Source organism: Chelonia mydas, chromosome 2 (genome assembly GCF_015237465.2).
Source record: "Chelonia mydas isolate rCheMyd1 chromosome 2, rCheMyd1.pri.v2, whole genome shotgun sequence".
Classification (NCBI taxonomy): Eukaryota; Metazoa; Chordata; order Testudines; family Cheloniidae; genus Chelonia; species Chelonia mydas.
Window position 1 is genome coordinate 158,654,036 of NC_057850.1, and position 72,089 is coordinate 158,726,124.

Here is a 72,089-nt window from a genome sequence, read left to right on the forward strand (position 1 = left end):
CAATGCGTGGTTAATTTTCCACCACAATCTTGGTGCCATAACTTGGATAGACGGCAACCCCCCGAGAACCAGAGAACCGTGAGCTGTTCTCCACCAGACCCTGGGCCCATCTGAAAAGGTAAGAGACCTTTTGAAATCTCTATATTGGGTTTCTGGTGGAGGACCGCCCGTGGGCTCTGTGCTTGGGTGAGATGTACACTCTATCTGGACTTTTGCTGCCAGACACGCCTGATGCCCTTGGGGTAGGTTAGAGTCCCATCCAGGTTTGGTTTCCCCGGAAGAGCCACTGAGTGTGGCTAGGCAGGTCATGGATAGACCTGGGAAGGTCATGGATAGACCTGGTTCCATGTGCCAGTATGAAAGTGAAGGTCGGTAGACCGGTGTGAATGTGAGTCATAGGAAGACGCCCAGAGCACCCTGCTAAGCCGTGGGCTCATGACTGGCGAGGGGCCTGTCTGGGTCTAGGAGTGTGTCATCCCACTCCTTCTGTCCTCGGATGGTCTGTTTCCATACCCTCTTTCCTCCCCTATCTCTGGTTCCTGCCTGAAGGCAGTTATGATATGCCACTGACTGGTCTGATCACCTCGCCTGAAGCGACAGAGTATGCGATGCCAGCCGACCCTCTTTGCTGAAGGGAGGTTGTAAGACAGTCGTGGAGGCCCTAAACAAAACCTTCTCTGTGTGAGTGTGACAAGTAAAGGATCCTTAGGGATTCTGGGAGCCAGGGGGTCCAAAAGGGATTCCCACACTCACCAGCAAAAGATGGGGGCCGGTGAGTCAAAAAGGATTACCGTCCCGCCAAAAGGCACACACTAGTTCACTTGCAAGTTTCTGGAAAAATTGGAATTGGTGTACCAGGGATAGGGATAATTTAAAGTTATGGTTTTCCTTAGAGGGAAAGTTTCAACCTTAACAAGATTGTGCACCTCAAAGGCGCACTTCAGGCCAAGGGGGTAGGTCAAAGTCAGTTTGATGCATATTTCTATTGGTATGGGGAAAACAGAAAAACAGTGCCATGAATCTCAAATAAGGAGTCTCAAGGACTCCCAGGAGAAACTTACAACACAATTAAAAGATAAAAAAAAAATTGGCAAAAAAATGTAAATCCAACGAAGCCGGCAAGAAATATTAAGCAACAGAAGCCCCTTACATTCACCCCCCAGACAGTGTCTCCCCGTACTAAGGAAATGTTCCCCTTGCGCCAATTCCCGGGCATTGGTGCTTCAGGTCATGAAACCTCGGTGTCTGCACATGCACCTTGGTCTCCTATGGAATTGTATAATTTACTCTAAAATTTTCCAAAAATAAGAGAGGACCCTGTTAAATTCAAAGAGGAATTGCAAATTGTTATAACTGTTTAACCCTACATGGGCAGATTTAAACCAGCTTCTACGGGGGGTCATGCCTAGGGAAACACCAAGTCGCCTTTGCGAAAAAGCTCAGTGGCCTAAGCAAAATCCAGGCCATGACCAGGAAAAGTTAAATAAAATCAGGGAGAAGCTGTTAGATAAAATTCTCACAGTCTGCTCAAAGAAAGCTGACAGGAGCAAAAATTAGCACCTGTAGAAAAGGAAAAATAAGAATTTGAATAAAACCCAAATACTTTCACTGCCACATTTAAACTATGTTAATGACCTTCCAACTCCAGAACATACAGGGACTCCGTAATAGCTGCCCATTGCGGGGGGACAAGGGGAAGGCCAAACCAAGGTCCCCACCATCCACCTCCCCTAGGGACCCAGTGATGGCGCGTGTTGCTATTGCAAGCAAATGGGCCATTGGATACAGTAAATGTCCCTACCGCCCTGGTCAATCCAAAAGCAGTAGGGGTGGGCCATACTCTTATTCCCCGCCCCGTCTCTTCACCTCTGTCAGTTTCTATTGGTCCTTTGTTTGACCGTCATGCCTTCCTCCTAAGACCTTGTTCACCTACTAACCTTTTGGGAAAAGACTTGCTGTGTAAATTAAATTGTATAATCTGCTGTACCCCAAATGGTGTGTATCTGGACATGCCCGATCCCACTCACAATGAGGTCCTGGCAGTTTACAGGAGAAGACCGACCCCAGCCCTTCCTTGTTGCAACAGGAACTGCTGGCTAAGGTCTCTCCCTCCTTGTAGGCCTTGTGAACTGATCATGCCAACCAGGTTGGGTGCATTGGGTCTGTCCAACCTGTTAAGATTTGCCTAAACCCAGCAAGACCCCTTCCTGAGGTGCAGCAGTACCCTCTATCAAAACAGGCCAAGGAAAAATCCAACCTGTTCTTACCTTCTGCATTCAGCAAGGAGTCATTATTCCTAAAGTCAGTGAGTATAACTCCCCCATTTTACTGTGCTGTTAATGCTGCTATTCTTCCTACCTTTCACCTTGTCCCTAGCCCTGCTACTATCCTTTCCTGCAAAGCACCAGTGCTGAGGGGTTGTTACCGCCTCAAATAAGGGAAAGGTTGTATTAAGTCCAGACATAAAGAATTAACATTATTGTTAAATAAGATGCATCTAGATATGAGGAATGAATGTATGTATAAATAAATAAAAGGGAGTTTAGTCAAAAAGCCCACCCTCCTTGCTAAATTGGTAGTGAAACAATGGCTGGGCCCATGGAAAAAAAATAAGGCAACAAGAAAAAAAAAAAAAAAAAGGATCGGGCCCAGACAAGCAGGCAACCACAATAAAGGAAGTTAAAAGAAAGAAAGTGAGAGGTTAACTCTGTAGTTACTGGAGGAAATTAAGCAGTGAAACTTTGTACAAATATTAAAAAAAAGGTGTCATAAAAAGAAAATTCTTGGTTTCTTTGTAGCCATTCCTTTGGAAAAAGGGCAACATTTCTCTGGAGGAATTTCTGTAAATAATCCAGGCAAAAGGTTATTTAAGTGAAATCATTTAACTATGAACAAGTTAGTCAAATTTGCTAAAAATACCAATCAACCAAACAAAAAAACACACTCCTGGTGTTTACAATCTTTGTTTTCTAAGTTTAAGATGAATTGGTGTTTTAAAATTGTAAAACCAAAAAATACTTTTGCCAGACAAAAAAAACTAGTATTGTTTAATTTTGGTATTTAGCATTTAACCCTTAAGGTGACTTAATGATTACAAGATTTAAAATGTTTTAAAATAAAGACCAAAGCTGTGGCTGCAGCAAGGCAGTCAAAGCCAGGAAAGCGGGAAAAGATTTTAAATCTGTTTTGGTAACAAATAGCAGATAAAAGCCATAGTCAGTGCCCCACACTAAGTCTTAAGGTGGCTCTGTGTAATCAACGGTCACTTTGCCAAAGGGGAGCCAAAATGGGTTGTGTTTTCTTTTTCAAATCAACATGTGTTTAAAAGCAGAAGAAGTTAAAAGTTAATTGTGTCCTGTTGAGACAAAGTATCTAAGCTAAGCGGCTGATAACTTTGAATCTAAAAGCAAGCCAAGAATGTCTGTGTTAATGCAAATCACCTAAATAATAAAAATAGAAGCCATTGAAACCTGACCTGCCTATAAAACAGATACAAAAACATATGGGGAGTAATTCCTCAGTTTTGCCTGCAATCAGCAAGGGTATTTGCAAAGAAAGAAATATTTTAAGCAATACTGCCAACAGTGTGTAATCTGCCAGCAACATAGTGTTGGTAAAGCTGTCAAGGTTAGGCAGGCAGCATATCCCCCTTCCTGGGGACCTTTTGTAATATTCAGATTAATTTTATTTAAATGTATAAATGTTCTAATTATAAGTGTGTTAGTTTTAGTTAATGTATTTTCTAACTGGGTTGAGGCCTTTCCCTGTAAAAAGGCAGATGCCAAAACTGTTGTAAAACTTTGTTTAAGGATTTTGTACCATGATTTGGCATACCTGTGGGTAGCAACAGTGATAGTGGACCTAATGTTATTGGACAAATTATAACAAGTTATGTTCAGCTTTTCAGATCCAACACAATCGCCACTGCCCCCACCACCCGCAGTCTGGCGGGACAGTAAAATGTCAAAATGGGATTTTGTAAAATAAACTGGCCAAGATCTGCGCTAAAACAAATTTAAAGTGGCCAAATGCCCACCCATTAGCATTAATGGATATAAGGGCCACTCCCAATTGAAAGACTGGACTCAGCCCTCATGAAATTCTAAACAGGGCAACCGATGCAACTACTGGCTGCGCCCCCACTGGCCCTGGTTCAGATGGACGGTCATTTAATGGACGACACAATGCTTAATTATTGTCAAGCACTAACAAAAGGCGTCAGGTCTTTTTATATACAGCAGCCCTGGCACTCGCTGAAACCAGGAGACTGGATCTATATAAAGGTCCATCAGCGAGGAACCGCCCTGGCCCCATGCTGCAAGACCCTTATCAAGTCCTGTTAATTATCAACACCGCTCTGAAGTGTCGAGAATTGACTACCTGCCCATGTTTCTCACTGCAATGGCTCTCCGACTGATGATCGGTCTATCTTTCCTTCTGGCATTGTTGCTCCTTCTGGATAGCAGGAGTAAAGGACAAGGTGAAAAGGCGGTAACCTCTCCTATGTCTGCTGACAGACCCACTGTGCCTTTAAAGGCACAACCTCTCCACCTAAAGAAAACAACCTCTCCACCTGAAAACATAATAAAGCCTCCAACCAAGCAAGGTAATTGTGCTAGTAACCTCTCCCTTGCTGCCTCATTGCCGGGCAGCTAAGTAAATTAAGACTATGAAGTCTTGAAGAATAGCTTGCAGAAGCCAGCCAAAACTACCAAGATAAAACTTTTAGTATTCCTCAGCCTCTCCTTCTTAACAAACTTAGGGTGGGGAGGGGAAAGAAATATTTTTCTAGATCTTGACCAATCGGTAGCCTCACTAGTAAATAATCAAATGTATACCCAAAAAGTTTGTTCTGCCACCAAAAGTTTTGCCTGTATTGAAAATTATCCCAGTAACTGATCATTTGACCTGTACCATATCTTAATATGCCCCTTCTTATGCCATTGATGCGGATGCCTCTCAGCCTTTTTGTGAAGGTGTTTAACCAACAGATGAGGTCTAATACTTCACAAGGGAGAGATGTGTTAGTGTGTTGGGACACCGATGGACTGTAATTAATGCTACACTAGGGACTGTAAAATTTATACTACCCTTATCTAGTTTTCAGGTTACCTCTATATACCCTAATTGTTCAAAAGAAGCTGCCATTCGGTTGGCAGAGCAACGGACCTGGGTTTCCACTAGAAAAAGAAGGGACTTGGCTGGACACCTATGGGATGGTGCAAATAGCGTAGTGGCAATCTGAAATATCCATAAAGGTCAGCAACAAGAAAAAAAATTGGGACAGTTAAAAAAAGCCACGGGTCTTATCACTGGAGCACAATTGACCCAGACACAGGCGGGAGTAGGTGAATTATGTATTATTTCCACCCTTTGTGCAATTACCCAAAAGCTTATACCAGATATGGTGCTTAGTATCACTGGGGCTGGGAAGACATTGCAGTGGACCTGGCTTGTTTGGAGGTCCAAGATTTTCTAAATAACCAGCTAAAGGACATTCAGAGAGACCTCCAGCATCAGGCCTGGCCCTCTGCCCTTACAGCCACCTTGGGAGTACCATCTGATCTGTGGCCAGGGAGACATATTTAAAGATTCTCTGGGTGAAAATGCAGACATCTGCAGTGTTCCTTCCAAGCATACGGGCCGGTCGGAGAAATGTGGGCTTCCACATACCGAATCCTGCTGGGTCCATGGGGAGAATGCATGTGGGATTGGAAAATTCACCAAGACATTTGGGAAATTAAACCACATGGTATGCCTAACTGATTTATAGTCAGTTATCCTGAAATAATGCCAGATATCTGGATAGGAATAATAAAAAAAAAAAATCAGTGGACACTCTGGCTGCTAGAACCCCACAGCTTCAGTGTATACATAAACTAAAGCCAGAAAAAGTTGTCACTGTTCATGACAACATTTGTAGGGAGGGTATGGGACACGGGACTACACTGACCAAACATCTACTTTTCCAAGCTAATAATAGCTGTGTGCATGCTAAGACCACCACCTTGAATGATGTACATTTTAATCTCACCACAGCCTCAGGCAATCATATCATTCATTGGCCTGCAGATAAAACTCTACAATTAGCCCTTCGGTTTAAAATACCCTTCAACTGGACTGCTTTAGTACCTGAATGATTCCAAAATTTGTTTTCAGTCCTATTAAAGGTTAAAAAAAATTCTGAATTTCAGGGACAAATTCACATGCTCCAAAATATATATCAAGCCAAAAAGAATGCCTTTTATACAGCCTATAAAATGTCTACTTTGTGTACCCACACTGATGTATTGTGTTTTGTGACTTAAGCTATACACCAATCCCATCCACATTATATTGTTACCATAGAAATGTTTTTGCTTTTACTGCTGTTTAGCATAGGGTTATGTTATTGTTGCTGTAATAGATGTATTTATCATTGTCTATCCAGCCCTAGACCTGCCAACCTCGGCGCAAGGAAGCAGGTGGCACTAATGATTGTAAATAAAATATGTAACACAGTTTGGGCAGAAGAACAGGAGGACAAAAAGAAAAAAAATTACAGGCTCATAGCTATAAAAGTTTAGTCCCAATTAGTGGTGCCAAAAAGGCACCAAAGCGGGGAATGTGAAGGAAAAATCTAGTAGGCCTAAACTAATAGGCCTAAAACTTTGGTTAAGCTAACTGTGTATATGAAGCATAAGAAGAGAGTGAGGAAAATTCCATAAGGGGCAATTGCAACAGCATAGCTTAAAAATGTAACCATAACCACTAGAAGTTAAAAAAGACCATTAACTGCAAAGGAAACACCTGTCAATAACAGGTAAAGCTTGTTTTGCTAAACTCCAAGTAAGGCAAAGCAACTGCTGAAGCTTGCACTATATGCCAAATAAGGAAAATGCTGTTCAAGAAAGTGGGCTTGACAAATTATGGTTTTCAGCTATATAAGCTGCTGTATTTCTGTTTATGCCAGAGCAGCTCCAGCTGACTCTCCCTGTGTGTGCATGCTTAAATAAAGGAGCCTCAGGCTTGTTCTGATCCAAACACAATGCGTGGTTAATTTTTCACCACACTTGTGTGAGTAAGTTTACGCCATTGTGAGTAAGAGTTGAACAATCTAGCCCCAGAACAGTTGTCACTATATGGGGCCAATCCGAGACAGCTCCTTTGATCAAAGAGGAGCTGTGCTCTCACTATTCTGCAGCTATTTTCTTGTAGCTCCTCCAACCCAAATTCACCTCTTCCCATCTCTATCCATTATTTCCCTCAGATGGTCAGCCAGTTGTTATTCCTGCTTGCATCCTGCTAGCTAGTCAGCATTTGACAGTGTGTTATGTGTTAGGAAAAAACATATTAAAAACACAGAACTCACTCTGTCTCCTCTTCTTGCTTTTCTCAGTTTTTCTGTCAAGTCTTGTGGTGCTTACACAGCCCATGGGGATAAAGGTCTGCTTCTTATGACAAAATGATGCCGAGGAGGTTCTGGGCAGGATGTTGAGTAGATGATGAGATGTCAGTCATGAAAAACAAGGTTCATTAATGTACTTTACAGTAGTAGCAAAATAACAGAACATGGCAGAACTTTTGGCAGGGAGCAGGTGGCAATGAACATAATTCCACTGCCTTCAGAATTGACTGGATGCTTTACAACAGTTTGGCTCTTAAAAAAAAAAGTTACATCAAAGCCATGTCTCTCAAGAAGAATGTGGTATTACAAGAGCCTTTACAGGAGGTGATAGGAGATATTATATATCCTTGCATGATGGGGGTAAAGCAAGTTGCTCTGATACAGGATTCTGCCTGTCTCATTTGCATATATAACCAGGAAGAAAATGAAATAGGTAATTACTGGTTCCCCTTTCCCTGTCACTTACACACAGATTTTTGCTCCAGATGTATAACATAACATTCCATGTGAATGCTTAGTCCCGTCTGTTTCTATTATTCCTTTCTAACAGAACCAGACAGTGCATTGTGGTACAAGTTTCTTCCAAAAGCACAGCCAATCTTAGCACTGTGTTGTTCCAGTCCTGGGCCCTCATACAGCTCTGGCAGCAAACCTCTTGTCACAGTTCAGGGTAACTGAACTTTTAGTATCTCTTCATAGTCCACCAAGGGTGCCCACCCTAGGTTTCTGTGGTTACAAGTTCAAATCCACCTTAGCTTCCTTTATATAGCATTGGCCTTTGCACTTAAAACACTGGGAAGAGGTAATCTGCACATAATGATCCTCTCCTCAGGGAATAGCTTCAAAAGGCTGGGTTTTTGCATAACACCATGGTGGGGAATTTGCATTCACCTCTCCCTAGAGATTCCCCAGACAAACCATATAACACTATTTGTCCCAAAAGTCCATTCTTGTCCGGCATACTGTTCAGTATGGTCCTCTGAACTCCTCCGGATTCACATCCCATCTCTCCCCTAGATAAGTTCACATACAATCCCAGCCCACAGTGAAACAAACTTTGCATTTAACGCAGTGGGCCTTTGAAATACTTATATTTAATTCAATAAGGTTTTCAAGGATATTTCAGGAAATTGCCATATTTGTCACACCTCTCTTGGCATGGTCTACTGTTCCAGTCATTGGCCACACAACATACCTCTGGCAATACACCTCAATCTTGACTTGTGGCACCTTCTACCATTTCATTCCAGGGCCTTTCCTAGGCAGACTTCAAATCATGTCAACCACCAAGTTCTAGGATGCCCTTCAACATGTTGGGGCTAGATTGTTCAACCCTTACTCACAATGGTGTAAACTTACTCCCACAAGTAGTATTCCTATCAAATTTAATAGGACTTTATAAGTGCTCACCATGAGTAAATTTTGTACAATCTAGCCCTTATGAAGCTACTGAAAGGACAGAAAATTATGAGATCTATATCTCTATCTATGGGCTATGGAATTTTAATGTTTATAGCTGTGACATACCCAAAGTACTATCTCGACTGATAAAGAGCTGAGGTGACACAGCTGCTTAACCTGAGGTACCTTTTTCACTCTGAGAGCTACCACTCTTGGTCCACTCACACAGCCTCCAGCATGTAAATTGTTCTCTGTTACACTGTATAAGTATTGCAGCCAGTCACTCTTGAGTTACACTGTAGAGCAACACGAGCACATTCCCAGTCCCAGACTTTCCCCAGAAATATACATCTTGTACTGCCTAGCCCTCTCCTGGACAATACACGCTCAAATAAAGTCTGTCGTTTCATTAACAGAAAATGATATGCATAAATCCTGTTATCCAAAATGGAGATTTCCAAACACACTGGTTTAGATGCAATGAAACAGTTGTATTAACTACAAAATGGTAGATTTAAAGTGAATAAAAGTAATGAAGAACAAAAGTCAGAATTTGTTTCAAGTAAAACACAACTAAGGCCTAACTTAACAAACTAGAGTTAATTCAAAGCAAAGGTCACTCTCACCATATTTCAGCAGTCCTACTGACTGAACTTCTTTCAGTCAGGCTCCCTCCCCCAATGCAATGGTGCTTCCTTTGTTCTTTGGGTGCTGTGGGTACAGAGAAAGGGAGGAGTCATTTGGGGCTTCTGCTCTCCCTTCTTATCATTCTCTCTCTTCTTCAAGAAGCATTTCCAGCTGAGGTTCAGGAGACAAAGTCTGTGTGGACAGTAACCCCAAGCTGTGTCTTTATCAAGATGTAGATATTTTTCCTCCACAACCTTTTTCCTACCAAAGAGTGGCCACTTACCCAGGTGATGGTCCATTTGATTTTGCTGACACCTGGCAAGGTCTTAGCTTGCCTTTAGTCTCGGGGGAACTGGTTTGACTGCTCCCCAGACTTGAAATATGTCTCAGTTGCACCATATAGAGGAATATTATAAATTTACATACAATGTTGCCACACATTTTACCAGGACAGTAATGGTCAGCAAGTTATGAGTTTTCAAATGATTCCTCACTAGGTATATTTTGTATAAAATTTATCATAATCCTGTAAAATGGGTGAACACAGTTTCTCTTAGTCTGTCACACCAGCTAAGAGAAATTACTACATTTCCAACCCCAAACCACTTTGTTATATAACCATTATGCTTGTTAAGTTACAGCCACATTAAAAAAGTTAGAAAACCCACACTGTAGATTATTGCTTATAAACATATTGGTCCAACACACTACTTGATGACAAATATGTTGAATAAGTCAGATGAAGATTGTGCTTTCTACAAGTAATTGTTAGGTGGTAGCTATGTAGTGTTTGATGTAACTGTGGGCTTGCTCTTTTTCTTTTTATGTTTGAGTTGATGGGAATTGCACTTGATCAGTCTTAACTAGTTGTGTATTTGTATTGGGTGTTCTAAGCAAACTGTGCTGAAATAATATGAAAGGAAACATCACTGTGCTATGAAACCACTTCAATAATATCTAAATACCAATTTTTTAAAGAAAAGTCTAACAGTATAATTTTATCAGTGAATCTGAGGCGGCAGCTTATGCTGATCAAACTGAAGTACCATTTAATCACAATGGAAATAAGAATTTCAACATGATTGCAAGGTAAGTTCTATTTTTATGTAGCTAAATTAAGTAGTTAAAATGTTAAATTAAGGTGAGGTGGCAAAAATAGAACTTATCTTATAAAGTCTCTTTGAAAGTCAGATTTCTTTGAAACCTTTGGTTTGCAATGCTTTGAAATCCTGCTAGGTTTCCTAAAAGGAGGTATAGTATTGTATTATTCAAATGTGAGCCCGCAATGAGAGAGTCATTCTATGGCTGGCACACTTATAAGTCATTGAAAGTAATAGGTATTTCTAAACAGCTGTTTCAAAACTGCTTTTATTATGTAAGAATATATTTATTTAGCTAACAAAGGCAATTGATCACTGAAGTTTTTCCTTTAATTAAGGCTCAGAATTTAAACTATTAAATTAAGACTTATGAAAAGGAACATTTTGTCCCTCACTCTCTCTATCACGCAGAGAGATTTTCAAGAATCTCCAAACAGCAAGGGATGTTTCTACTAATCCATTAACTTTATGCACTTCAACATCAAAACACAACATGTGGGCTATGAACCAAACTGAAGTTGTGACACAAACTCCTGGGTTTTCTAAGCTTTACAGTAGACTCCACATTATTATCTATTTTGTGGGGAAGGATTTAGTTTCCATTTTATGATAGTGTAAAAACAATAAATCTGTCAGGGAGCAGTGTGAATGTGACAAGATAAAATCAGGACAACTCCTTTTAAGCCATTATTGTCTATATCAGAAGTACATATTTAGACAATCATGAAAACACACTACTTACCTGATTGATCAGAATGGCTTGCTTGGAAGCAGCTCTCTCATGTAAATACATGCTTAAGGGCTCTCTAATAAATTTATTATTGGCATGATACATAGCTGTGCCAATTAATAACAGGATATATTTAGGGGGGTTTTTTAGATCTCCTTAATGTGCACTAACAGCAGACCCTCTCTGTCACTTGGCATAGCTTAGGAGAAGTAAGCCATTGTAGTGTGCCTCAAGCGGGGATACAGGGACTATTGTGCACTGAAGACAATGGGAGTGAGGATTGAAAAAAAAAAAGAAAAAGCATCACCACATGATAAAGGAAACTTACATTATATAACCATGCTCTGGAGTTATTTTGAATTAGACAAATTAGTAAGTGCCTGATGTATTATTCATCAATACATGCTGCCCAAATCTGTGCAAACTGATTTTGACGAGAGCTGGTTGTCAACTTTTGATAGTTTTTTCCCCCCTTCTTCCTTTGGAAAATGCTGGTTCACCAAAACTGAAACTTTTTTCTGCAAATATATCCATTTTGATGAGACTTTCTTCAGGAAAGGTTCTCATCTTCAGGCTGGAATTTCTGGTCAAAATGAGAAGTAAAAAGAGACCCACTCCGGATTAGCCAAATCCTCCAAACCTGGCAAATTTGGTACTTGCACCTTCTTATTCCATGTGAGAACCCAAACCACCAGGCTATTAGCTATCCTGGAGAGAGTCAGTGGGTCTCTCTCTCATTCCCCTTTTTCTCTCACCTCCCCCTCAAAAAAAAAAAATCAACATTTCATCCTGGATGAAGAACAAAACAAAATGCCAGAAAGTTACTTTATTTTGCAAAACATAATTCTTGTTTTCCAGACAGCCCTAATTTTGATTCCTATCACTCAAATACTCCTCAATGAGAGCACTGGGCCCAATCCAAATAAAAACTTATGCACCCACAGAGATTTTGGAAATCCCATGTCCCTTAACTCCACAGTAGTGCAGGCAATCTCTAAAGAGGGACATGTAATGTCTAACACAGAATCCTAGAAATGTAGGGTTGGAAGGGATGATCAAGCCCAGCCCCCAATGCTGAGGCAGGACCACGTAAATCTAGACCATCCTTGATAGGTGTTTATCCAACTTGTTCTTAAAAACCACTGTCCTCCCTTCAGTGGACATGGAGAATAATCACTATCCTCTTTGTAACAGTCTGGAGCATATTTGAAGACTTACCAGATCCTCCCTCAGTCTTGTTTTCTCAAGACTAATATGCCCTGTTTTTTTAAACCTTTCTTCATAGCTCAGGTGTTTTAAAGCTCATATTCTTTGTACTGCTCTCCTTTCAACAGTCTCCAGTTTGTCCACATCTTTCCTAAAATGTGATGCACAGAATTGGGAACAAGACTCCAGTTTACGCCTCAACAGTGCCAAGTAGAGCAGGGACAATTATTACTACTTACTTCTCTTACATGACACTCTTGTTAATACATCCTAGAATAATATTAGTCTTTTTTGTAGCTGCATCACATTGTGTAGTCATTCAGTTTACGATCCACTATAATCCCCATATCCATGTCTGCAGTACCACCACCTACCCAGTTATTTCCCATTTTGTAGCTATACATTTGATTTTTTTTTTCTTTCCTAAGAGAAGTAATTTGCATGTTTTTATTACTGAATTAAGACCAATTTTCCAGTCTGTCAACATTGTTTTGAATTCCAGTCCTATCCTCCAAAGTAGTGCTTGCAACCCCTCCCAGTTTGGTGTCACTTGGGAATTTTAACCCTTCTATCTGGTCCATTATCCAAATAACTAATGAGATATTGACTAGTAAAGGACCCAGTAGTGACCACTGAAGGACCTCACTAGATACAACCTCCCAGTTTGACAGCAAACCATTGATAACTACTCTTTCAGTATGGTCTTTCAACCAATTATGCACTCATTTTATAGCAATTTAATCTAGACCACATTTCTTACTTTGCTTATAAGAAAATCATGTGCAACGGTGTCAAAAGCCTCACTAACCATCTAAATATCTCATCTACTGCTCCCCCGCCCCCATTCAACAGGAAACTAACTCTGTCAAAGAAGGAAATTAGGTTGGTTTGGCATAATTTGTTCTTAACAAATCCAAGCTGTCCACTCCATATACTCCTATTATCCTCACAGTGGACTGCTGAACAATTCGTTCCACTATCTTTCTGAGCTGACAGGTCTATAATTCTCTAGGGCTTCTTTATTCCCCTTTTTAAAGACCGGTGGCAGTTGTCATTGTTGTTGACATAGCTACCAGCAGTTTTGGATACCATTGCTCACGAGGTACTGCTTACTCTTAGAATCATCTTTAAAAAAATGTTTGCACCTTACTTTGAGAGGGCCCAGAAGGTGACTCTAACAAATCGTATACCACCAGACTAATGCTATTTCGGAGTTAAACCCAGCTTTGAAGTCTGACTTGTTGGGATGCAAAACTTAGTATTAAATTACTGCAGGAGTAGCTATAGTTTTTGCATCTCAATCTCCATTACCTGTCCCAGCATGGAAAGATTAGCAACTGTGTGTCAATTGGCAAGAATGTTAATATCAGAGAGACTTAAATCAGAGGTAGGCTGCAGTATGTTTGAGGGTGACAATAGCCACTAATAAGGCCACGGCCTTTTTCCATCAGCTTTTATCAGCTCAAAAGGGATTGGCTTGATTTCTCTCAGGGCATAGGGAATGTCTAATTGAGAAACTGAATTAAACAATCAGGGAAGGTTGTATTCTTGCTCTCTTTCTTTTTGATCCATTGACCAGCACTCCAGAATGACTGCTCTGAAACCCACTGACTATCTATCAAAAAATGAAGTAAGAAAACTCTTTGCAGCAACAAACAATCAACTCTGAAACATACTGAAAGCTATATGGGTTGATCCAACTACCCAATGGTGCATTGACTAATAGTTTCATTTTTAAGCCACATTCTGTTCTAATAAGTAATAAGATTTTTTTTAAAATATCCCTTCTATTGCACTTCATGTTCTTCTCCTATGTAATGAAAAAGTTCTAGCATCCCAGTGATGGGTATTTAATATTTTTACTTCTTAGTCTTTAGTGGAGGTTCTTTCCATTCTCCCTGCTTTGATGTATCTGCAGAGTCAGAAAAGTGCAGAGTCAAATTGCAAATGAGAGCTTCAATTCACTGAATAGTACAGAAAACACAGAATAAAATAAATTACCACATAGAGACAACAGACAAATCAGATAAATAAATTACAAGCCAGACTTACCAACATTGACCTTTTTTCCTGGTATTGGCTTGTCTCCTGTAGCCTGACTTTCCAAGCAATTACTATTGTAATGTGATTGAAGTATAGGTTAGTATTTCTTCAGGGAAAAACTTAACACCATGCAATGGCCGGGGCGTAAGTGGCTGGCCCAGTAATATCTGGTGGGACAGGGTACAAGGCAGGCATCAGGACTCGTTAACCAAGTCTAGTCAGGAGAAGAGCACCAAAATCAAGCTGACCTGGGGTCAAGGCAGGAGTCAGAAGCGAGACATTGCAGAAGGCAAGGTCTCAGACAGCTCCCTGGGCCAACTTCCTGGTTTAAAGAGTTCGTGTGGACCAATCAGGCAACTTCAGTGTTCTGTAACTCTGGCCCCTTTGGGCAATACATCCTACAGTGCCCAACCCTCCACTGATTGTTGGATGATACTCCACCAAGCAGCAACATGGGACCATCATTGCCCATGACCCCACAATTCCTGGTTCTAGACCAGAGGTGGGCAAACTATGGCCCGCAGGAGCCCCCTGGACCAGGAGGCTCGACCCCATCCCCTCCCCTGCTGTTCCCCCTCCCCTGCAGCCTCAGCTCGCTGTGCTGCCAGGGCAACGCTTTGGGTGGCGGGGCTGCAGAGCCCGGCCTGACCCGGTGCTCTGTGCTGCGCGCTGCCTGGCTGGCTCCAGCCGGGCTGCACGGCTGCGGCATCGCCAGCCACCGGTGCTCCAGGCAGCGCGGTGAGGGGGCAGGGGAGTTCGGGGGGGAGTGGTCAGGGGTCGGGAGGGTGGACAGGGGTCGGGGTGGTCAGAGGGCGGGGAACAGGGGGGTTGAATGGGGGCAGGGGTCCCAGGGGGGCAGTCAGGAAGGAGGGGGTGTTGGATGGGGCGGCGGGGGGCAGTGAGGGGTAAGTGGCCCGGGGGGGGGCAGTCAGGAAGGAGGGGAGGGGTTGGATGGGGTTCAGGCCTTGGGGGCGGTAAGGGGACAGGGAGTGGGGGGCGGGTTTGGATAGGGCAGGGGTCCCAGGGGGGGGGGGCGTCAGGGAACAGGGGGGGTTGGATGGGGCAGGAGTCGGGGGGGGGATGTCAGGGGGCGAGAAGCGGGGAGGGGGGTGGATGGGGGGGTGGGGGCCGGGCCACGCCGGGCTGTTTGTGGAGGCAGAAAGAAAAGAGTACTTGTGGCACTTTAGAGACTAACCAATTTATTTGAGCATAAGCTTTCGTGAGCTACAGCTCACTTCATCGGATGCATACTGTGGAAAGTATAGAAGATCTTTTTATACACACACAGCATGAACAAATGGGTGCTTACCACTACAAAAGGTTTTCTCTCCCCCCACCCCACTCTCCTGCTGGTAATAGCTTATCTAAAGTGATCACTCTCCTTACAATGTGTATGATAATCAAGTTGGGCCATTTCCAGCACAAATCTGGGGGGGAGAAAACCTGGATTTGTGCTGGAAATGGCCCAACTTGATTATCATACACATTGTAAGGAGAGTGATCACTTTAGATAAGCTATTACCAGCAAGAGGATGGGGTGGGGGGAGAGAAAACCTTTTGTAGTGGTAAACACCCATTTTTTCATGCTTTGTGCATATAAAAGATCTTCTATACTTTCCACAGTATGCACCCGATGAAGTGAGCTGTAGCTCACAAAAGCTTATGCTCAAATAAATTGGTTAGTCTCTAAGGTGCCACAAGCACTCCTTTTCTTTTTGCGAATACAGACTAATATGGCTGTTACTCTGAAACCTGCCATTGTGGAGACAGAGCCTTCCCTCACCAGCCCTCCATACAATTTCCGAAACCCGGTGCAGCCCTCAGGTCAAAAAGTTTGCTCACCCCTGTTCTAGACCATGGATCTTTAAACATGCACATCTCTAACATTTTTTTTAAAACCTTCTGTTATTCCCCACCCTAGCAAAAAGTGTAACTAAGTTATTACATGTAATAAAATGTAGCTAAGGGACTATTTCTCTTAAGTTTTTCAAAGAGCCGACATTGTCAAGAACAGGAGAGCTATATATTGTGACTATGAATGCCAAGAAGAGTTTTCCAACAGTGGCACATTTTCTTCATTGTTCCAATGCCACATTTGGAAGGAGGGTATGGCTGTTGCCCAACTTTTTATCTGGGAAAAGGTCCCGGAAAATAAGAAATGCATCAAGAAAAGGTCAAAGAGAAATAGTAATAAGAAAGTCAGATTTAGTATTCTTTTCAGTGAGGACTCAGGAATTAAGACTGGCCCTGAATTAGGAGCATATACAATATCAAGATCAATGTATGGCTGAGGAATGAAAAGAAAATAAGGTTTTGTAGTTAGAGGAGAAAGAAAAATGCATAGATATTTTTAACCTAGTGGATTGTTCACTCTTAGGAGGAGATAACTGTACACACATCATAAGAGTAAAATCCAAAGTGGGATTTTTTTTTGCACCATGCAAAATTTTGCCATCCATATTCATGTTACAAAAACACTCATCCCATTCTTAAAAAATGTGGGCTGGTAATTTCTTGTGTAGTTAAGTTTAGTGAAGACTCATTCACGCAGAAAACATTACTGTATTATAGCCTTCAATCAAGCGATGAGAAAAATATCATGAATAAAGCCTTCTAAAACTTTTACAAAGATATAGCAGCAGATTTTCTAAGCGATGCCTATATTTATGACAGGAAATGCAAGTATTTATCAAATTTTCAGGCACTGAAAGTACTTTAAAAGAACGTTTTCTCATGTTCTATGAAAGCTTCAAAGTGATCTGTGATAGTTGGATGTGCAGTTAGTCAAATGAACAATAATAGACTCAGTGTTGTAGTGCATCTAAAAAGAAAAAGAAGCGGCAATGAGTATGAATATGTTAATCACTACTTTACATTGTATAGAAACATTGAATTTTATATGTTGAAAGGGGATAAGAAGAAGAAGATAGAGAAAAGGTGCTGATAAATCGTGCTCTTTCCATCAAGGGTATGTCTACACTATGAAATTAGGTCGAATTTATAGAAGCCGGTTTTTTAGAAATCGGTTTTATATATTCGAGTGTGTGTGTCCCTACAGAAAATGCTCTAAGTGTATTAACTCGGCGGAGTGCTTCCACAGTATCGAGGCTAGAGTCGACTTCCGGAGTGTTGCACTGTGGATAGCTATCCCACAGTTCCTGCAGTCTCCGCTGCCCATTGGAATTCTGGGTTGAGATCCCAATGCCTGATGGGGCTAAAACATTGTCGCAGGTGGTTCTGGGTACATATCGTCAGGCCCCTGTTCCCTCCTTCCCTCCGTGAAAGCAAGGGCAGACAATCGTTTCGCGCCTTTTTTCCTGAGTTACCTGTGCAGACGCCATACCACGACAAGCATGGAGCCTGCTCAGCTCACTGTCACCGTATGTCTCCTGGGTGCTGGCAGACACAGTACTGCATTGCTACACAGCGGCAGCAACCCATTGCCTTGTGGCAGCAGACGGTGCAACAGGACTGGTAGCCATCATCGTCATGTCCGAGGTGCTCCTGGTCGCCTCTGTGAGGTCGATCAGGAGCGCCTGGGCAGACATGGGCGCAGGGACTAAATTTGGAGTGACTTGATCAGGTCATTCTCTTTAGTCCTGCAGTCAGTCCTATTGAACCATCTTATGGTGAGCAGGCAGGTGATATGGATTGCTAGCAGTCCTATTGCATCATCTTCTGCCGGGCAGGCAAGAGATGAGGATGGCTAGCAGTCCTATTGTACCATCTTCTGCCGAGCAGCCATGCGATATGGATGGCATGCAGTCCTTCTGCACCGTCTGCTGCCAGCCAAAGATGTAAAAGATAGATGGTGTGTATCAAAACAAGAAATAGACCAGATTTGTTTTGTACTCATTTGCAACCCCCCCACCCCCCGTCTAGGGGACTCATTCCTCTAGGTCACACTGCAGTCACTCACAGAGAAGGTACAGCGAGGTAAATCTAGCCATGTATCAATCAGAGGCCAGACTAACTTCCTTGTTCCAATAAGAACAATAACTTAGGTGCACCATTTCTTATTGGAATCATAGAATCATAGAATATCAGGGTTGGAAGGGACCTCAGGAGGTCATCTAGTCCAACCCCCTGCTCAAAGCAGGACCAATCCCCAATTAAATCATCCCAGCCAGGGCTTTGTCAAGCCTGACCTTAAAAACATCTAAGGAAGGAGATTCTACCACCTCCCTAGGTAACGCATTCCAGTGTTTCACCACCCTCCTAGTGAAAAAGTTTTTCCTAATATCCAACCTAAACCTCCCCCACTGCAACTTGAGACCATTACTCCTTGTCCTGTCCTCTTCTACCACTGAGAATAGTCTAGAACCATCCTCTTTGGAACCACCTCTCAGGTAGTTGAAAGCAGCTATCAAATCCCCCCTCATTCTTCTCTTCTGCAGACTAAACAATCCCAGTTCCCTCAGCCTCTCCTCATAAGTCATGAGTTTGAGACCCCTAATCATTTTTCAAAAAGAAAAGGAGTACTTGTGGCACCTTAGAGACTAACCAATTTATTTGAGCATGAGCTTTCGTGAGCTTCAGCTCACAGTGAGCTGTAGCTCACGAAAGCTCATGCTCAAATAAATTGGTTAGTCTCTAAGGTGCCACAAGTACTCCTTTTCTTTTTGCGAATACAGACTAACACGGCTGTTACTCTGAAAACTAATCATTTTTGTTGCCCTTCGCTGGACTCTCTCCAATTTATCCACATCCTTCTTGTAGTGCGGGGCCCAAGACTGGACACAGTACTCCAGAGAGGCCTCACCAATGTCGAATAGAGGGGAACGATCACGTCCCTCGATCTGCTGGCTGTGCCCCTACTTATACATCCCAAAATGCCATTGGCCTTCTTGGCAACAAGGGCACACTGTTGACTCATATCCAGCTTCTCGTCCACTGTCACCCCTAGGTCCTTTTCCGCAGAACTGCTGCCTAGCCATTCAGTCCCTAGTCTGTAGCGGTGCATTGGGTTCTTCCGTCCTAAGTGCAGTACCCTGCACTTATCCTTGTTGAACCTCATCAGATTTCTTTTGGCCCAATCCTCCAATTTCTCTAGGTCCCTCTGTATCCTATCCTTGCCCTCCAGTGTATCTACCACTCCTCCTAGTTTAGTATCATCCGCAAATTTGCTGAGAGTGCAATCCACACCATCCTCCAGATCATTTATGAAGATATTGAACAAAACTGGCCCCAGGACCGACCCTTGGGGCACTCCACTTGATACCGGCTGCCAACTAGACATGGAGCCATTGATCACTACCCGTTGAGCCCGACAATCTAGCCAACTTTCTACCCACCTTATAGTGCATTCATCCAGCCCATACTTCTTTAACTTGCTGACAAGAATACTGTGGGAGACCGTGTCAAAAGCTTTGCTAAAGTCAAGAAACAATACATCCACTGCTTTCCCTTCATCCACAGAACCAGTAATCTCATCATAGAAGGCAATTAGATTAGTCAGGCATGACCTTCCCTTGGTGAATCCATGCTGACTGTTCCTGATCACTTTCCTCTCATGTAAGCGCTTCAGGATTGATTCCTTGAGGACCTGCTCCATGATTTTTCTGGGGACTGAGGTGAGGCTGACTGGCCTGTAGTTCCCATGATCCCTCCGTGAAGTCCTGCCTGAAATACTCCTTGATGTAAAGCCACCCCCTTTGTTGATTTTAACTCCCTGTAAGCCAACCCTGTAAGCCGTGTCGTCAGTCGCCCCTCCCTGCGTCAGAGCAAAGGTAAACAATCGTGCATCTGAGTTGAGAGTGCTGTCCAGAGCAGTCACAATGGAGCACTCTGGGATAGCTCCCGGAGGCCAATACCGTCGAATTGTGTCCACAGTACCCCAAATTCGACCTGGCAAGGCTGATTTAAGCGTTAATCCACTTGTCAGGAGTGGAGTAAGGAAATCGATTTTAAGAGCCCTTTAAGTCGAAATAAAGGGCGTCATCGTGTGGACAGGTGCAGGTTTACATCGATTTAACGCTGCTAAATTCGACCTAAAGTCCTAGTGTAGACCAGGGCTAAGGAAGTAAAGAGACACACAGTGTGTCTGGTGATGGCAATATTGAGCCTACACTTTTCTGACTGCAGGTAGATCTTGCTTAGGATATTGTTGTTTATATATTGCTGACATCCTTATTAAATAATTAGTAGAACAGATCATGATTGTGGTCTTCATTTTTTCTCCTTAATAAATGTCATTTATAATCATTGTCTTAAGTAGCTCATTAACCCTAATTGTGTGGATGAACTTTAAAAAACTAAAACAACACCTCTCTCCCCTCCACCCCCAGTCTTCCTATTCTATTTCAAAAGGAAAAGAAGTGCAATATATTTTACACTTTGGAACTACAATGTAGTGTGGGCTTAGACATATACAGAAGGATAAGCAGCTTTTCAGGTGCACGCAGATAGTTAATAATGGTGTACGCTTAACTTCTGCCTTTGGACCATTTGTCCCCACTTGCATTAAATGAACATTTGTGCCCTTTTATAAATTTTCAATATTTATCAGTACTTCTGATGCCTCTTGGTATAACAGAGAGCACCAGAAGATGAGGGTGTTATGGGAAGAAGTTTAACAGAGAGATAGCTGCAGAAAGAAAGGAGGCGGCAGAGTAAACAAGTGTGAGGGGATGAGAACTGAGAGTACATGAAATACAGCATTTCTTTTCTCAGCAGCAGCAATTTAGGCAACCTTCTGGGAGTAGGAGACAAGCATATATTAGGTAGGTGGGATACTGCAAGGAAAAAGGCTGACAATGTGCTAAAAGGTTTGGAGTCTTTTAAGTTGGTGCTTAGCATAGACGGTGCAACTGCATGAAAGTTAGGCTGAAGTGAGGGAACTTGGTCACCAATGCCATGGTCAGCTCAAGTCACTATTTTTATAATAATGTATTTAGATAGATATTATGCTTTTATGTCATTTGTGGAAACATCACCAAATAGTTCTCTCATGTGTGACATCCCAGCATCAGCCATTTCCAGAGGAGCTCCAGAAGCTGAGAAGAAGTGTATGGGGCTCAATTCAGACCTACCATAAGTGGGTTCAGCTCCAGTGACTTGAGCAGAGTTGCCCCAAGCTACACCACATCTAAAATGGAACCATGAACTCTTGATGTTTATCCTAACTTAAAGGTTTTAGCTTTGCCCATCAAATAAATAATAAAAAATGCGATATTGGAAGGTTGCTTATTTATTTTGAAAAATAACTAAATCAAATGAACATACAGTATTAGCAATTATACACAAAGAGGCTTGGTGATTTTCCAAGAGTGCTCGGTGATTTAGGACCTTAAGAACCATTTTCAAAAATTACTGGCAATTAGGAGCCTAATTTCCATTGGCCTTCAAACCCAACTGTTTCCTCTCAACCTGCCTTTAAATATATGCATTTTCCAATGTATCACACAGGTGCCTTTCAGCTAGCTGTAGATAAACAGTTCAGTTATAATATTTACTGCTGGTGTAAGTGGGACAACTGTCTAGAACTATGGAGTTATACTTGCTAGCATTAGTGGTAAATCTGGTGTTAAAGTGAAAATTCATATGCTTCATAATGGAATTTTAAATGCAAACAAAATTTTAAAAGTTTAACAAAGCACATACACTATTCTTCACTGAGAATTATAAACATGCTAGTCTTACATTTACATGTTCTGCAGGTTAAGAGTTCAGATTTTAATGTAACAAATGGAGTAAAATGTACTCCCCCCCACTTAACACCGATATAATTCAAATGTCAGAATAGATTTTCCTCATTTTCAAATAAGTCACCTTCTCGTGGATATTTAATATGAAACATTTGAGCTCAAATTGAGATTTATTTTTCAAAAAATTAGGAGTGGAAACAGGGTGACAATGTGAATCATTTTCTGTCCTCAACTACAGTGTTCACAACTGTGTATGCTCTAAAGCCATTATTAATCAGCCAGTAGTTGAATAATTTGTTGAGCTTAAACAATGACTAGCGTAGATTTATTTTTTCAGATATTACAGATCCATCAAGGGAAGTAAGAAGTGTGCTGAGAAAATGGGCAAAGGAAACTTTAGAGACTCAACAGGAAAGCTTGATTTAGTTGCTAATCAGAGATATGTTTCTACTGTCAAACAAGCATACTTTGGGACTACAGGTAAAAGGCCCTGTATACATAACAGAATTTTTAGAAAAACGTGACAGAGAGAAAGAGAAATCTGTATTATATTCTTTTATGTATGCTTCCTTTAATGGTTCATATTTTAGATTAAATAAGTCTAGGGAACAAAACAGAATTATTTTTGATCACTGGAAAACATATAACTCATGCAAACCATTAGAAATAAGCACTCAACAAGATAATGTATGCTACTAAAGAATATGTTTTCATTAAAAGATAAAGCACCCTGTGGATCCAATCCCAAGGAACTTCAAACACCGTTTTTTCTAAGTAACTTTCGGCAGTTTTGAGAAAACTATATCAAAGAAACCCCAAAAGGTTCAAAGGAACTTTGTTAATACATTTTAGTTTGACTGGGCTGAACTGCAACAATCCATTGATCTTAGATGCAGCAACAGATAAAAAACAATAATGTTTTAAGCTTTCTTTCAATTATAGACAATGGGAGGATAGGCTTAATTCAGTTCATTCTTGAGAGTTGGTGGCTTCAAAAAATCTTTCTGACATGGACATAAATATCTAAAAACAAAGTCTGTAACACAGGCACTGTTGAAGTCTAGGTTAACTTTTTTGCTTACAATGATGAAACCAGTTTATTTGTTTAATAACTTTTAAAGGGACACTCAAGCAGCAGGCATCAGAAAATTGAGGCGTGTTAAAAGAAAAGATTTTAGAGCAAATGGAAAAAAAATGTCTTAATAAAAATGTCAATGAAAACAGCTGCCCCCCCTCCCCCCACTTGTAATGTTTTTCTGTAGTGTTGTAATTCCAAACACTCATCGGTTGGAAGAGAGGGAGGAGGAGAGTCCCCTGGGTCAATCACAGGATGACTATGAGCCACCAACATGACGTGGCCGTGAAAAAGGGAAACGCAATCCTAGGATATATCAGGCAAGGCATTTCCATCAGAAACAGAGAAGTATTAATGGTGTTTTATGAGGCACTGGTAAAACCTCATTTGGAATTCTATGTACAGTTTTGGGGACCCATGTTCAAGTGGAACAGGTGCAGGGAGGAGCTACTAGGATGATCAGGAAAATGCAGAGCCTGTTTTATGAGAGGAAACTGAAAGTGGTTGATTTGTTTAGTCAAGCAAAAAGAAGGCTGAGAGAGGACATGATTATTCTCTATAAATACATCAGGGGGTAAATACAGAGAGGATGAAGAGCTATTAATGTGAAGGACAATGCTGGCACAAGAACAAATGCATATAAACTGGCCACGAACAAATTCAGACGGGAAATTAGAAGGTTTCTAACCATAAGAAGGGTGAGGTTATGGAACAACCTTTCTGTAGCAGTTGTGAGGACAAACAAAACACCTTGTTTTAAAAGTGAGCTGGACAAATTTATGAGTGTAATTGTATAACAGGGTTGCTTGTGTTTGTGAGAGGCAGGGCTCAGCAGCCCTGGGGATCACTTCTGGTTTATGTCTTATGTTCCTAAGAGCTCATGCTTCACGATTCCTCACCACCACCTGCAGCTTCCAGGAAAGGATTTCTTCCTCCTCTCAGTGTATTTTTGGATCTCGTTCCTCTAAAGCAGCAGGCATGGCCACGGCTGGAAATGGGACATGGGAAGGGGAGGGCTAGGGCTCTGAGGTGGCTTCAAGCATTCTCTGTCTCAGATGCTTGGTTGGCTGGTTCTTGCTTACATTCACAGCGTCTAACTGATCACCCTATGTGGGGTCAGGAAGGAATTTTCCCTCAGGTCAGATTGGCAGTGATCTTCAGGGGTTTTCACCTTCCTCTGCAGCATGTGGGTGCAGGTCACTTGTCAGGATATCTGGCTTAATCATTTCCCTGCATTGTGTGGGTCTCACGCTCTGGTGCACCTCTGTCCCTTCTATCCCTTGCCTGAGTCACATAATAGTCTAATCCACTGTGGGTTGTAAAACTTCAAAACTTGTAAAACTAATGTTGGTTGTTGGGTTTTGCATGTGGGTGCTTGGTGGTGCTGGTGGCCTGTGATATACAAGAAGTCATTACATAATCTAGTGGCCTAAAACTCTATGACTCTGCAACAGCATTGTGTATGGGGACTGTTTCCCCTTTCTAACATTCAGTGGGGGTGTTTCAGTTGCTAGCTCCCAGTACTAAAAAGGTGGAAGGGTTGATGGAGAATCAGGACCTGAGACTGACAGCCTCCAGGAACAATGGGGAGAGGCCAATGCTCCTGGTCAGCCTGAATGACTGCGCGGGCAGGATAATCAGAGAGTCAGGAGGCCAGGGAGGTCCCGTCCTCTGTGTGAGCTGGATTTGCCTGGGTCAGACAGAGTGGGGCCGAGCTAAGGAGAAAGCAGGGGCCCAAGCTGAGCTGGGGAGCAGAGCTGTGCCAGATCCAGAGGGACCAGAAAAGCAGCCCAGACAGAGCAGACCCTGTCCTGGGAGCAGAGCTGCAGCCTCAAAGCCAGAGGCACAGCCCAGAGAGAGCAGACTTGCCCTGGGAGGAGAGCTGCAGCAACCAGAGCCAGAGGGGCCAGCAAAGCAGCCCAGGAAGCAGGTCATTGCTGGGAGCAGAGTCACAGAAGCAGCCTGCAGAACAGACCTGTCCTGGGAGCAGAGCTGTAGCAACCAGAGGCAGAGGGGCCAAAGAAGCAGCCCAGGGAGCTGGAGGCAGAGCAGCAGCCATGCAGAGACAGAGTGGTGGAGCTGGGGCTGGAGCAGTCCAGAGCTGGGTGCAGTGAGCAGCTGGGGAGACCGAGGGAGACCCTGGGCCCAGCACAGGGAGACGCCTCAGCCAAGAGGCTCTGCAGGCCAGGCTTGGATCGTAACTCCAACAGGGCGGGGGCGTTACTGAGAAGAAGGGTCCTACTACTTAGAGCCTGAGAGCATGTGGCCACCACCAGAGCAAGTGTCCAACCCACAGCATCCCTGCAGCACAGCCAGGGCCTGAGAAGGCGGCCTGGGACTTACAAGGAACAGACTGTGAACTGCCCTGACATTCCAGAGACACTGTTTATGATGTTCCCTGCCACAGAGCCGGCTGATGTGTTTCCTTTAACCTTTCCCATTTTTCCTTATCCTTTTTTAAATTAATTGTTGATTAAATAACTTGCATTTGCTTTAAATTGTATGTAATGGTCAGTGGGTCCAGTGCAGAGAGAGAGTACCCCGGAGTGGGGACACCCTAGTCCCTGTCCTAGGTGATCACAGCAGGGTAGGGGGTCAAGGCCCCCCGGGAATCCTGGGCCCAGCCTTGTTGGGATTATGAGGACTCTGCCAGACAGGAGAGTGGAAGGGGAGTTCTCAAGGGCAGGAAGGCCACTGGGTAAAGGAAGTGGGAGCGAGGACTCAGATCCCTTCGCTAGCCCACTTCACCGGGCTAGTGCAGAAGCCAGGAAAGTTCCCCACAAGAGCGGGACTATTCCCCCCACTTACAATTGCATTGCATGTGGCATGAGAAAGTGAAATTTTCCATGTAGGCAGAAAATGCAAGTGGTCAGTCAAGCTTCACTGTCCAAACTGACTGAAATATAAAAAGGTTAGAAAGAGTATAAACATTGAAATAAACTAGATTGTTAAAGATTTGTAATAATCTAGGACATTTATAAGATGTTGTGACAGAAGGGAGATCTGTTTCTAAGTATATGATGCACGATTCACTGTGGCATGACTCCAATTTTACACTTGAGTAGCTCCATTGACCTCCATGGACTTACACCTGCGTTTAACTGATGTAACGCAGCAATGAATCATGTCCACTTGTTTTGTCTTGGCAGAGCCTGTCTAATACTTGGGTAACAACTTCATGGTAGCAAATGTTGTCACTGTAAAAAGCTTTCAAGCAATAACAGTCTAACTACTATAGCACTAGGATATAGAGCGATCAGATTGGTTGATGGCAATTTATACCAATATGAAAATGGAAGAGGAGTATGTGTGTACAGTATAAAAACTTGGAAAGGATGAATTAAGACAATTAACAGATTTAACAAAAATGGATATATTTTTAGAAGGATATGCTATACATCAGCCAGAAGCCATGGGCTTCATACAGGAACCAGTTGGTGAATTGCTATTGTCTGTGTTGTGCAGTAGGTTGGACTAAATGATCATAATGGTCCCTTCTGGCCTTAAAATCTATAAAATCTGTGACTAACAATTAAGGTCTGGTTCTTGCACTGAGTGACTACCCACTAACTTTAATGGGCCTGCTCATGGGGGGGGGAGAGATTGATCTCAATTATGCAACTTCAGCTATGTTATTCACGTAGCTGAAGTCGACATACTTAGATCTACTTACCGCAGTGTCTTCACTGTGGTAAGTCGACTGCTGACACTCCACCATTGACTCCACCTACCCTTCTTGCTCCGGTGAAGTACCAGAGTCAATGGGAGAGTGCTTGGCGGTCGATTTATCGCGTCTTCACTAGACGAGATAAATTAACCCCTGGTGGATCGATCACTCCGGAAGTAAGTGTAGACTTGCCCTAAGTGGTGAAATATCAGTGTAATAAAAGTGACCTCATCTCTCATACACTACCCAGTTTAACATATACACCACTATTTAACAGACAATGATGTATTCTTGTGGTTAATATTACCTGCCTACCAGTTTAACAGCTTAAGGTATAGTGAAAGCATAGGCAGTGTTAACAAAAGTCTTATAATCTTCATATTTTTGGATAACCTCAATAATTGAGAAACAAAAATCCTTCATTGATCCTAGTCCACTCTGATAAAGGTAATCAAACTAATGTCACATTTATGTATTAGAGCTTTCAGAAAGGAAGCAAGTGCATTTCAGGTACTGATAGAGAAAGACTGCTAGCTAGTTTTATATAACCCACTTCATGTCTTCCATAGTAGGTATCAATACACTTAAAGTACTTTAGAAGTGACATATGGATCTGGGTTGCTTTTCAATTTGCACGGTTTTATACATCCGGCTTTTCTTAATGAAAAGGGATAATTAGAGTGAATCCTGTGAGGGGAAGTATTAATAGTGAGAATGAGCATGGATGAGAGAGGATGGGCTGAAGTTCAGGTCAGATAGAATTGAAGCGATGATGACAAGTTGGGAGAATATGGGGATATGGGGATATCCCCATATGGGGATACTTATTTTCCCCAGTTGCTGTTAAATGACCATATCAAAGCAATGGATATAATAATTTTTTCGCAGTCTTTGTCTGGCTAGGAGACAACACATTAAAATCTAATGCACTGTGGTTCAGTGTGTTTGGGGTGATTGTGCTGCTGTGCAGAAAGCTTGAGTATCATAGATAGGGGTTATGATGCATAACAGTCCAGCTTCCAGAGGGTGGAGATCTTAAAACGATATGGCAGCAGGGAAAAGAGTAGGATTTGGGGGGCTCGTGTTTGGTTGTGGTAAGGCTTCTTTGTGCAGCGTAAATGGGCTTTAAATGAAACAGCCCTCAGAGAACACACTGTTTGTAGAGGGCCTCTCTACATCTGTTTTAAGATCCCTACATCAGCCCTGCTTTATGGCGCTAAGGTAGGGAGCAGACTGAGGCTATGTCTACAGTGCAGCCTGTGTTGGCGTAACTTAAGTCACTCAGGGATGTGAATAAACCATGCCCTGAGTGAAATAAGTTACACCGACATAAGTGCTCATGTGCAGAGTGCTATGTCAGCAGGAGAGCTTCTCCTACTGCCGTAGGTTCTGCTGCTCGTGGAGGTGGTTTTATTGTGCCAACAGTAGAGCTCTCTCCCATCAGCATAGACCATCTTCACCAGGTGTGCTGCAGCAGCACAGCTGTATTGGTACAGCTACAGCGCTGTTTTATAGCCATAGCCTGAGCGTATGTCAGTGCTGTGGCTAAAGTGCACTGGACTTCAGATGCTCTCTGCTTTCTAGTGGCCATAGGAATCACAGCATAAACTAGAGTAGCCCTGAGGCTGCTCTAGGATGAATGACACCACTCCCCACCCTCACTCTCAAAAGCACACTTTAGAGGTAATAGCAGCAAAAAGTAGTCTTGGATTTGTGAAATCTATTTCCACCTATCATTGAATCTTGTACTTTGGACAAGTCACTTAGCCTTGGATTCAGTTTCCTCATATGTGTCATTGGATAAATACTATGTATGTACCTCACAAGGCTGCAGTGAATCTTAAGTAATGTTCAAGGGACATGTTGTCATCGTTGAGTGAAAGACTTCTTTGTTTTTTTTAAGAGCAACCCTATTTGTTAAAACAGAGGAAACAACATAGAAAATTCTCTGACAATGTTCATTGCGAGATGTTGACTGAAAGGCGTTCTCTAAAACAGGGGGTTCCGTGGAATAAACAGAAGGGTTGAAAGCTATAAAAGATGCTTTAAGATATAACTCCTTTTTGTGGTACACAGAAGTATTCCCTTTCCCCCTATTAGAAATGTCCTTCTTTCTTTCTCTATTTAGTTATATGGTATTTTAAAATGAGAGCAAGGATGGAACTGAACCATACCCTGCTGAGCTGATTTCTTCTGTGGCTGTGTTCAAAGCCTCCAGCTATTTATTCAACAGCATTAAATTAACCTCTAGGAACACAAAGATTACTTAGATTAAGAATGACTATTCCAAAAAAAAAAAAAATCCTCTTCAACTATGAACTACTAAGGGCCCTGTTAATAGCTAATTAATCACCATTGAGGCACATTTGATACAGCTTTTATTTTTTCTTAAACAGCATGGATTTTTTTTCAGTTCATTGCAACCATTTATTTAAATTTTAGCACATGTAGCAACTCCCTCAGCCTTGACTCTTAGAAGTACTAAGAGGACACAATTAAAATACGTCTCTGCAGATCAGGATTGGAAACACACTGGTGGTTAAAATGAGGTTTAATCCAATCTAGATAACTCTGCTAACCAAAGGTGTTACATACATTGCACTCTCAGGGGCATTAAATGCTTATCAATAGTGACTTTAATTTAAAATTAAAAAATTAGACAAGTCAATGTTTGTATGTATGCTATTCTGAATTTGACTTTATGATTCATATTACTTGTTGAGATATAAGTTTTTTTATACTGTGATGAGCTCAGATTCCACCCACAGTAGCATGCATGGCCCAGGACACAATCTAGACTGTAGTGAAACTGATTATAGTAAAGTAGAAAGTATTGATTTGTTAGAATGCACTACATCATCTGCAATTCCAGTTATAGTAAATATCTGCTAGAAGCAAAAGTCATTTTCCTAAGAGCTAGATACTCTACACATTGGGTGAAATCCACAAAGAGACTTAGTTGTTGCAATGCTGAGAGTCACAGCACCTAGCTTTTAGGTGCTTAGAAAAGTCACCGGAACAACATTGTGGTCCAGAAAGCTGAGTTAGGTATGTAGGCTCCCAGTACAATGAATAGGAAAAGACAGTGCCAAAGAATGTGATACACAAAAGCCAGAGCGTAAGTGGAGGAGCCACCTAAGTTAGCCAGATGGAGATGCCAACCAGAGGTGTGTGTGCTAAGCCCCACTCCTTTCTGAGGCAGGCACCTAAACCAAAGCTTTGGGAGGTGCCTAACTCTGTTTAGCAATTCATGAATGGGAACCTGCTGCTTAGGTGCCTAAGCCGCTCCTGAGGGAAAGAGTTAGGCACCTGCCTCACTCCATAAAAAACTGTTAGAGGAGGAGGATGAGCCCACCATATAACTTTTAACTCAATCGTTGGAACACTTGCCTGGGATGTGGGAGATCCACATTCAATTCTCCTTCCCACCCGGAGGAGGAGAAAGCATTTGAACTGGACTCTCCCACTTCTCAACAGAGTGTTCTTGTTGGATCATATTAAAGAAGTTCTGTATTTAAATCACAATTGAGTTTGATTCCCCATAGTTTAAATTCCAGGGTATTACTAATTAAGAGGTCTCTTGGTTTTTGGTACTGTTTCTCTCCCTCTATGTGTGAAACTTGCAAGCTGCTAATTGTGTTAGTACATTCTAAGACAGAGTCTGTTCTCAAAGCAATTCTTTGTAACAACAACTACTCACACAGAGAGAGACTCAAAGCAATACTTTGTAACAACAGAAACAGCACTCAGAGACTCCCAGCCCTTTTGTTGTATTCATCTCGCTTTGTTAACTATTGTGATTAAAATAGAGATAGAGGATGTATGTGGATGGATGCTTGGTGTGGATAATAAGTGAATGATCAGGGAAGTGCCAGCCTAAGAATCCAGTGTCCATCGGCTGAAGAAGGCGTCAAGTGGAAATAACCAGAGGACCCCCAGAGGGCAGACTGGAATCCACCCAACAGCGTCAAGGATGGGAGAACCGGAGAACAAGATAACATCTGGCAGCACGGAGCCGTCAGGAATGTGCCATCTGCTGATGGATTCAGCAACAGCATGATGAAGCAATTCCCATAGACTGGCATAAGAATAAATTCCTATAAAAATGGACTCTAGAAAGTGAGAACTTTGGGGTCTGATTCTGCAAACCAACTTCCAGGAGCATCAGATGAGCATCTGACAAGGCCCTGCTCCCTCCTCATGTCCAGGCCACCTGGCCAGTGGCTTGGCATGAGCAACTCTAAGGCTGGTAACTATGATAACAACCTTGCAGAACCTGTGTGTGTGTGTGTTTATGAATGAATGTGTGAATAAATATGTAATTGAATGGAATGTTACAGCTATAACTAACTCCTTACTGGTTTCAGAGTAACAGCCGTGTTAGACTGTATTCGCAAAAAGAAAAGGAGTACTTGTGGCACCTTAGAGACTAACCAATTTATTTGAGCATGAGCTTTCGTGAGCTACAGCTCACTTCATCGGATGCATACTGTGGAAACTGCAGAAGACATTATATGCACAGAGACCATGAAACAATACCTCCTCCCACCCCACTCTCCTGCTGGTAATAGCTTATCTAAAGTGATCATCAAGTTGGGCCATTTCCAGTGGAAAATGGCCCAACTTGATGATCACTTTAGATAAGCTATTACCAGCAGGAGAGTGGGGTGGGAGGAGGTATTGTTTCATGGTCTCTGTGCATATAATGTCTTCTGCAGTTTCCACAGTATGCATCCGATGAAGTGAGCTGTAGCTCACGAAAGCTCATGCTCAAATAAATTGGTTAGTCTCTAAGGTGCCACAAGTACTCCTTACTATGATTCTTTCTGTATTCACAATAAATGTGGCATTTTGCCTTTTCCCCTTTAATAAGATCCTGCTGTTTTTTTTATTTTATTGGTATAACACTCTAACCATATGTATGTGGGAAATTCTGATGTGGGGCTCCCTCACTCTCTCCTGTTACAGCTATTCCACTGTGGATAAATAATGAGAGTGGTGAGAGCAAGGAGGCTGGGCTTGGGGTGTCCCATCTGCGTGCCCTAACCACTGGACTAGAGAGTCATTCTCTCTCCCTCGTTCTTTCTGGTCCAGTGACTATTTAAATGCAACAGTCATTGGACCAGATTGAGAGAGAACATGACCTTGTAGCCTCTTCCTCCACCTACTAGATTTTGAGTAAGACCAAAAGTGTAGGCACCAAGTGAGTTTAGGTGCTTACTGGGATCAGCGAGAGTTTTGTGGATCACGGTGGAGCCAAAACTAGGACTTACGTACCTAAGTCTGAGGTTTAGGTGCCCAAGTGCCACTTGTGGATCCCACTCCTAGGGAGAAACAGCCTATGCCCAGAAGAGTTTACAGTCTAAATAGACAGCAGACAAAGGGTGGGCAAAAGGGATATAACCTGCAAGAAGACTATTAAAAGCCTCAGTTCCCAATGTATGACTGACACAATTAAGCTCTGGATCCTGTTAACAGTTACTAACCGTTGACTTCAACAAAACTACTCATGGCATCAAACACTATGCTTGGTAGTGACATTTTGCAGGGTCAGAGCCACAATTTTTAGAAAGGTGAATTCCATATTATGCTCAAATAAATTTGTTAGTCTCTAAGTCACCACAAGTACTCCTTTTCTTTTTACAAACAGGGAAGTTATTCTAACCTATTCTTTCAGTTCAGGGAGAATAAGGAATTAACACAGGGATCGGCAACCTGTGGCATGCTGCCCGCCAGGGTAAGCCCCTTGGTAAGCCCCCTGGCAGGCCAGTTTGTTTACCTGCCACATCTGCAGGTTCAGCCGATCGCAGCTCCTACTGGCCGTGGTTCACCGTTCCAGGCCAATGGGGGCTGCGGGAAGCGGCGGCCAGCATATCCTTCGGCCCGCACCGCTTCCCTCAGCCCCCATTGGCTTGGGACAGCGAACCGCGGCCAGTGGGAGCTGCGATTGGCTGCACCTGCAGATGCAGCAGATAAACAAACCGGCCAGACCCGCCAGGTGGCTTACCCTGGCGGGCCACGTGACAAAGGTTGCCAATCCCTGAGTTAACAAGACACTCCCAAGAGCTCCCTGCAGTCATAGGTGCAGGAACTAGGGGTAGAGAGGGTGCTGCCATGCCCCCTGGCTTGAAGTGATTTCCATCATAAATAGCATTTACAATTTGGTTCGACAGCTTTTGGCACCCCCACAATACAAACTGTTTCAGCACCCCTGTCTGTGTTGTGTCATTGGGACCAGCAGAATATAAAGGAGGAAGGGAACTGAGGAATCAGTTTGAGAGACTCCAATGCTTGCCCGTCAGTGGTGGAGGCCATTAGTGGCTTACCTCACTGACTTCAGGGAAGTTAGATTGGACTCTGAGTTAGTAGAATCTGGCCAGTGGCATTTTTCTTCCATGACTGCAGAATCCTAAATTCTGTGGCAATATTCCTTACACTGCAAAAGTATTTTAGGAATGGCATATAGAAGTGTGAACAACAATGGAGTCATCAGGGCTGGGTCCAATCCTGTTTTCATTGTCACTACCAAGATTTTTGTCAATGTAATCAATGGGGGCAGGATTGGGCCCTTTAGAATGCCTATCCAAAGGAAACTCTAACTCCAAACCTTTTGTGGTTTTCCCATCCCTTAATAAATGAGGATCTTAAATGCTCTGCCATCTGTTTGATATCATTTGCCTCAAGCCTTATTGCAATTTGTTTTTGAAATATTCTACTGTAGTTCGGCTGTTGAAATGGTAGGTCAGTCAATCACACTGTTTGTTCCCAACAATCTTTTTGATGACAAAAGAGTTTCCATTTCATTTCCTAGCAACAGAAAATAAAATTGGATAATTATTGCCCCTCAAGGTTTTCATCACACTACTATTCATGAAGGTGAATTCTGATCGAAGATTCAAATGCTTGCACCTTCTAATGGTATTTTTAGTGTCTTTACAAAGTAAACAGAAAAAAAACCTTCTGCTTAAAAGTTAATACTTAAAGAAAACAAATAAAAACAGAAGCTCTTGTTTTATTTCTTTCATGACAAACTGTGCCATTTGATTCTTCTCTGACAGTATCTTAGACTTTTGAAAACTACTTTGCTGTTTGGTCGGAGCTGAATTATTCTTTTTTTTTTTTTCCTTCTTCCGATAAAAAGGAAAGAGCATTGAATCAAAATAGCTGGTACCACCTGTTCCAATATTTATATATAACAGAGTTCACCATTATGACAACATTTACCTACAGATACCACACAATAGACACCAGTTTTCCTATTCAACGCATGGTGGAAAATCTAAAACACTATTGCACTGTAAGTAGTGGTAAATGTTATTTTTAGGTGTGATAACTGTAACTGCTTTCAATTCAATTAGCTGACAAATGCTATCTTGACCAAAACACCAGGGATTGAATGGGGGACCTCTAACACTAAAAGAGCTTTAAGGACAGAGCCATGGCTTTCAGACTGTGCTTATATAAATTTATATGGAATAGATGGGCCAAAAGAATCAAAGGTGTTAATGTTTAACATTAAACAGTTTTAAACAAGGTGCAGGGTTTGGGGTACAGGGACCTCAACCTGTTTAGTACCATGACAACCCACCATTAAAACGTTCTTTAAACCTTTTATTAAAGGTGCAGAAAAGCAGGAAACAGTCAAAGCATGAAATATAAAATATTAAATCAGGCTTCCATTCTAACAACATCTCTTATTCCTTTTCTCTTTAGCTAGAGAGAGTGTTCAGAATGAAAAGCACAATACTGTTTGACAGTCTTTTAAATGGTATTAAAGATGGTAATAACTGTCCTTTTGGGAGAAAATTAATTGAGATGGGCTTGAGAGGTCATTGTCAGAGTCCAATTCTGTTTCCTAGAAGACAAAAGAAAACAAATACACACAAAAGGAGAAACAAAATGCAGCCCATCTCTGGTCTTTACTTATATTCACAACCTCACCACTGGAGCACACAGCACAGTTTTATTAGCTACTCCGAGACCTGGCAGGCTTGTCCCAACATTGGGTAGTTCAGGGCATTGCTTTCAGTTGCCCCTCTGGCCCCAAGTTCACAGCAGTGTTGCAAAATATGCAGTCTTGGCTGGCTAAGCAAGACTCTTATTAAATAGAAGGCAAAAGGAGGAAGATATGAAAGAAAAGAAGTAAAATGGGGAAGGAAAAGGACACACAGGGAGCAGGGGGACAAGGTCTCACATTCTCAGTGGTGTTCAGGATTTGCAGGCGGCCCAGCGGCGTATTAACACCTAGGCTAACAAGGCCTAGGCCTAGGGTGGCAAATTTGCAGGGGTGGCAAATTTTTAAGAGCAGCCAGAGGCGCCAACTTCCCCTGGCACCGGTGGGTGCTTGTGCCCCCCAGCCCTGCCCCAATCCACCCCTTCCCCACCCCCATTCCAGCCCCTTCCCCAAAGTCCCCACCCCCTCCCTGCCCCTATTGGTCCCCTTCCACAAATCCCCGCCCCGGCTCCGCCTCCTCTCCTGGGCATGCCGTGTTCCCCCCTCTTCCTCCCTCCCTCCCAGCTGCATGAAGCTGTTTCGTGCACAAGCGCTGGCAGGGAGCGGGGAGAACCGGACGTGGTGGTGCGCTGAGGGGAGGAGGCGCAGTCAGAGCGGAAGTGAGCTGGGGTAGGGGGGAGCTGTCGGGGGATGCGGGAGGCAATTATTTCAGGGCCTAGGGGCGGCAAAATCATTAATCCACCACTGCAGGCACCAAGGGAGGTGTTGGTATTATCTGGATATGTCGAAGCTGCAATTAAACACCAATGGCTGGTCCATGTCAGTTCACTTGGCCTTGCAGGGCTCAGGCTACACCACTATGTAATTGCAGTGTAGACGTTTGGGCTCAGGCTGGAGCCCAGACTCTGCGAACACATGAGTGGGGAGGGCGAACTGGTGCGAACCAGCTCCAGCTCACCACTGGTCCCATGGGAGAGTGGGAGCGGCAGCCATGATGATAAAGCTCACTGCAGCAGTTGCTGGCAGACAACTACTTCTTCTGCTATTTTTTCCCAAAAGCCTTCTTTATGAGAACCCTTAAGGGGATTGTTGGGTGGAATAGTCCAGTCTCATTATTTTGTCCACCAATAGACTTGGTTTCCAACATACCAGTTTGGGTTTATAGATTTTCAGTCCTCTGCTGCTCATGTTTACCAGTCATAATCTTAACACACCCCTTGAGCGGTATCAGTAAAACCCTTTCTCTTTAAGTGAATTCAGTCTTTCTCTGTCTCCTTCTTACATCAGTTCTTAGATAGTTTCATATAACAGGTCATTGTGACAATTTATGAACTTTCCACTCACTTTTTACAGCTGAGCTTATAATTCAGGGACATTTATAGGACCAAATATCACAAACTGAAATCCTCTCTGGATCAGGCATAAAGGGGGACCTGGAATACATTCACTGGTGGTTTACATTAGCACTCCTTAGCTACCACACTATCACTACCAGACATGCCATCCACGTCTAAGAGCCATGCTTCCTCGGAATGTCATTGTGCCAGAGAGAGTAATTATTAATACTACAGGGCCATTTGGATTTCTAGGAATGCAATATAAAACTTCATGACACTTGCCATGGGTACAGTACAGTGGCTACATTCAAGGTGTCTCAGCCTAGCAGACTCTTTCACATAGCAGGTACTTTTGAAAGTGTGACCACTGAATATGTTGGCATAGGTGGAACAATCAAGGCTCTAAAAACTATAGGACATATTGTGACACCCTGAAATGCTTATACAGCTTCCATCAAAGGCTAGGGGAGCCAGAGATATACAACTGAAGCCAGCATGTGACTAACTATAGAGCTGGGTGAAGCTTTTCAGAAGAAACTTTTTTTTTTCACCAAACAACAGATTCAGGTTGACCTAAACATTTTGTAGACTTTAGCCAAAATGAAAAAAACAAAACAAAAAAACCCAACACATCTTGGAAATATCAAAATGCACTATTTTGATGTTTCCAAGATGAAACATTTTGATTCTTCAGGCTAGAGTTATATGTGGATTTAGGTACCATTCACATAACTGAGGGGGGAGGTGGTGTCCCCTTTAAAACTTTAGCCCAGGGATTAGGTCATTCACGTGGGATGTAAGAAACCAAGGTTCAAAACCCCACTTGGGAGCAGAGACTGGAGCCCAGGTCTCCCATGTCACTAGAGAGTGCCTGAACCACCAGGCTATAGAGCTAGATTGTCAGTTCCCAGAAGAAAAGAAAGCAGGAGAATGGAAACTTGAGGTTCTCTTCCTCATTTCTGTCAAATATTTTTATCAAGGGCAGGAATTGCCCCCATACATTCAACCAAATAAATCAGATATTTTGGAAAGCCTTCTGTGCTTTTGTATTTACAGCATTTTGCCTATTTCTTCACTTGCAACTTGTAAACTGATCCTCTTTACACTAAGAGTAATGCTGTCTTCATAATATATAACTTGTGACAGGTTTATGAATATTTGAAAGGCTATTAATTCACATTTGTAGCTCTACTTTCCCCCCCAACACTAAATACTTGATAGAAATAGTGCCCTATACTATAAGGCAATCAAATCATCAGCACAACATAATTTAGCTTTTTACAATTGTCCTCTAAACCACAACAGCAATAGTAGTTATGAACAAACAGTAAAGATAAGTGTGTACTTAAATATCCTGAGTAGTAAAGTACTTTGACATTCTGACCCAACTTGTACCTATACAAATGCACCATTGCCTTATGAAAAATGAGAGAAGAAAAATAAATAAATACAAAGGTAAATACTACAGTTAATAAAGAGGCACTTTTAGTATACAACAACTATTAAAAAAATAACCATTCTACAGCTATAGTTATCGGTCTTTGCCAAATTTAAAGGGCTGGGTTCAGAAAGGCATGCTGGGAAATAACCTTCCTATAAGAGGACAACCCTTCATTAAGGAGTGACATAGTCTATATAGTCGTTGAGAAAGTACTTCAGGGGGGAAAAAAAACAGGGAGGTGTTTGTTTTTCACAGACTCTGAAGAATGGTGAGTAAAGTATTACATATCTATAAAAGTTGTTCTCTTGATCTGAAATGTTTCTGTTATAAAAAAGCTTTCTTTTCATTGTGGTATGAAACCACATGAGTTAGTCAAAGGTCTACTGTTATATAGATTTACAGCTGAGTAGGGAGGCTAATTCAGAATATAGACTGAAAAACCACAAAGTTATTCTACTGTTGTTTTAGTTCTGGGTAGGGTAACAGATTCCCCAGGTGGGATTTGGAAAAAGGAATTTGTTTCTCAATCATTGTAAATGTCTGGATACAAAACTCTGACTCCTAGCGCAGAAAAAATAAAAGAAATGTGACATGTATAAATCTAACAAAATGATTGTGAATGCGTTCAGCAGAGCTGTTCCTGAACATTCAAAACCAAGAGTTATCCCCTCAAAAGTTGTTTTAAAGATAATTTTTTTCAGTGTTTTATTTGCCTTATGGTTTTGACCTTTTAAGGATCACACTTCCATGTTTTTTTCTCTCTAACAAGGTTCAGAACTCTCAATTTTCAGTTAAAAGTATTTTGCTCTCTTAATTATATAATTAGCAGCTGGGACTTTAAGAAATCACGAGGCTCATGATGAAATTGCAAGAGTCAGCGACACTGTTGCAGTTAAAGTTATTGTTCAGTGCTCCTCAATGAAGTTTCATGTACTTCAGCTAAAAGGGAGCCAGTAGCTTTAAGAGATGTAAGTATAATTTGGTTTACCGCTGGCAAAGTGAGTGGTTCAGTGCAGAGTTGGGGTAGGGGAGAGAGAAAGAGGCCCCGTGTGGAGTAACTTTGGCACGGCGATTGAATGTGTTGTCTATTTCTGGGTTATCTGCGGTGGCTGCTTCCTGTGAGTGGAATTTTGCAAAGGCAAAATAGAAGTCGAAGTAGCAAGGCAATACCTGTTGGAAGCTGTGTTTTGAATATATAGATTTCTGTAGGTGCCACGCAACTGAGCAGCCATGTTGCTTTGATAATGCATATGGAACTTAGTAATGTTCTGTCACATCTAAATATTAATTACTCCTGAGGGCATTCTGTGCCAAAAAACTAAAAATAGATGCAGAGGCTCCAGCATGGCAGTGGGGAGTAGAGACCACTGGCTGCATGATGGTGGGAGATCACTCTTCAGCCTCCCTACCCCAGGGACATGGACTCAGTGATGAGGCTATACCTGACTCTGACACAGCGCAAGGCCTGGGCCTGCCCCAGAAACACCCTGGGGCCCTGCCCCTCTGCTCCAGATGCACTAAGTGTGGGGCAGGCTGGCTCAGCCTGGCAAGATTCAAGTGTGGAGGGGCTCAGTGTGTGGGGGGAATCCACCTGTGGGGTGAGAGGATTCTCTGTCGGACAGTCTGGGTGTAGGCAGCTCAGTGGGGGGGTCTAGAAGTGCGGGGGATCTGGATGCACAGAGGCTTGTGAGGAGTGGGTTCCAGGTGCAGAGGCAATGAGACTCTGCAGGGGCTTCCATGTGAAAGTGGTTGGGGTTCAGCAGAGGGGTCTGGGTGTGGGGGGTCTCAGCAGGGGGGTCTGGGTACTGGGGGAATGGGGCTGGTGGGATGGGAGTCTGTATGTGGGGGCTCAGGGTGGTGAAGTGGGGTGGGGCTCCTCAGAGTCGGGGTTTGAGTGCAGGGAGCTCAGTGGAGGTGGTCTGGGTGCAGGGGTGGGGTCTGGAGTCAGGGGGGCTCCAGTTGCAGGGATTGAGGGTCAAAGGGGTGGGGTTTGAGTATGGAGGGATAGGGGGTTCTGGGTGTATGGGGTGAGCCTTGGTGGGGGTGTTTAGGTATGGGAGGTCTGGATGCACGGGGCTTCAGCAGATGAGGGAGCAGCTCCCTGTACAGTGACTCCTCCCTCCCCAGCTGAGGAGTGATGGGGGGCAGGAAGCAGAGGAGGATGCTGAGCTTCCTGCAGCTGAGGGAGGTTTCCGGGGGTAGGTCTGACACAGCCCCAGCCACTCCTTGAAGGGGCAGAGGAAGTCCTGTTGTCTCCTGGCTCCAGCCCAGCTGGGACTAGCAGCTGATGCTGGCTCAGGGTAGGAGCCACTAGCTGTGCTGTCCCCAGCCCTGCAGTGATTTATTTCTCTGCCGCTTCTCATAGTGCCTGAAACTATGTACCCGTGCAGCTAGGGAGTCGTGCGTGACTGCTCTTGTAGCTTCCCTTTACTTCCCTTTCAGAAAGTCATTTTTTGCAGGGATGCAAAGAATTCTGTGGGGGAAAATGGTGCAGAATTTCCCCCTGGAGTAATTAATGGGATGGGAGTTGTCTGTCACTTTATACTGCACACACACGAGCTCAATGAGTTCCTATTTTCAGAACAAAGTGTATAAACAACACTCTTTTTTAATAAAATTAAATCATACGGCAGTTCTGATCTCCATTAGTTGTTTTTGTTATCTTCACTCATGAGAAGAATGCAGCCAAGGACACTTGTTTTATCTCTTAAATCCCTCCTTCCCTAGAAGAAAAAAATTAGCAGGTGTGTTGCTTATGGAGGTTTAAGAACTGTGTAGTTATTGCAGTTGGAACACTTTGGGATTGCAAAGCTCCAAAGACTTGTCAGATGGTAGTGGCTGTAATGAAATGGAGGCTGGATATTGAACTCCAGAAAAAAGTGGGGCTCCATATAACTTTTAAATTATGGACCCTCACATTGTTCTAATTGGATTGTTGATTTTTTTCTGCTCCAACTAACTAATTAATTAAAAACTATATCTAACTGGATTTTAGGAGAAATGACAAAATTAAAACTTTGGGGGGGAAAAATCATAGTTCTGCAAAGTTCCACTCCCCCCTAATCCCGATGTCAATTATGCATTCATCACCCTTGTTGTACCACCTGGCAGGTTCCAATTAACTTTTCCACCTTTGTTTGTGTTGATGTGCTGCTTAAATATTTATAAAGCTACTGGAACAGAAATGTCTGTTACTACCCATATAAGAGATGAGCAAGCACTCTGCGGGATGAATGTGTGGTGTACATGAAGCTTCATCTATGCACACAAACACACACGAAGAGCACGCAAAATTGAAATGCCAGGTTAATGTAGCTTTCACTGATCTATGTAGGTAGGTAAAGTAGCTTATTGTGATGTAGTTAAATGAAGCATTTGCCCAGTTTTGACAGAGCTTCAAATAATAAACAGTGAAATAGAATTGTCTGTATTGTAACTTGTGCTCAAGAATAGATTCTGTGGAACTTGACAATAAAAGCAATTTATGCAGCTACAATAACAAGAAATCTATCTAGACAGTGTATATGACCAAATTTTCTCTATTAGATGGTAGTGAAGTGACCTCCTAGAAGAGAGAAGTCACACAAAGCACTATAAATCTGTACAGTGATATAAAGAATGCAACATAACGTAGGGCTGATATGCTGTAAAGTGCTGAGAATCTTCAACTCTTCTTGATTTCAAGGACAGATGAGGAAATGAGACCTCACAGAATTCGATTTCTGCTTTGCAAATGATTATAAGAACCACAGAAAGATAAGCAAGACGGTGGGAACATATATTCCCTGGTGGGGAGGTGAATGAGAGTGAGATTATTCCACCTTTATGCCTGTTGGATAACATTTTGCTTTGCAAGTACTCCCACTGAATGTGAGAAAGGGTGGAAAATCTTGTCCTAAATGTTCATGGCCAGAGAGTAGAGGAAAACATTCTGCCTCCCTTACTCATGTTGGATAGTAGTTTACTTTGTTGTGATTACTTGTAGAGTACAACTCAACATGAGTAAAGAAGGCAGAATATGACCAGAGTTCAGAAAGGTTTGTGATAACTTCCTTGGCTTCCTTCTACAAACAACATTCTGCAAGATAATGCAGTAGATATCATGGTAAAATCCTAATTGTGTGGAGTAACCAAAGGCAGGGGAGTTATTCCAGGTTTTACACCAGTGTAACTAAAGGCAGGATTTCATCCATGGTACAAGTCTAAACCAAGTGTATTTAAAATCTACATATTCAATAATGTTTAAGTATTTTATACTAACAGATTATTTTAGAATACAGGTCATTGCAATATTTTTTAACATAAATTTTATTCAATATTTTAAGTAGTTATAGAATCATGTCTCCATATCAGTACTGTTCCTACACAAGAATAGCCCAGCAGATAGCCCCTTTCTTCAATTGTCTTCCTTCTCTTCCAACCTTTCTTCAGAGAGATCCTTTTATACATTGGAATAGCTTGGGGAAATGCTTTCTTTGGATAGGTTTCAGAGTCTCTAAGGTGCCACAAGTACTCCTCGTTCTTTTTTCTTTGGATAGTGCCTTCTAATAGGGTTTAAAAACCAACATACAACCCAAAGAATTCCATCATAAATTATCTTCTAGGGTAACAAAAAGATCAGCAGTAAGGAAGCAAGCTTGATCTCTTCAGCACAAAGTGGAAATTATAGTTTCAGTGCCTGGGTAGTTTCTGATCATACAAAAGCCTTTAAATACACCATTCTATTTGCCTTTCCACCAAACAAGTATCTAAGTTCTTAGTAAATGGATGGTTGTCTACTATCTTTTTTGATAGAAGATGCACTTTCAGTAGTAACCACTGTAAAAAGAAAACTGGTGTCTTCTCCGAGTATTATAAGAAATCAAAACTAAAAATGCCAAGAAACCTCCTTAAGGGTTGAGGCCGTAAATAAACAAAATGTGATTGTCTGTCAGTTACTTGTTTTCCTTCTAAAAAGTGTGCATTATACATTTTACCCCTTCTTATTAATAGATCAAACATGCCTAAATAAATTAATTGGGGCTAGCCTCTAGCAGGCTCTTAGCTGGGCATGCACTTGGGGGAAGGGAGTAAGGAAACTTTCAGTGTAGGGCTGCTTCAGAGATGATCCTGAGAGAAAGTTTGGTGTCATAAGGAGGTGTGTGGTTTTGTTTTGTTTTGTTTTGGTTGGGGGGGGGGGGGTTAGGGAGGAGGCTAGGAGCAGCCATGATTTGGCCAATTCTCCTCCACAATACACCAGAAAGCAGAGCAGGCCAATCACATGGGATAGGGAGTATGCTCCCCTGCTTCAAGGTGGACAAAGTTTGTGCACACCAGAAAACTTAGAATACTGCCACTGTTCTCATTTCTCAGTAGAGCTTTGGACCACCTGCAGAGCATGGCTGTCTGTCAATCTAGCGCTTGAAGGAAGAGAAATCCACGGAGCACAAAGTATGTAATATTATAGACAAAGATGGAAGGAGAGTGGGCCCAACACATCATACAATGATTATGTGGGAGAGGGAATGGCTGCTGCAGCAGGAAAGTCATTTAAAAATAACTGCTTTATTCCAGATATTGTAATGTTTAGGTTTTATAAAAGTGCAGAATTTTGGAGAAGGTTTAATGTATTGGGGTGTCAGCTGGCCTCCACTGAAATACATTTTCAGCCTTATCTCTAACAACATGCTTTGTTTGCAAATTGTTTAACTACTACTATGCAGACCTGATAGAATGTCATCTGTTTAACAACATATAACACCACCACATTGGCAATTTAGGACAAACAGGGCTCAAATTGCATCCCTTATATTCCTGAAACTCACTTTGATCTGAGTCTGACCCCAGGATCAGACTGTAAACAAAGGATACCTTGCCCATTTGAAACTGTAGGGGAAATGGGGGAGGTAAAGATAATGGTGTGAGTTAAGTAGATTGTACTTAGGCAGCAGAAAAAAATGCTATGCTTGAAAATAACTGGTTGGGTGGATCTTGTGAGAAGGGTTGAATATACCAGATTTTCCAAACCAGCATAGGCCATCTCTTTACAAATCTGACTCAGAATTAAATTGAGCAGCACCGTACTATTTATTGGAAGTTGTTTTATATGTTGACTGTTCATGGGGTTCTGCTTGCTGCTGACATCCATAGGGGGGAAAAAGAAAAGGTGATCTAAGTTTTCCTGTGAAACCATGAATCATTAGAAAAATTAAAAAAACCCACCCTAATGGATATCAATTACAATTAAGTCCTAACATATCTGGTTCATCAGTTCCTTAAAAAGCCGATTAAAATAGCAAATTGTTTGGGGTGGTGGTGGTTGTTCTTTTAGGAATGAAAATCCAACCTATCAGGATTCACAGAACTTTGCTTTAAAGAAACAAACTTTGCTTTAGAAATTTCTACAATGAAGGATTCCATTCCATGCCCCACCCAACTTCCAAAACATATCATAGTGAAACCAAGAGGTTAGAGCTAATATTGAGTCCCATATTCTTTTTTTTTTTTTAATTAAAGGTCATCTATATCTTTTCTTGTGAAAGAGGTTTTTATATACCTATGAAGCAGAAGGGCTTTTTTCTCCCTCCTGTTGATAGAAAGATAGACAGCAAAAATTTAAAATAAAAATACCCTGATTATCCAGGCTCTAGGGGCATTCAGCACATTAATACCTTTAACTATTTTATTTGAAATTCTTTTTAAAACACCCTGAACTAGTAGAACTTAAGTAAAGACCTCAAGAATGCATCATTCTTTGACATTACTAGTACGTGACATCCCATAGGTTACATTAATATTTTTTAAAGTACTTTTTATAAAGTCAAGTAGAAAATGTTTAAAACTTCTGAACAACATGAAATTTTAAGTTGTCTGAGTTAGAGATGAAGACTTGGTTAAATTCTTATTGCACCTGAAACATAGACTATCCTTAAGTCTCATTGATATTAAATATTTTTATCAATGACCTGGAAAAAAACATAAAATCATTACTGATAAATTTTGCAGATGATCCACAGACTGGGGAATGATAAATGTGGACAGGTTACTGATAAAGAATGATCTGGATTAGTTGGTAAAATGGACACAAGTAAACAATTTGCACTTGAATAAAGTCAAATGGAACGTCGTTCATCTAGAAACAAAGAATGTAGGGCATCCTTACAGGATGGTGGATCATCAGTTTCACATGAGCTTCAAATGTAATGCTGTGGCCAGAAGGGCTAATCATAGAATATCAGAGTAGAAAGGGACCTCAGGAGGTCATCTAGTCTAACCCCCTGCTCAAGGCAGGACCAATCCCCAACTAAATCATCCCAGCCAGGGCTTTGTCGAGCCTGACCTTAGAAACCTCAAAGGAAGGAGATTCCACCACCTCCCTAGGTAACACATTCCAGTGCTTCACCACCTTCCTAGTGAAAAAGTTTTTCCTAATATCCAACCTAAACCTCCCCCACTACAACTTGAGACCCTTACTCCTTGTTCTGTCATCTGTTACCACTGAGAACAATCTAGATCCATCCTCTTTGGAACCCTCTTTTTCAGGTAGTTGAAAGCAGCTATCAAATCCCCCCTCATTCTTCTCTTCTGCAGACTAAACAATCCCAGTTCCCTCAGCCTCTCTTCGTAAGTCATGTGTTCCCTCTGCTGGATGCTTTCCAATTTTTGCACATCCTTCTTGTAGTGTGGGGCCCAAAACTGGACACAGTACTCCAGATGAGGCCTCACCAATGTCGAATAGAGGGGAACGATCACGTCCCTCGATCTGCTGGCAATGCCCCTACTTATAAAGCCCAAAATGTTGTTAGCCTTCTTGCCAACAAGGGCACACCGTTGACTCATATCCAGCTTCTTGTCCGCTGTAACCCCGAGGTCTTTTTCTGCAGAACTGCTGCCTAGCCATTGATCCTTGGATGTATAAACAGGGGAATCTAGAATAAAAGTAGAAAAGTTTTACATTACCTCTGTTTGGCAGCTGGTGCAACTGGGATTCTGTCTGGTTCCAGTGTCCACAATTCAAGAAGGATGTTGATAAATTAGAGATGGTTCAGAAAAGAGCCAAAAGAATGATTAAAGGATTGGAAAACATGCCTTGATAGTGACAGACTCAAGAAGCTCAATCTATTTAGTTTACCAAACAGAAACCTAAGGGATGACATGATTAGTCTATAAGTACTTACATGGGGAAACAAAAATGTGGTAGAGGGAGATTTAATCTCTCAAAGTATAATGAGACATATTTTTTCAATAGTGAGGGTAATTAATAATTGGAACGATTTACCAAGACTTGCAGTGGATAATCTATCACGGAAACTTTTAAATCAATATTGGATCTTTTTCTAACAGCTATGCTCTAGTTCAACATCTGCTGAGCTTGAAGAAGCAGCTAATTCAAAGAAGCTCTATGGCCTGTGTTTATGCAGGAGGTTAGACTAGATCATCACAATGGTCCTTCTGCCCATAAAATCTGATAATGTGAATTGCCATGGTGGGATGTAGAATCCTATACAAAGAAGGCTGTTGGTTGGTTGTCATTATGCGTACCAATTCAGCAAAACATTTAAGTGCATGCTTAACTTTAAACGTGCTTACATTTGGATTGTATTGGCTGTGACTTGACAGGGAAAAGTGTGGTTTTTGTCAAATATTAACATAGTAAAAATAGTCTGGACAGAGAAAGGTGCAAGCAAACATGTTCAAAGGTGTTAGATGGCTATGTTGTAGTCTAGGAAGGAGCCTAGACTACTATGACACTGGTGAGAACATGCTTTCCACTGGATTAGTTGTCTTCACAAGCATTAAGAGAGCTTTTGAGTCCAATTAATGTAAAGCAAACAGAACTAAAACCCATGGAAGTCAAAGGAAAAATTCCCATTCTCCTCAATCTTGATTTAAAATTATCAGTGAGGGAGAATCCACCACAATGCTTAGTAAATTGTTCCAATTACTCTCACATTTAAATATTTATGCCTTATTTCCTTTCTGAATTTGTCTAGTTTCAATTTCCTGCCATTGGATTGTTATGCCTTTCTTTGCTAGTTTGAAGAGCCCATTATTAAATATCTATTCCCCATGTAGATACTTAGACTGTAATCAAGTCATCCCTAAACCTTCTCTTTATTAAGCTAAATAGATTGAGCTCCTTGAGTCTTACTGTAAGACATGTTTGCTAATACTTTAATCATTCCCTCCTCTAAACCTTCTCCAATTTATCTACATCTTTTAAAATGTGGGTACCAGGGCTGGACACAGTATTTCAGCAGAGGTTGCGCCAGTGGCAAATAAAGAGGTAAAATAACCTCCCTACTCCTACTCGAGATTCCTGTTTATGCATCCAGGATTGCATTAGGTCTTTTAGCCACATTGTCACACTGGGAGTCCATGTTCAGTTGATTATCCACCATGACCCACACATCTCTGTCAAAGTCACTGCTGCCCAGGATAGAGTCCCCCATCCTGTATGTATCGCCTGCATTCTTTGTTCCCATATGTATACACTTACATTTTTCTGTATATAAACACATGCTGTTTGATAGCACCCACCTTACTAAGCAATCCAGATCACTATGGATTAGTGAGCTCTTCATTATTTATCGTTCCCCCAGTTTTCGTCATCTGCAAACATCTGTAATTTTGTTTTCTGCCATACCATTGATAAAAATATTAAATAGTAAAGAGGCCAAGAATCAATCAGTCCCTGTGGGACCACCATGGAAAAACACCCTCTTTATTATGATTCCCCATTAGTTACATATTGAGACCTATCATTTAGCCAGTTTTAATCCATTTAATGTGTGCCATCTTCATTTTATTATTCTAGTTTTTTAATCAAATGTCATGCACTACCAAGTCAAATGCCTCACAGAAGATTGTTTTACATCAACCTTATGACCTTTTTGAACCAACTTGTGACCTCATTAAAAAATAAGTTTGACTGATTCTTTTTTCCATAAGCCCATTTTGAGTTGCATTAATTACATTACCCTTCTTTAGCCCTTTATTAATAGACACCCATATCAGCCATTCCATTATCTTGCCTGGGATTGTTGTACTGCCTTTAGTGCAGGGAACTGGACTAGATGACCTCTTGAAGTTCCTTCCTGTCCTACATTTATGGGCCTGTCAGCTTGACATCATAAAATCATAACTACTTCGGTCATTCCATTTACTATCTTTAAAAAAAAATTGGCTCAAAATTAGCTTTCTCCTAGGTTTCCAGAACTTCCCCTATCTTCAAAGTCTTATTGAAAATCAACATTAACAGTTCAGCGAGCTTCTCAGCCAGGTCTTTTTAAAACTCTTGGATGCCAGTTACCTGGACCTGCTGATTTAAAAATGTCTCACATTAGTAACTTCTGTTTAGCAGTCATCATATGAGGAAACTACATAATACAGAACAGAAATATTCTGCCCTTTCTCCATTTTTATCTAGTAATGGACCAATACCATTGTCAAGAATATTTTTCTTTCTACAATATTTAATAAACTCCTTATTGTCCTTAACCCTGTTTAGGGTGACCCAATAGCAAGTGTAAAAAATCGGGACAGGGGCTGGGGGGTAATAGGAGCCTATGTAAGAAAAAGCCCCAAATATCAGGACTGTCCCTATAAAATTGGGACATCTGGTCACCCTAACCCTGCTAGCCATAGATGTCTCCACATGTCCCGTGGCTTCTTTTTATCAAATTTCTCTAACTTCTGATTTATATTCATTACTATCAACTTCATCTTTCTTCCGTTTGTTATTTTATTTTATTTGCATAGCACCTTCACCTCCCCTGTAAACCAGGCTGGATTTTAAATGAGTACAGTCTTCTTTCTTGATTGTGGCTCTTTGGGTATCTAGTGAGGTGTTCTTAAATGATTGCCAATTATCATTCACAGTTTTCTGATTAAATTCTTCCTCCCAGCTGATTTGGTTCATCACTGTTTCAAGTTTGTGAAATTGGCACTTTTAAGGCACTGAGTATATGTATTACTATCCAAACTTTATTCTGCTTGCACATTATAAATGTGATCAAGTTATGATCACTTGTACCTCAGTTATCATTAACTCCTACTTGTGTGATCAGTTCTTCATTATCTGTTAAGACAATGACAAATAAAAGAATTCCTTATGTTGTCAGCCACACTTTTTGAGTTAGGAAAACGTCATTTGTAATGTTGTGAAATTCCAATGATGTTTCCATACCAGCAGCACGAGACAGCCAGCATATGTCACTCAAACTGAAGCATCCCAGGGTCACACAAATTTTTTCCCCCTACATATTATAGATTGATGTAAGGAGGAGGGCATCCTAGTCCCAATTATGAATTGGTAGTCTGTAGGAGAAATCAACTTATACCCCCATCTTGTGTTTCATCTGTTAGGACACTGATCCATAATTTTCTTCGGAGTTATCAGGGACTTGGAGAAAGGTGATGCCATTATTTAGTGTCTTTTCCCCCTCCCCTTTTGCCCACTTTATCCATTCCCTGTCATACTGGTGTTTCCCAAATCTTGCTATCTAAGACCTCCTCAGTTTCTGATTCTTAGTAGTGTCTCAATTTTCACTTCCAATCCAAGAATCTTTTCTTCTACCACAGCCACAAACTTGCACTTCATGCACAGGAAAGCTCTTCTGGCAGGAAAGAGAACATGGCTCACCTACTGTAGGTTGCCACCGCTGTTCCATTACTGGTGAACTTGATACCACATATAGTGCTGAACCTGGAAGGAAAGCCCCCCCCCCCACCCCACACCTCAGTCTTTCCTGTTACTTGCCTCGGTTCATGGCTTTCAAGTTGCCTAGCAAATTACTTTTTAATATGAAGTCTGCCCTGCTTATTTTAGCTGAGCTCTACCCCTCACCAAGGGAGCAATTAACCACAGAGACCTCAAACAGCTGAGTTGGTCTAAATTCCAGGGATTAGCATTTTGCAGTTTGACAGGCTTAGGCCCATGCTTAAGAAGATATCTAAGGGCTTTGCAGAACCAAGTCCTATATGTAATAAGGATAACTGACCTATAGGCCCATTGTGTATTCTGTTATGCTGTCCATCTAATCAAGTGACCAGGCTTTGCAGATAATATACCAGCGAGGGGCTGGGAATGAAAAAGGTCAGATGATGCTATCAGCCAGCAGTGTAACATCAAACCCCTCTCATTGGAATTTCTCTTGTACTGATCTTTGTCCTACATGTCTTACCTCAATACCTCCTGGCGGTTCCTGATCCTGTACTAGTGTTCTACATGCTCCCATCTCTTCCTGGATTTTTACTGCCCTTCTGCTACTGAAGACTTGCCTTAGGATGCCTCATACTGTGCTGCAGCAGCATTTCAATAATGTGTCTTTCAAATATATCTATAGATTTCAAAAGTACACTTGTATCATTAAAGTGCATTGGGTACCAACTTGTGGTTTGGTGGTTGTTGGGTTTTTTTTTGTTTTGTTTTTTAGTATCTGATCCCTTTTCAAGACTCATATGCCAGAGAGCAATTTGTATTACGTAGTGAATTTCAGTACCCAGTAATGGAAATTAGAATCATAGAATATCAGGGTTGGAAGGGACCTCAGGAGGTCATCTAGTCCAACCCCCTGCTCAAAGCAGGACCAATCCCCAATCAAATCATCCCAGCCAAGGCTTTGTCAAGCCTGACCTTAAAAACTTCCAAGGAAGGAGATTCTACCACCTCCCTAGGTAACGCATTCCAGTGTTTCACCACCCTCCTAGTGAAAAAGTTTTTCCTAATATCCAACCTAAACCTCCCCCACTGCAACTTGAGACCATTACTCCTTGTCCTGTCCTCTTCTACCACTGAGAATAGTCTAGAACCATCCTCTCTGGAACCACCTCTCAGGTAGTTGAAAGCAGCTATCAAATCCCCCCTCATCCTTCTCTTCTGCAGACTAAACAATCCCAGTTCCCTCAGCCTCTCCTCATAAGTCATGTGTTCCAGACCCCTAATCATTTTTGTTGCCCTTCGCTGGACTCTCTCCAATTTATCCACGTCCTTCTTGTAGTGTGGGGCCCAAAACTGGACACGGTACTCCAGATGAGGCCTCACCAATGTCGAATAGAGGGGAACGATCACGTCCCTCGATCTGCTCGCTATGCCCCTACTTATACATCCCAAAATGCCATTGGCCTTCTTGGCAACAAGGGCACACTGCTGACTCATATCCAGCTTCTCATCCACTGTAACCCCTAGGTCCTTTTCCGCAGAACTGCTGCCTAGCCATTCGGTCCCTAGTCTGTAGCTGTGCATTGGGTTCTTCCGTCCTAAGTGCAGGACCCTGCACTTATCCTTATTGAACCGCATCAGGTTTCTTTTGGCCCAATCCTCCAATTTGTCTAGGTCCCTCTGTATCCTATCCCTGCCCTCCAGCGTATCTACCACTCCTCCCAGTTTAGTATCATCTGCAAATTTGCTGAGAGTGCAATCCACACCATCCTCCAGATCATTTATGAAGATATTGAACAAAACCGGCCCCAGGACCGACCCCTGGGGCACTCCACTTGACACCGGCTGCCAACTAGACATGGAGCCATTGATCACTACCCGTTGAGCCCGACAATCTAGCCAACTTTCTACCCACCTTATAGTGCATTCATCCAGCCCATACTTCTTTAACTTGCCGACAAGAATACTGTGGGAGACCGTGTCAAAAGCTTTGCTAAAGTCAAGAAACAAATTGAAATTGAATTTCTTCGTTTTAGCATGTGAGGATCCAGAAGTTCCCTGATGCCCTGGTGCTCACGACTGCACTGGGAAGACTAAACCTGATTATTTATATTGAAGTTATTTGAGCTGAAGTGATGCATCAGGAGCATCAACAGATGCATATAGTGTTGAGATTTGAGAATACAACTCTTCGCTCACCCATGAATTTGTAATGGTTGCCATTTTTAAAAAATAATTGTGGGAATAAAATGCCTTAAAGTAGGATTGGTATTGTGACACAGGGCCTTTCACCTTTAAATCACTGGTACCAACCTGAGCTGTAGCTAAAATGAAACTAATTTCAGTGGACCACTCATTTTCACTGGATCAGTTCCTTGCTGATAGGTATAGATTTTTAAACCACTACCACAATCAACAGTGTTGGCAGAATATGGAGGTCTTTGGCTGTGATGCATCATGAAAGATGTAGTCTCTCCCATAGCAAAGATTAAGAACATGAGGAAACTGAGCTGCACCTTCCATGAGGCATGGTGGTGGGATTTCTAAATCAAAATTTCACTTTCTGTCCAGTTTTTGGGCATCTGACTGAGTTTGTTGTGTTTTTCTTTAACCTCTTTCAGGTTTCCATCCCACCATCAACCTCAGCCTGGACCAGTCCACACAAGAGATCCACTTCCTGGACACTACAGTGCTAATAAGCGATGGTCACATAAACACCACCCTATACTGGAAACCTACTGACTGCTATACTTACCTACATGCCTCCAGCTTTCATCCAGACCACACCACACAATCCATTGTCTACAGCCAAGCTCTATGATACAATCACATTTGCTCCAACCCCTCAGACAGAGACAAACACCTACAAGATCTCGATCAAGCATTCTTACAACTACAATACCCACTTGCTGAAGTGAAGAAACAGAATGACAGAGCCAGAAGAGTACGCAGAAGTAACCTACTACAGGACAGGCCCAACAAAGAAAATAACAGAACACCACTAGCCATCACCTTGAGCCCCCAGCTAAAACCTCTCCAACGCATCATCAAGGATCTACAACCTACCCTGAAGGATGACCCATCACTCTCACAGACCTTGGGAGACAGGCCAGTCCTTGCTTAGACAGCTCCCCATCCTGAAGCAAATACTCTCCAGCAACCACACACCATGCAACAAAAACACTAACCCAGGAACCTATCCTTGCAACAAAGCCCGTTACCAACTGTGTCCCCATATCTATTCAGGGGACACCATCATAGGGCCTAATCACATCAGCCACACTATCAGTGGCTCATTCACCTGCACATCTACCAATGTGATATATGCCATCAGGTGCCAGCAACGCCTCTCTGCCATGGCCAAACCAGACAGTCTCTGCGTAAAAGAATAAATGGACACAAATCAGACGTCAAGTATTATAACATTCAAAAACCAGTCGGAGAACACTTCAACCTCCCTGGTCACTCAATTACAGACCTAAAAGTCGCAATTCTTCAACAAAAAGACTTCAAAAACAGACTCCAATGAGAGACTGCTGAACTGGAATTAATTTGCAAACTGAACACCATTACATTAGGCTTGAATAAAGACTGGGAGTGGATGTGTCATTACACAAAGTAAAACTATTTCCCCATGTTTATTCCCCCCCCCCCCCCCACTGTTCCTCACACATTTTTGACAACTGCTGGAAATGGCCCACCTTGATTATCACTACAAAAGGTTTTGTTTTGTTTTGTTTTTTTCTCCTGCTGGTAGTAGTTCACCTTACCTGATCACTCTCCTTCCAGTGTGTATGGTAACACCCATTGTTTCATGTTCTCTATGTATATAAAATCTCCCCACTGTATTTTCCACTGCATACATCCAATGAAGTGAGCTGTAGCTCATGAAAGCTCAAATAAATTTGTGAGTCTCTAAGGTGCCACAAGTACTCCTTTTAACCTCCTTCAGTAGCCCATCTAGCCCAGTTTCCTGTCTTCTGACTGTGGCCAATGCCAGATGCTTCAAAGGGAATGAGCAGACCAGGTGATCATTTAGTGGTCCACTCCCAGCTTCTGGCAGTCAGTGGCTAGGAATACAATTCCATTTTCTGGGTATTCATAACCATCTTGGCTACTTGTGATTGATTGGACCTGTCCTACAGAAAACTATCTAATTCTCTTTTGAACCTTGTTATAGTTTTGGCCTTGACAACATCCTCTGCAAACGAGTTCCACAGATTGACTGTGTGTTTTGTGTTGAAGTGCTTGCTTTTGTCTGTTTTTAAATCTGCTGCCTATTAATTTCTTTGGGTGACCCATAGTTCTTGTATTACCTGAATGGGTAAATAACACTTCCTTATTCACTTTCTCCATGCCATTCATGATTTTATAGACCTCTATCATATCCCCTCTTAATCGTCTCTTTTCCAAGCTGAAAAGTCCCAGTCTTATTCATCTCTCCTCATATGGAAGCTGTTCCAGATCCCTAATAATTTTTGTTGCCCTTCTCTGTACGTTTTTCAATTCTAATATCTTTATTTTATTTTATTTTTATTATTTTTTTTAGATGGGGCGATCATGACTGCATGCAGTGTTCAGGGTGTGGGCATGCCATGGATTTATATAGTGGTATTATGATATTTTGTCTTATTTTCTATCCCTTTCCTACTGGTTCTAATGTTGTTAACTTTTTTGATTGCCACTGCACACTGAGTGGATATTTTCAGAGACCTATCCACAACGACTCTAAGCTCTTTCCTTCTTTCTTACAGCTAACTTAGATCTCATCATTTTTTTATGTATAGTTGGGATTATGTTTTCCAATGTGCATTACTTTGCATTTATAAACATGAAATTTCATCTGCCATTTTGTTGCCCCATCACCCAGTTTAGTGAGATCTCTTTGTAACTCTTCACTGTCAGCTTTGTACTCCCTGTCTTGAGTAATTTTGTATTGTAGGCAAATTTTGCCACCTCACTGTTTACCCCTTTTCACAGATAATTTATGATGGGGCTGATCACATGGCAATAGAATGCATTTCATAAACTCATAAAATAAGACCCTTAGTTTCCGGGCATTTCACAAATGAGAGCCTGTGTGTGTGAAGCTTCTGTGCCTGGCTATCTTCACACTGAAAGACTCAAAAAGCACAGTTTTGAAGGAGTTTTCTCAACTGACTTTCATTCAAAATTACACTTTGAAATATAATATATTTGAGTGGAAAAGGTCCAATTTGCAAGAATTCTCAAACATCATTGAGCAGAAAATAGGTCTCATTTTTTTGCATATTCAAAAGTTAAAACCTCCATTTTTGAACCTTTTTAATTACAATTCTGTGAGTGTTTTCATATTTTTTGCCACATCTCATCTATTTTTGTGTCGATTTAAAAAAAAAATAGCCCTAACTCCTATGGAAATTCAAAGGTGTTCTCTGTGTAAATCAAAGGGCAACATGCTTCAAAGATAAAGGTCTGATGATGATTTTTTACAATTTTTTCTTCTTGTGGTGACATTTATAACTACTATTACTGGATTTTGCAGATTAATTTTGTGACATTACTTAATAATGGAAACCAGTCCAACTCCCATATGTGCACTGTTTTTGTTTGTTTGTTTGTTTGTTTTTTTGTTTTGTTTGAAATTCCAGTTCATATATTTAAATTCTTATAAAATATATAGTGGGACAAACTACACTAAAATTCCATTACATAAAGCATAGCTTATCTTATTAGAGGTAGTTTTTGTTGAATACAGAGTAATCGATACATCTGTTATGCTTCCTAGGTGTAGAAAATATCTGTGAACACACAAGACCAAGCAAAACTTTTAAGTGAACTCTTCTATGTTAAAAGCTTTGTTGCAGTGCTTGTCAAGTGTGTTCATAGGAAGAAAAGTTTCCAAAGAGCCTTCTGATTAAAAAAAAATTGTTGCACTAGATCTTCTAAAGAAATGTATTTGAGTGGCTTATACTGCAGAACTGGCCCATTTCCAAGGAGCAGTTATCACAGTGGGAAAGGCTATAACTTGTAGCTATAATAATATCTCTACAGGCATGATAAATGTATCTCTGATTGGACCAATTGGGATTTCATGGTCTAAGCATTATGAATTTGTCAGTTCTGGTCAATTGTTTCCACCAAAGTGACTCCGTCATATTGTTCATGTTATTTGGAAGGGTGGGAAATCAAAATGAAAGGGTCTAAAATTAGGTTGTGTACTGAATCCAGGCAATTGGTCCTTGTCCAGAATCATTTTCCTATCTGTTGATAGATTTTCTGTGTAATTCACAACCCATTTGCGGCTAGTCACAGACCATTAACCATCTGTTCCTCTATTAAGCAACTTTCTTTTATAATGTAAGTATTTAATTTTAATAAACTTTTTATCTGCTAAGCATTTATCTGACACAAACAAGGAACTATTGTGAACATGGTCAATGTGCCTCATTAAAAGCAATAATATTTTGATTGAATAGGTTATGCGGAAAGGGGGAAATTATCAGAGTTCAAAAATCTGAAATTATTTAAAATACAGTAGTACATCCTTACTTTTGCTTGTGATTGAAGTTACCATACATGGAAGTAAATACCTAACTTTAAAAAAAAAATCAGTGGTGCAGAGTAAGACCAAAGCCATATTTCACCATTGATACGATATTTTTAATTGCAGAGATAAGATCCATTTACTAACTGGAGCATGTGTGACCTATAATTGAAATGCTGTATGTGTGATGCAGATACTGAGACTTACATATCTACAACCAAAATTACTGGCAGTTTTTTTGTGTGTGCAGTGTTTTGTTTTGTTTTATTACAGGCTTGCCCGATACATATTTATAAATAACATTAAAGTTGCAAAATCAATCACTCAAATGTTAAGAAATGCCAGAATTGTTTGTGCAACCTTAATTTGGCTTCTTTGTGTGTATGCATTATGAAAGTCTCTAATTACATGATCACATTTTATTTTTTTGTGCAGAACCCCTGCCTCATTCAGTGAAAAAAATGTATAATGCTCACTTAATGAGCAGCTGTTCATTACCTTGTTTTCTCTTCATTGTTCAATGTGTGTGCCCATGCCTTATTTACTACACTCAATTTTTTTCTTCAGAGCTGAGTTTGAATAACTTTCCCCATGGACTTTTCTGTGGAGCTCATCCCTAAAATATCTGAGTGCTTCATAAATGTTAAATGTTGTTGTTAATTTATTTAATTATTTATTTATTTCTGCCTCCTTACCTTCCTGGTCCACCCAGATACTGACTATTTGGAACTCTGATAAGTGTTAAACAAATTCTTTATTAAAGATGCAAAGTGGCAGTACAGACAACGGAACTTTGCCTCAAGAAGAGTCACGATGAGGTGACTTGACCAGCTGTCTCTCCAAAGAACTGGTTACCGTATACAGTATATGTATTAGCAATTGACCAGTCAATACAGACCATGAGGGAGCTATTAATAGGTAAATAGATTAACAAATCAGGAACTGCTGCTTGGCAGAGTAAGATTAGTACCTTTAACACGAATCATAACCATAAGCAAGATTCATAAGACATACACTCCTCAGTCCAGAAATTTCTTCTGTACATGTGCAGATCCACAAAGGTCACACAGCGAACACCTTGATTAACAGACCCATGGCTGGGTCACTACACATATTGAATCTATTTCCCTAAGTTAAGTATCCTCACACCTTCTTGAACTGTCTAAATGAGCCATCTTGATGATCACTACAAAAGTTTTTTTTTCTCCTTCTGATAATAGCTCATCTTAACTAATTAGCCTCTCACAGTTTGTGTGGCAACTTCCAACTTATCTGTGTGTGTGTGTATGTATATATAACCTTCTTACTATACGTTCCATTCTATGCAACCGATGAGGTGGGCTGTAGCCCACGAAAGCTTATGCTCTAATAAATGTGTTAGTCTCTAAGGTGCCACAAGTACTCCTGTTCTTTTTTTGACCCTAGGGTGAACTCTTACATGGAATGTGCAGCCTACAAACGGTAGTTGTGATAATGTCATTAAAGACCATTAAATTGTCATTAAAGTAACAATCAGTAGGCACAGGGAAGCCTGAATTAAGGTTGCACAGGTAGCTTTAGTTCTGTCATTTTTCCTAAATCCTGAATGCTTGACTTTGCAACCTGAATGTTGTTTTGACATAGTTTTTTGTGTGTAATTTCCTACATAGTTTTTAAGCAAACTGAAAAAAATAATTCCTTCATGTAGCATCATATTAACATACGTTTCATCAGCAGGGCTGGAATCTTTAGCTCCACCACACAGACTCTGCTATTTGAGCTAACATAGTAACTAGTACGAATAGTAGGTTGTCACTCTCTGTAGACCAGCTGCAGGAATGGAAGGAACACACAATTTGCCAGTGGGTTTCACAGCTATCTGTTGATGTGAGAGGAGTAGGGAGAGTAAGGAATCAGGAGTTCCATTCCTGTCTCTGGACAGGAATGCACTCAAAAGCATAGGTGCATCTGCCCATTTCTCCCAAGCATGAACATTTTTGCTCCATCCCCTCCTTCCTGTTTCTTTCCCACCCTAGCTCCTAATCTTACTTCCATTGTTCACATTGTTCCACTGTCCCAATCTCCATTCCTCATCTACTTCTCTCCCACTCTGTCCCCTTGGCCAGTCATCTGATCTGTCTCATCCCCCATAACTTACTGCATCTCAATTCCTTCTCCCTCACAATCTCCCTTAAATCCCAGTCCCCCTCTCCAGCTCATTGTCCCAATCTATTTTTTTCCTCTTCCTCCCCACTTTGCCAGCTCTTTTCCTTTTTTTGAGTATGTCTACACTGCAATTAAAAACCCAGGGCTGGCCTGTGACTGTGGGACTATTTTATTGCAGTGTAGACTTCTGGGTTTGGGCTGGAGCCCAGGTTTTAAAACCCTCTCACCTTCCCTGAGCATTGAGGCACAAGGAAAGCAAGCTCCCTGCTTTCAGCACAGGTGTCCGGATCAAATCTGGCATGGCCCACAGCAGCCCAGAGCACAAAAAAACCCTGCACAGTCCTACACTGGAGTATGCTCAGAGGGGGCCAGAATCTGAGATTTTTAGCTGACAATTTTTTCCTGAAGAAATCTCTTCTGAGCATCTGCAACCTGATTTCTTTTTAAAAAGGTTTATAACTTGGTCAAGTTTCGTTGGCTAAAGGCATATCCTTGACACACAGGTCTTTCCCTTCCCAAATTTAAAGTCCCTGTTCCAAAGTATGGGGGCATTTGAGCTTTTCAAAGAAAAGGTGACCAGAATGCAACATTGATGTACAATCCCCCCATGTGTGTGTTTTCTTAGGCTACTGAAGGTGGCCATGGAAGGCAGAGAGCTTCTGGAACAGGCCCTCAAAGCCATCTGTAACCTGCCCTCAGCCCTCTGTCCAAAATCTATGGGAGAAATCTAAATTAGATGGGGGTAGAGGGATGAAATGATGAATAACCATTCTTCCTTTTCATAACCCCACTCTCAATTGACACCTTCTCATAGGTTTCCACATTTCCCTCATTAGAGTAAAGGTTGTAGTGGAGTGTCTCCCACCCCTGTGGGGTATTTGCTTGTCTCATGGTAGTACAAGCCATTCAAGAGGGCATAACTACTTCTTCCATGAGTCTCTTGTTCTCCACAAAATGAATGGTCTCTATTCATATAACCTCAAACCCCTTATTATTAAGGCACAAATGATTGAGGTGCCCAAAAATCAAGGGAAAAAGCCAATCTACAATTCCTCATTCTCTCTGAAGATCATATACCTCTTCATCTATTTGTAAATGTGAACTTTTAAACTTTGTGTACTTTCATCATTGATGGTAATCTGAAAACTCTAACTTCTAAGTTATTAAAATGGGAACTGAGCTCACCACTGCATGATCTGAAACTATGCTCAGGGGAGAGAAAATGAAAAATGATTGTGGTATGGCTCATTGTAAAGAGCTGTGGCTTGCACATACTAATGATGATTTTATTTATTTGCCTCATAGTCAGACCTAGATGAGATTTGAATTCAGAAATTCCCATATTTTCCCATCACCAGAAATTACCAAACAAAAAACTCATAGAACTTATCTAGAACTCATATTGACCCTCACTTCATTGATATTGAGGGCCAGTAGGGAAAACAGAGCCAACAGCAAGAAATGTGTCAGTAGCTGCTGTAAGAGAAGATTCTGGTTCAGTGCTAATATGCTTAGATGTTACGTTTTAAAGAAAAGATCCAACAAACTTGACTAGAAATCAGTCATAGAAAATTTAGACCCCACCCCCACCCCTACAACTGGACACAGTCAGTTGCAGGGTTGCAGCTTTAATCTTGGTCATTCAACACAAACCTTTTGTGTGCATGTGTCAAAATCAGTCTGATTTTGATTAATATTGATTTAAACCACTGCTGCCTTCTTGCTATTAAAATTGCCAATCAGCTTTGCAAGAAGTGATTAAAAAGTTCTCTGTTCATGTATGAATATACTATAGATTTATTACTGTAGTCAGAACCTCTGCTGGTGTAAATTGCTTAGCTCCATTAACTTCAATGGAGCAAAGTCAAAAATGCCCTTGCTGACAGTATGGCCAAGAATCTTTACTTTTAACTCCAATTTTGAAATTAGATGAAATTCCAAGAGTTCTTCAATAACCATGTGAATAATTAGTATAAACTTCCCATCTGAATATCACCTCTAACTTGGGATAACAAAGTGTTTTTCAGATATTAAGTCCTACAGGTAGTATTGTTACAATAGAGATAGATCCAAAGAACAGCTGTTGATTGTTACAGCTGTTAAAGTTAGACAGGTAATGGCTAAAGGGAGAATTTTCTTAATTTATGGGGTGCTTCTCAATTAAATCATGTCGTTGTTGAAAGTATCTTTCAACAGTTGCTATAGAAACACAGTACAAGAACTGAATCTTAAAGGTAACATTTTATTTTGTGTTGAAAGGAACTGCATATGAAGAGAGAGGCTAAAAGCCCTTTCAGTAAATCATTTATAGTACATTTAAGAAGGGATCATAAAACTGGCAGAATTTTTGGGTTTGATTCAGGTTCTTCAGCAGAGCAAAATTTTCACGATAAATCTGACCTTGTAAAAACTGAGCCAGAAGTGTTGCTCCCATCTTCAAAAGTAAGAGCACAAATATAATTTTACTTTTTACAGAATTATTTTTTTTTTTAAATTTTGTGATTTTTTAGTACTGAAGTGGCAGCCTTGGAGAATGATGTTCTCTATCCTCTGATGTAAGGCCGCACTTGCAGGAGAAGATTCCAAGACTCAGAATCTTGGAAACGGGAGACTGGAGGAAACAACTATGTCACAGGAGCTGTATCTACACTAGAGCATTTTAGAAATAAGTCCTGCTTGTGCTACCACTAGTTCAGTAGAGTTGATGTTGGTACTGGTGGTAGAACTGGTGATTTCACCACCATGATAGTTTAACCTTCAGAGGTGTAACTATTTCAGTGTTTGTTTGTAAGGGCTAGACTGTGCTTTGTAAGCAGAGCCATGCATCGGGGGAGGGGGGGTGCGCAGTGAGAAGTCACGTTTCTCCAGGGAGGCAGTATACCATCCAGAGCTCCCCTCAGTGTGGTAGAGCCCACAAAGTGTTAAACTGCTTTAAGGAGTGCAGCATCTTCCCACTTGTATGTCTCGCCAGTGTGCATGGGGTGGAACCATTGGTCTGCATAGCCTCCAAAGTCATCCCTGCGTGTGTGACAGAGTTGGAATCTCCTAATTCCATCCTAATACTCTGGAATCATGTAGGGGCTCTGAGGAATCTAGCCCTCCGGTGTAATCACCTGAATGGTGACTCAACTAGTAACATTTTCTTCTAAAACTCACTTTTTCACACTAGGAAATGTCTCCTTGGCACACAGCTTTGCACAAAACATCCACTCTTCACCACCATCAATGGGATTCTTTCTACACAGTGAGGAATGGAGCAACTGAGGAACAGAGAACTTCAAGCTTTGTCTTAATTTTCCTTTCTGCAAAATTGGATGATTGCACTGTCCCATGACAAATCTCTAAAATAGACACAGTCTAAGATGTCTGCAGCGTTGGTTCTTTCTCCGAATCACTTCACTCACCCTGAGCTCAGTTGATTAACATAACACTTTGAATATGGAAAGCTGTCTCAAATTCCCTGTCTGGGGACAGAGTAGTTCTAGTAGAACTATTTCCATCAAAAATGAAGATAGGACACTCCTGAGTGTTGCAGTGACAAGTCTATGGTGAACACAGATGGATCTTAACTCAATATTCCCATTCATTATTTACAACCCAAACAATGCAATATTGAGCTAGCATTTCTGACTGTGGGAATGCCAGGTTGCTGAGGCATGCAATGTCAGGGCCAATGGAAACAGAGCTCAGTCGCTTTCCGTGCTTTAGTTTTAAATAATGAGATGCACTGCAATTTAGAGATGACCTTATTTTGCACTCTTTTGGCTTAAATGCTGTCATGAGCTTAAAAAAAACCCCAAAAACTTATACTAGAGCATATAAAAGAAGGAAATATAAAAATCCTATAACAAAGGGGAGGAGGCAAAATGTCTTAAAGAACTGTTTCATGTCTTAAGTATTACTGATGTGATGTGTAAAGTATCTACAGGAATTAGAAGGAACAAAACACAAGTGGTGATTGAAAGAAAAATGTTTTTTTCCATTAATCTAGGCTCAATCTTTGTGGCTTTTTTTTTAAAAGAACCATTTTTAGAAACCTGTACTAGAAAGATCTTTTTTTTTCATCAATACAGTAGGCTGTAAGACTTTTCCTAATAAGGCTGATGCTGAGGTAACAGGCACTGCAGTTTTCAATTTTACTGAAATATGATACAAATTCCTCCTTATAACATTACAAGATCCTTAGATCTTGCACAGCTTTCTAGAAAGATAATACTGGTTTGTTTAGTTCAGAATACCCTTATTGGGAGTTACTAGAGCTGGGGGAAAATTCATTTTACCTTTGTCTTTGTGAATGGTCTGAAAACAGTTTCTGGTTTGTCTTAAATATATTTGTTTGAACTGATTTGCCGAACTTTTGAAAGTAATTTTTGTCTGTAAGTGGTTCCTGAGCGGTTTGAGCATTCTGTACAATGCTTAATTTATGCCAGGGCTCATGGCATATTGAGGCTTGGCAATTCATAGCCCTGGCACTTCTGGGCTTGCTGCGTCTGCGTGAATTACTAAAGTTAAAAAAAAAAAAATTGCTTGAGCCTCAGCACCTCTTTCATTACAAATTAAGCACTGATTCGAAATTTGAGCTACTCTGATTACATTCGGGGGTTACAAGATATGCTGTGACTTTATAGAACTTAAGTCACTGAACGTTTCCAGTGCAAATACTCATGTTTATGAACGCTCACCAATAAGATGGATTGCATAATAAAGGACCAAGTAATCGATCTATAAAATGAAAACACTAAGCTACTGTACTTAAATGATTTTACTAGTGAAGTTATTCAAGTTTTTTTCCCCCCCTCATTTTTTGTAATCCAAGACAGTCAACTGCTATTCCAGAGACTAACATTTTCTAATTAGGAGATATAACATGGGCAATGTCACTGGAAGTTTCCTGCAACGAGCTACCAGCATGCCTTAACTTTGATCTATGGAGGTCAAGTTGTAGTCGTCCAATATCCTTGCCTTCTCTGCTGAGACTTCTTGCTAGGCTGGCCATTAGTGTCACTCATGATAATTCCTAGTGAATGGCTTTCTTAAAGGCTTGGTGCTACAAGGAGCTGAGTATGCCGGACTGGGGCCAGAGATGTTCTTAAGCACGCGCTGAAGTTTAAGCACACAAATAGTCTGAAGTCTAGGGGGTGCTTCATGTGCTTGGTGCTTTGTGGAATCCTTGCTGGAATGCTCAGCATCTTGTAAGATCAAACCGTACACTGAGACCACAAAATAAAGTTTGCTGTAAAATTACTGTACTTTTCTTAGTGACCTCCCTCCTAGTCTGCAACAGACACCCCTCTGTCATAAGATTTAAATGAGATATTCTATTTGTAATGTGCATTGTCACACATGACAGAGCCACAAACGTTGTCCAGGTGACCCTTATTCCTATGCAGAGAGCTAGTACAAGGCCTGTGCATAACTTATACCCTACCTAAGTGGTGCCTAGGCCTTGGACAAGGCTGAATTTTACCTTTTAGAGAACTCACCATTTCTTGTCCAGTTTTTCCATTATTTCATGACACTTGAGCAGAAAGACTTGTGTGACAGTTCACTCGCCTTTTAAAAAAGTGTGGCTCTTTTTGTTATAGTGGGAAAGCAGGTGGCTGTTTGTAATGACCTTGCTCTAGGATGTAGAATAGTTCACCCAGAAAAAAGAAAAATGAGTGACCATGTTTCTGCTCCTCGTTTGCCCCGTTTCTATTTTGTATTGTGGAATTTTTGTTTGCTCTGCATCCCTGTTTTTGTTACTGGCTGCTGCAGTCTGTCACAGCTGACATAGCCTAACCTCATTCATTTTAGGAAAACACAGGAAACCTGGTCAACTATAAAGGCTAGAACTTGCTGAAGGGAGAGTACAAATTCTTCTTGTATTGTATAATGTGCCTGGCTGTGGCATGGAGAGTTCAGTGTTTTCTCTCAATTACTCTAGAACACTTTCCCACTGGACAAATGAACTCTGGCTCCCACCCCCATTAACTGCTAGCCCTGCATAGTAACTAGGATTTGAGTTTTCCTTCTCAAGCATCATTACCAGTAGCTAATAGCTGATGAAACATCTTGTTTCAAACACTTTGTCAATGGAATATGGCCTTTTCCACACATCTTTTGGAAAACCATTTTTTTAATACAACTTGGTGGGGAAGGGTTGTTCCCCAAATTTGAAGATTTTTTTTTCCTTTTTTCTTTTTCCTTTATTCCTTTTTGCCAAAAATATTAAACATCTAGTTAAGCTAGTAGGCTGTTTATCTTGATTCTTTCCTATTGTTAGTCCTCCAGACCTGAATGATTAGCCAAAATTCATGGTCTTGCAGGTTGGTCTAGTTAAGAGGAGAAATTCCTGATAGTCAGGTACCCTTTCTGCAATTCTGTTTATTTACAAATAATTCTTCCCCAAATGAAACAGCAGTTAAGTAACAGGAGACTATTTCTTTGTTCACAACTCAAAGACCATTTCAGCCAACACTCAGCCCAGAAAGCTCTTTCAGCTTTTCTGAAGCCCATGTTCCTAGTGCTTGTTGAAGCCATCTGGTGCTTCCTTCCTGCCATCCCTCTTTAGTTCTCTAATCTTTTCTGACTCTTTCAGACACACACAAACCTTCACAAATATTACCCAGCAAAACCCCTCTGCTTGCATATGTCTTTATTTCAGATGGTGATTCGTGTCTGGGATTATTTATTACATCATTCCATGAGAGGCTAATTGTTTCTTAGATCTTAAATGAAGGGTGGTGGCCACACCCAACCCACAACACTTGTTTGTTTGTTTGTTTTTTTATTTCTATTTCTGCTACAGGTATGTGAAGTAGATTGTCAGAATATAAACTGAATGCAGGAAAGTGCTAATTAAATTGATGTACTAGAGGGTCTTTCTTGGTTTTATTATTTGTACTTAAATCATTTTTTGTTTGCAGCCAAAGGAACCTAGAGCTCTTCAGAAAGTAAGAATGCAACCACAAAGGCAATGAGCCTTTTTTGGCTTGGTGCGCGCAGGAGAAAGAGGGTAGTTGCTTTTCTAACATTTCGCCATTTCACGACACTCAGGGTGTCACCTGAGTGGGTGGGCAGACTGGTGGGGCTCAGGTAAGCCATTGGCCCCTGGGCAACCCGGGGAGGGTACAGAAATCCTGTCCCTCCAGCCTGAACCCTCTCACTCTCAGATTAGTGGCTGCAAGGAGGCAGCAGAGGAGCCCGCCACAGTTACATGGGGTTGTGAGGAGCCGCAGGATGACCAGCAGGGTCACAGGAGGGAATGGCTAAAATCACCCCAGCATCGCAACAGCGGCAGCCAGTGCAGCAATGATGGCACTGGAAAGACAGCAGCAGGATCCAGAGTACGGTGAAGGTGGATGGTTCTCTCCACCTTCCCCAGTGGAGGTGTCTAATTGGCAAGGGAGTGAGTTGGCAAGCCCCTGGTGGGGAGGACACTGATAATCTGGCCTTTCTTATGATACCCCATTCAGCAAGCTGCTGCAGAGAATCTCCATGTGTCAGACCCACAACTCTTCCCCTATACCACACTGCCAAGCCAGTTATCTAACTTCCATGGGGTTTTCTCCTCCTGTTAACTTAAATTACAAGTAAGTCTCTCTTCCTGTGTCTTGCTTAAAGATCTGTCATGCTTTAATCCTTTTTTGTGAGCAAGATGAGTTTATTATTCTCCTACATATATTTACTAATCCCTAACTCAACAATGAGAGGACAGCAAAATATGTGCATTTCATTGTGTCACTGGATTTGAGATAGATTTTACTTGGGCATGACTAGGAAAGGACATAGATGCTGATAGAAGCAATAACTGAATGAGGATAGCACTCTTTGGTTACAGGATGCATCATAAAAACTTCCCAAATACCCTATAAAAACATTTGCCCTGGAGCCTGGTAGTCATAAAATACCCAGTCAGAGAGAGTGCTTGTATTACTGGAATATGATAGCAGATGCCATGAATCTGCCATAAACTGCTTTTAGTATAAAAGCAAAGAGCAACTGTGTTTTCAGAGTGAATACTTTCACAGGTGACTTATAATATCAGGACTACTTATGTAGGTATTTTGTTTTGTTTGTTTGTTTTAAACAAACATCTAAATGCAAAGTTGAATATAAGAAGTCCCAGGGGAAGAAAACTTAAGGAAAAAAGGAGTTAAAAAGAAATGGCAGTTCCTCAAGGAAACATTATTAAAGGCATATCTGCAAACTATTCTGTTGTGAAGAAACCATAGGAAGAGGCCAATATGGTTCCCTCAGAAGGTCTTTAATCACCTGAAAATCAAAAAGGAATGCTACAAAAGTGAAGAGGAGTGGTGGGGGGAGAAATGTCTCGGGAGAGAGGATGGAGAGAAGTGGGAGGAGGGGTGCTGGAGATGGTGCGGCGCAGTGGTGGAGTGCAGGTGGGGCCCCAGGAGGTGACGTCCAAGTGGGGAAGAGGGCCACAGTCTGGATACCAGTGTCCCTTCCCACTTCCAGGGAGCTTCTGGCTCTCGTGCACAGCCTCCCCAAACACAATACTCACGCGCCACCTATGGAGGCTTTTAAACAGGGTGGACAAACACCTATCAGGGATGATCTACATTTACTTGGTCAGGCCACAGTGCAGGGGCTGGACTTGATGACTTCTTAATCATAGAAATGTAAGGCTAGAAGGGTCTTTAAATATAATAATATTTTTCAGTACTGACTTGCACTGAAATCGAGTGTGCACTTTTTAGCATCAACAGTAAACATAAAGTTTGCTTATTAAAGGATTACTCTTGCTCCAACTGAGTTAAATGAGAGGTTAATATTGATTTCGTTGGGAACAGGAAGAGGTCCAAAATGTCATTAAATTTCCTAGAATAATCCTGACTCATATTCTGGCATCATGTAGGGTTTTTTTGTTTGTTTGTTTTTTGTTTGTTTTCCCTTATGTTGCTCGTTTGCTGTAAGCAATACCTCTGCTCTGAAGAAATTATTTCAGTCAGAGGGACACAAAAGAAGCAAACCCACTCTTAACAGTAATATATATCCACTCTAAAAGTAATTGTCCCACATTTATTTTTCCAGGCCTGGCCTAAACAGTAAATTGAACAGAACTTGTAAGATTATCTAGTTCTTCTTGTGACACCATTAATTATGTGCAACCCTTCTTATAGGGAATAGACAAAAGAAAATATATCAAGTAGACTCGAAATTTGCTCTGAATATTTCAGTACATTACTAGTTAGTTTCAAATCAAATTGTTTAAATATAAATCTCTTAAGAAATGTTTCTGCCTACAGTCTCTCAGGCAGTTATACAACATGTGTAATATAACTGTCAGTGTCTTTACATTTCTCTCTGGATTACTAGGATGGCCTGAAAACAATATTTGTGTTTTATGAAAAGTTTTTTGAAGATTGGAGATTTGTTTGTGTTCCTTTTCATGCTGCATCAGATGAAGTTCTTTTCTTTGAAAAATCACAATTATAAAATCTTCCTAGTGAATAAGACAAGCTTGTGGTTTGGAAACTACAGTTTTGAGTCATTATCAGAACCGCTTGTATTAAAATTAACTTCTTGTGAATTTGTACAGTGTCTATAGGTGAAATTTTCAAAGGCACCTAATTGATTTAGGTTCCTAAATCACATTTTGAAAATTTCTTAGACACTTAAGTGACTTAGGAGCAATCTTCTAGGTGCTTTTGAATATTTTATCCTACATATAAAAATTCCTGTGTTTGTCTGTACCACTTTGGATTGGGTAGGGGAGTGCAGCTTGGCTTTGATGGTGTCTGACAGCTACTGACGAGTAGACTTTTACATGCACTCTATTCCTTCTTTCTAAAGGAGAGGGAAAAGCCTTTTTGCGCCTCTTGTAACCTTATGGAACTTTTCCTGAGATGTGTCTGGACTGGTGACTTCTAAATTAAGCTTCTGATTTTGAAACATAAATGATGTCATGCCAGCAACTGGCGTTTTCTTTTCCTCAGTTCAAACTAGGTATTGGAGTCTTCCAAACCACATAATGTTTACTGTGTGCACTGTCACTTCTGCCTATTTTTTGGCTAAGAGAAGTAGGAGAAAGTGGAGGCTACAAGTTGTATGTGGGGAAAAAAAACTTAATTATATCCCAACTGTTGACATTTCTGGAAATTTTACTGAAGTCCATAGTCTGATAGCATATCCTCAGCTATTGTGGGTCTGTAAAGATGCTATTATGTTTAACAGCGTGGAAGCTTCTGTTACTCACCATTCTCTAGATCAAAATGGCTTTTATAGTCCATGACATGCACATCGTTCTTATTACCCATTGTGTTAAAAAAAAAATCTGATGCCATCTTTTGCTATGGACAAGATGGTCTGTTGCGTGGGATAATGATGTCCTCCATTTGACATGTGATGCTATAAGCAGTGTGGCCATCTGAGAATCTTTTCTCAGTTTGTGAATTGGAATTACAAACATTCTGGATGAAATATTGATGTTTGGACTTAACATGGCAGAATATGGTGCCACTCCATGTAATATGCTCCACATAAGTAGAGAGAGGCTGAGAAGTCTGGGGGGGAAGGTTAATTCTAAACAACTAAATCATCTGTACAACTGGCATAAAGTATATTTGGGCACATGCTCTCAAGTGAGGATATTAAACCTGAACTTGCAAGAGTGGCAGCAATGAGATGAGGCACTAAACTGTGCTAAGCTAGAAAAGTTTATTTGTATTACAGTAGGGCCTAGAAGCCCCAGTTAAGATCAGAGCTTCATTGTGCTAGGCATTGTACATAAACAAAGTAAGAGATGCCTTGCCCTGTACAACTTACAGCATACATGGCCCAGGAAGACAAAGGATGGGAGAAAGGGAGGACTACTATCCCAATACCTAAAGTAGAGAGGCTCAGATAAAACAACTTGCCAAATGTGTAACACAAATGCTATGGTATGGCAATTAAACTTTCCAAATGTGTACTACACTTCGCAGAAATCTTGACACCACTGAGTCTCCTAAAGAGAGAATCTGTTTCAAGGGGATACCGGGCATGATCTGGTCTTCACCAAAATGAAGCATGTGCACACCATGATATTAACAAAGGGGGAATGCAGGTGAATGCATCCAAGCAAGGATTTAGGGAGTTGAGGGGGTTGCTGGTTGCTGCAGGAAGGGAAACATGTGCTTTGTATATTCTCATTTCACAGCCACAGGAAAAAAATGCACAGAAAGGCAGGTGGGTACCAATAATTTTGATTGATTTCAAACCTTTACAGCCAATGTGTATGGGAAGAAAAGTTTCTGAGGAGTCTGATTATAAACACTTGGACACAATCACTTTCAAAAAGCCTTGCTTCAGCACCACCGTGGCTAGATATTATGGTGTTGCTTCTGCACAAACACAATATTGTAATTAAACATAAACCAGGAAAGGACATACTGGTCATTGACATCTTCAGGAAATTGTTTCTGGCAGGGCATGCCAATATGGAGGAGCACGTTCAGTACATGTTCATCTAATCATGTACAGTTTACCTGAATCAGATAAGGCATCGACAGAAATGAAGGTTGTATCTAGTCAAGATCCCCAATTATCTTACTTGCTGAAAACTATCATTTGCCATTTGACAAAAGGAAAAATGTCAGCCCCAAGTGGCAGAATTCTGGGAATTCACTGAGGAACTAACAGTTGTAAATTAATTGGTTTCTAAATGTAAAAGGATTGGAGTACCATGATCACCAAGGCTGAAAATGACAAAGATAACCAGTGCAGCAATAAGCGGAAAGAAACGTTTGAGTCTATGACTGAAAGGTCATAGATTACACAAATTGAAGAAATGATGTAGAGGACAAGTCACTGATGCAGGGTACAATCAAACAGTATTTGTTTTAATATGACTAAATGTAAATGTATACATTTAGGAACAAAGAATGTAGGCCACACTTACAGAATGGGAGACTGTCCTAGGAAAAAGTGACTCTGAAAAGGATTTGGGGATTATGGTGGATAATCAGTTGAATACTAGCTTCCAGTGTAATGTGGTGGCCAAAAGAGCTAATGTGATCATGTGATGCACGCACATAAGAATCTGGAGTAGTAGAGGGATTATTTTGCCTCTGTATTTGGCACCAGTTCAATCACTGCAGGTGTCCACAGTGTAAGAAAGGATGTTGATAAATTGGAGAGTGTTCGGAGAAGAGCCACAGAATGATTTAAGGATTAGAAAACCTTCCTTATAATGATGGACTCTATTTAGCTTAACAAAGAGAATGTTAAGGAGTGATTTTCATCAGTCTCTAATTGCCTACATGGAGAACAAATATTTGATAATGGGCTCTTCATTCTAGCAGACAAAGGTATAACAAGATCTAACGGATGGAAGTTGAAGCTAGAAAAATTCCGAGTAGAAATAAGGCATAAATGTTTTACAGTAAAGAAATTAACTACTGGAAGAATCTACCAATGGTCATGGTGGATTCTCCCTCACTAACAATTTTTAAATCAAGATTAGATGTTTTTCCAGTTGATATGCTCTATGAATTATTTTGGGGAAGTTTCTATCGTCTGTTTTTACAGGAGGTCGGATGAGATGATCACAATGGTCCCTTGTGACCTTGGAATCTGTGAAATGAAAACTGAATATTCAGTTTCAGTTTTTGTCAAATATCACCATTTTAAACATTTCTGCATTTTTTTTAAAAAAGGCCATTGTAACTAGAGAAAAAATTTAAAACAAAATATTCAAACCAGCTCTAATTTGGAGTATTAAACACTGTTAGCAATAAACTGTCTTTGTCCAATTTTAACTGCCAGTACTCAGGTCTCTTGTCAAGTACAATGCTCAGCTTGTCATTGGACTAACTTACTAGTTACATAAGGACTTCTGGATGTAGGCAAAACTGTGATTTTTCTCTCTGGTTTTTCCACTACTTTCATGGAGCTCACCTTCTTTAAGAAGGATGCCTACCTTTTCAAGATACACTATCTCTTTAGACTATCAATCTTGTACTGGAACCTGGATTTTTCATGAAATGTTTACTGCAGAATCTCTAGTACTAGCCACTCTAATCTTGTGTTTCCCAAGAAACCTTCCTTAATCCATCAAATACAACTTCTTCTAGTCATCTGTTTTAGCAGATATTTTGTAGCACTGCAGCTAGTATTTTTTCTTTTCTCATTACCAGCTCAATTTGTTTAAGAGCCAAACCTGATCTGAGACTACGGTTGCCAACCCTCCAGGATTATCCTGGAGTCTCAGGAATTAAGATTCATCTTTAATTAAAGATTGTCATGTGATGAAACCTCCAGAAATAATCCAACTAAACTTGGCAACCCTATCTGAGACCATGCAATGATGGTGTTTCTGTGATTAATATGTTACGTCTTTTGCATCCTCGTGCTTCAGCTTACATATTACACTGGTTGTATCCTGTTCATTTCCATAGCCAAGCGATATCTGGTATGATTGCTTTTAAAAACTTTCAGTGCTTTTATACTTTTCAGTAAATTACAATAACTTGTGCACTAGTATGCAAGTCAAAAATCAACCTGCAACATTTATTCCCAGTGAATAATAATCTTTATGAATACTTGGTCTGAAGGGGTTGCTACAGCAGAAACCATTGCTGCTCCTGCTCATCCACACCTAGTTCTTGTATTATCTCCTGTAACATTTGTGCGAGCTCTTTTTGCTGGACATTCATTTGGCTTGCATGTTCTCCCACATGTATACAGGCTTTCTGTTTGTTTATAGTTTTGTAGCCTGCCTGCCAGATTTTTTTTTTAATTTTGTGGTTACCTGAACATATGATGAAGCCGACACCTCCATGCTCTGCCACTTCTTTGAGAGAGAGGTTTTTAGCACACCTTGTGCCAGTTCATACGCCTGAGCAACTTCTGCTGCTTGCCTTTTAATCAAAATCAGCACTGTAATTCTTTGGTTGTTGAATTTGTCTCAGACACTGTGTTTTATGTTTTAAGTCTTTTCATCCATATCGATAAATGTGGCTGGCCTTTGGCCAGCAACCTTAAGGCTAACACAGACTATTCAACTGGTATATGTTGAACTTTAAGTCCATTATAAAATCAAAAGTGTTCAAACATTGGATTAAGTTTTGGGGTGACTTATTCAGCAAACATACTTGTAATGCTTACTCAGTTTTTTTTTTCTTCTCAGTGGGTATAAATCCAAAGATTGTATGTTTCCTGACACTTTTCACCAACCCA